The sequence below is a fragment of the Bubalus kerabau genome, chromosome 5 (assembly GCF_029407905.1).
Source record: "Bubalus kerabau isolate K-KA32 ecotype Philippines breed swamp buffalo chromosome 5, PCC_UOA_SB_1v2, whole genome shotgun sequence".
NCBI lineage: Eukaryota > Metazoa > Chordata > Mammalia > Artiodactyla > Bovidae > Bubalus > Bubalus kerabau.
Genome location: NC_073628.1, coordinates 25,901,490 through 25,971,471, shown reverse-complemented (window position 1 = coordinate 25,971,471; position 69,982 = coordinate 25,901,490). Strand labels below are relative to the sequence as shown.

The 69,982-nt window shown below is 43.0% G+C and overlaps 4 protein-coding genes across 8 annotated transcripts; all 4 read left to right on the top strand.

Moving 5' to 3' along the window:
- The first annotated feature begins 1,376 nt into the window (after nucleotides 1-1,376).
- Nucleotides 1,377-8,537, top strand: LOC129652565 (serum amyloid A-4 protein). Its single transcript, XM_055581297.1, has 4 exons — nucleotides 1,377-1,429; nucleotides 1,713-1,807; nucleotides 7,850-7,988; nucleotides 8,372-8,537. Exons 2-4 carry the CDS (start codon nucleotides 1,717-1,719, stop codon nucleotides 8,529-8,531), a joined length of 390 nt encoding a protein of 129 aa, XP_055437272.1. The 5' UTR covers nucleotides 1,377-1,429; nucleotides 1,713-1,716; the 3' UTR covers nucleotides 8,532-8,537.
- A 7,203-nt stretch (nucleotides 8,538-15,740) lies between these two features.
- LOC129653809 (serum amyloid A-3 protein-like) lies at nucleotides 15,741-33,764 on the top strand. Of its 3 annotated transcripts, XM_055583495.1 has the most exons (5): nucleotides 15,741-15,818; nucleotides 18,934-18,973; nucleotides 30,071-30,162; nucleotides 32,953-33,091; nucleotides 33,481-33,764. In XM_055583495.1, the coding sequence occupies exons 2-5, from the start codon at nucleotides 18,969-18,971 to the stop codon at nucleotides 33,644-33,646; spliced, it is 402 nt and encodes a 133-aa protein (XP_055439470.1). In that variant the 5' UTR covers nucleotides 15,741-15,818; nucleotides 18,934-18,968; the 3' UTR covers nucleotides 33,647-33,764. The 3 variants fall into 3 exon arrangements, with proteins under 3 accessions (XP_055439470.1, XP_055439471.1, XP_055439469.1); XM_055583496.1 differs by lacking the exons at nucleotides 15,741-15,818; nucleotides 18,934-18,973 and adding an exon at nucleotides 29,412-29,509; XM_055583494.1 differs by lacking the exons at nucleotides 15,741-15,818; nucleotides 18,934-18,973 and adding an exon at nucleotides 29,975-29,993.
- A 13,691-nt stretch (nucleotides 33,765-47,455) lies between these two features.
- Nucleotides 47,456-51,127, top strand: LOC129652563 (serum amyloid A-3 protein). 2 transcript variants are annotated; one of them, XM_055581292.1, is made up of 3 exons: nucleotides 47,456-47,562; nucleotides 50,336-50,474; nucleotides 50,863-51,127. In XM_055581292.1, exons 1-3 carry the CDS (start codon nucleotides 47,472-47,474, stop codon nucleotides 51,026-51,028), a joined length of 396 nt encoding a protein of 131 aa, XP_055437267.1. In that variant the 5' UTR covers nucleotides 47,456-47,471; the 3' UTR covers nucleotides 51,029-51,127. The 2 variants fall into 2 exon arrangements, with proteins under 2 accessions (XP_055437267.1, XP_055437268.1); XM_055581293.1 differs by lacking the exon at nucleotides 47,456-47,562 and adding an exon at nucleotides 49,818-50,178.
- A 12,304-nt stretch (nucleotides 51,128-63,431) lies between these two features.
- On the top strand, nucleotides 63,432-66,809 carry LOC129652562 (serum amyloid A-3 protein-like). 2 transcript variants are annotated; one of them, XM_055581290.1, is made up of 3 exons: nucleotides 63,432-63,536; nucleotides 65,999-66,137; nucleotides 66,526-66,809. In XM_055581290.1, the coding sequence occupies exons 1-3, from the start codon at nucleotides 63,446-63,448 to the stop codon at nucleotides 66,689-66,691; spliced, it is 396 nt and encodes a 131-aa protein (XP_055437265.1). In that variant the 5' UTR covers nucleotides 63,432-63,445; the 3' UTR covers nucleotides 66,692-66,809. The 2 variants fall into 2 exon arrangements, with proteins under 2 accessions (XP_055437265.1, XP_055437266.1); XM_055581291.1 differs by lacking the exon at nucleotides 63,432-63,536 and adding an exon at nucleotides 65,453-65,841.
- The last annotated feature ends 3,173 nt before the right edge of the window (nucleotides 66,810-69,982 follow it).

Here is a 69,982-nt window from a genome sequence, read left to right as displayed (position 1 = left end):
AAGCTGGGAAAGTGTTTGTTACTCATAAAGTTCTAATTTTTTCTATATAAAAAAGTTCTTACAAATTGATAAAAATCCAACAAACCAATACAAATATTAAAATACAAGAAATGAATTCACATTTGCTGGAAAATACAAATGGTTCTTATACAGAGGAAAAACTGTGAAACCAAACTCATAACTATAGAAATTCAAATTAAATTACACTGAATTATATTTTATTTACCAAAATTTCAAAGACCAAGAAGTTTGATAGAGGGTTGTTTGGGAGATGCTGTGGGACATTTCTGGTGGGACTGAAGATTTATAGAGCTACTGACAGAAGGCCATTTGCAACATATATAAATAAATGTAAAGAGCCACACTTTCCCCCTATAATTCCTTTTTTAGAAATTTATCATATATACATGTGTGTGTGCATATATATATGCACTAAATGCATATATATATGCACACACACAGAGTTAAAAGTTCATGGTTATTTGCATTAACAGAAGACTAGAAACATCCAAAATGGCCTTCAGTATTGTATAAGTTGTGGTCCATCCATATAACAGAATGCTGTGTAGCTATTTTTTTTTTAAAAAGCAACCCACGGAGGACCTCCAAGATATATTAAGTTAAAAGAGTACAAAACAATGTATATTTGTATGAAAAGGATGTATACACACACACACACACAGATCTTTTTTTTTGTTTGTTTTAATCTGTATCGAGGGTACTGCCTAGAAACCCTACTTCATGCCGTTCCTTCTGTTCTCCCAGAATCATTAATCATTACCTCATATCATTGCTGGTAGAGTTGACAAATCTTGCTTGTCCTGTGTCCTCACATACCTTTGACAGAAATCCCAAGAGAGAAGTAAACATTTCCTTTGCTAATCATATTGATCACCTCTTAACAGCATAATACCGATGTGTAATCTGGTTGGGGGTGGGGGGAGATCCTTTTCCAAACAGGGATGAGAAGGGAGTAAAGTGGAGAAGAACCCATGTCCTCCCACACTTGATTCTTCAAATACAACTCTTTTCTGTTCAAATACGACTAAAAATAGAATAAGTCAATTAGGAAAAACTGCCAGAACAGAAATGTCTTGAATGACTCATTTGAAAAAAGCTGCTTGAGAATAAGGAAAATACTATTATTCAATATGCTAATTTGTTTACACAGAAGAATTGAGCAAGAGGGACATCACCAATGCACACTGGATTTAAGACCTCTCTGCCCACTAACACCAAAGCCAGGAGAGATACCAACTACTGAATTTCAGCTGGAGAAAGGACACAGGTGAGACTCTCTTCTGGGGAGTAATTCTGTTGTTTTTCTCTTTGGAGAGCCGTTTCTCCCATAATTGATAAATTTCAGTTGGGGAGAAGTGTTTTCTCCTCATTATTGGGTCTGCTGGGCAGAGCAGGACCTCAGGAAAGGGTATGAATCTACTTTACTCTTCTTTATTGGATGACAGATTGGCCATGAACAAATAAAACACTGATAGAACCAACCCTCTTAGTCTTTCTAGAGATCTGGACTGAGAATTAAGGGTTTATGCTTCTTCCTAAAACCTATTTCAAGTTTTCCTATAGTAATAATTTTAAAAAGAGTAAATGGGAATTGGGAACTAAGCTATCTTTGAAATTCAAAATCGCAAAACATATGTCTATCTTATATATCATAGTTGTGCATCTCTGACCTTCTCTTTCTTTCACATCAGCACAATGAAGCTTTTCATAGGCATTCTTTTCTGTACCTTGATCATGGGAGTCACTGGTGAAAGCTGGTATTCATTCTTCAAGGAGGCTGTGCAAGGTAAGAGCCCCAGAGGATGAAAGGCACACCCAGCTGACCCCAGGATTCACTCTGAGCAGAGGCCACACACCACACACCTGTCAGATGTGGATACTCCTTTGAAAAACCACAAATGGGTGAGAGCTGGAGGGTTTCTCCTTCCATGCTGGTCTGACTCAGCACCCACCATGGGCTTCTCCAGACCCCAGGTCAAAGATGCTTTGAACCCAGCCTGTCCTTGCTGGTAGTAGGCAGCGAGTAGGACTTCCAAGGCAGCCAGGACTTCCAAGGGGTGAGCTCCTTGTTGCTGTTTAGTTGCTAAGTCATCTTCAACTCTTTTGCAACCGCATGGACTGCAGCCTGCCAGGTTCCTCTGTCCATGGGATTTCCTGGGCAAGAATATTTGTGGGGACTCATAACTCAAATTTTTCCAGTCTTGAAGTTTACCTGTGAACTTGGTACGTCCCCAAGGGTGGAATGTCCAGGGAAAGGGTGAGCTGAATAAACGTCATACCCTACTCTGGGGAGAGAGGGTGCCTGGGAAAGAGAAGACCTGTGCTTGAAAGGAAGAGCCCATCCTGTACCCAAGCAAACGGCCAGTGGTTGCAAGGTAGAGCTCATGGAAATCAATCCCTAATGCCTATCCACACAATAAAAAGAGCAAATTCCCACTGATCTGCCATGCTAGGACTGAGATAAAGCCAGGAAGCAAACCTAATCTGCCATTCTTTTATAATTATTCTTAAAGATTTATTGGTTTACTTATTTTGGCTGTGATGGGTCTTTGTTGCTCTACGGGCTTTCTCTAGCTGTGGTGAGGGGCGGGGGGCTCCTCTTTGCTGCAGTGTGCAGGTTTTCTCGTTGTGGAGGCTTCTCTTGTTGCAGAGTGCAGGCTGTAGGTGTGCAGGCTGTAGGTGTGTAGGCTGTAGGTGCATAGGCTGTAGGTGTGTAGGCTGTAGGTGTGTAGGCTGTAGGTGCGTAGGCTGTAGGTGCGTATGCTTCGGTAATTGTGACACAGGGGCTTAGTTGCTCTGAGGTATGTGGGAATCTTCCCGGACTAGGGATACTTGTGGGGACAATGTGTCCCCTGCATTGGCAGGCAGATTCCTAACCACTGGACCACCAGGGAAGCCCCCAACCTGCCATTCTTGATGGGAAATGAAGCTTATTGGCTACTTGTTAAAACAAGAAAATTATGTGGTCAATTGTTGCAATACTTTGATCTGCATGTATTGTTCTTAATTTTGTTTTATTTTCAGTATTTCTTCTTCAATGCTCTTCCTTTTTTTATGTACATCTGAGTTTCTGACCTGTACTATTTTCCTTCTCTCTAAAGAACATCTTTTAGCATTTCTTTCAAGGCAGGTCTATTGCCAACAAATTTCCTTAATTTTTTTGAGAAAGTCTTTCTTTCTCCTTCACTTTTAAAGTGTAACTTCACAGGGTACAGAATTTTAGGTTGGTGGTTTTTCTCTCAGCACTAAATATTTCGCTCTATTCTCTTTTGTTTGCATGAGTTCTAAGGAGAAGTCATGTAATTCTTGTCTTTGTTCTTCTATAGGTATCTTTTGTTTTCTTTTGACTTCTTTCAGAATTTAAAAAAAAAAATCATTGATTTTCTGTATATGCCCAAGTGTAGATTTTTTGCAGGGGAGGTTTTGAGGGTTTCTTTTTTTCATTCTGCTTGGTGTTTTCTGAGCTTCCTGGGTCTTTGGTTCATGTCTGACATTAATTTGGGGACTTCTAGGTCATTATCATTTCAAATATTTCCTGTCTTCCTTTCTCTGTTTCTTTCCTTCTGGTTATCCCACACACATATGTTATACCTTTTGTCCTTGTCCCACGGTGCTTGTGTATTCTGTCCTGGTTTTGGCAATCTTCATTCTCTGCCCTTTGATTTTTGAGTATTCTATTGAGATATCTTCTGTTGTGGAGATTCTTTTCTCAACCATGTCTATTCTGCCAATAAGCCAACAGAATGCATTCCTTATTTCTGTTATGGTGTTTTTTTAATTAATTTTTTTTTTACTTTACAATATTGTATTGGTTCTGCCACACATCAACATGAATCCATCACAGACGTACACATGTTCCCCATCCTGACCCCCCCTCCCACCTCCCTCCCTGTACCATCCCTCCGAGTCATCCCAGTGCACCAGCCCCAAGCATCCTGTATCGAACCTGGATTGGCGATTCGTTTCATATATGATATTATACATGTTTCAGTGCCATTCTCTCAAATCATCCCACCCTCTCCCTCTCCCATAGAGTCCAAAAGACTGTTCTGTACATCTGTGTCTCTTTTGCTGTCTTGCATACAGGGTTATCATTACCATCTTTCTAAATTCCATATATATGCGTTAGTATACTGTATTGGTGTTTTTCTTTCTGGCTTACTTCACTCTGTATAATAGGCTCCAGTTTCATCCACCTCATTAGAACTGATTCAAATGTATTCTTTTTAATGGCTGAGTAATACTCCATTGTGTATATGTACCACAGCTTTCTTATCCACTCCTCTGCTGATGGACATCTAGGTTGCTTCCATTTTTTTTCATCTCTAGCATTAGTTTTTTCTTTCTTAGCAGTTCTATCTCTCTGCTTACATTACCCATCCATTCTTGCATGTTGACTACTTTGTCTTTTGATCTCTTAGAGTATTAATCATAGGTGTTTTAAATTCCCAGTCTGGTAATTCCAACATCCCTACCAGGCCTGGTTCCGATGCCTTCCATGGCTCTTTTAACTGTGTTGTTTGCCTTTTGGTATGCTTTGTAATTTTTTCTTAAGAGCCAGACTTGATGTACATGATAGAAGGAACTGCTCTAAATAGGCTGCCTTTAGTCATCTGGAGATTGGGGAAGCATTACTGTGTGCCATGTGCTAAGTTGCTTCAGTCGTGTCTGATTCTTTGCGACCCCATGGACTGTAGCCTGCAGGCTCCTCTGTCCATGGATTCTAATAGGCAAGAAAACTGGAGTGGGTTGCCATGCCCTCCTCCAGGGGATCTTCCCGACTCAGGGATCGAACCCCTGTCTCTTATGTCCCCTGCATTGTCAGGTGGGTTCTTTACCACTAGCACTACCTGGGAAGCCCAGTCCTATGACGAGGTCTCAGTATTTTTTGATGAGCCCGTGGCTCTAGACTGTGAACTTCACAGGTGTTTCTGGCTTTTTCTACCCTTCAACTGGGGCAGGATGGCAGGAGTGGCTGGAGCTGGTTATTTCCTTTCCCCAGGTCACTTAGATTCTGATAATACAGAGTTTTCTGAGGGAGGCCTACTGAGAACAGAGAACTCTGGCATGTTTCAAAATGGTTCCTTTTCCTCTCCTCCTGTGAGCAGCCCAAGGGAAATTTTTTAAAATATATATTTATTTTAATTGGAGGCTAATTAATTTACAGTATTGTAGTGGTTTTGCCATACATTGACATGGATCCACTATGGGTGTACTTGTGTTCGCCATCCTGAACACCCTCCCACCTCCCTCCCTAGTCCATCCCTCAGGGTCATCCCAGTGCACCAGCCCTGAGCACTCTGTCTCATGCATTGAACCTGGACTGGAGATCCATTTCACATATAATATACTTGTTTCAATGCCATTCTCCCAAATCATCCCACCCTTGCCCTCTCCCACAGAGTACAAAAGACTGTTCTATATATCTGTGTCTCTTTTGCTGTCTCGCATATACGGTTATCATTACCATCTTTCTAGATTCCATATATATGCATTAGTATACTGTATTGGTGTTTTTCTTTCTGGCTTACTTCACTCTGTATAATAGGCTCCAGTTCCATCCACCTCATTAGAACTGATTCAAATGTATTCTTTTTAATGGCTGAGTAATACTCCATTGTGTATATGTACCACGGCTTTCTTATCCATTCCTCTGCTGATGGACATCTAGGTTGCTTCCATGTCCTGGCTATTATAAACAGTGCTGCGATGAACATTGGGGTACACGTGTCTCTTTCCCTTCTGGTTTCCTCAATGTGTATGCCCAGCAGTGGGATTGCTGGGTCATAAGGCAGTTCTATTTCCAGTTTTTTAAGTAATCTCCACACTGTTCTCCATAGTGGCTGTACTAGTTTGCATTCCCACCAACAATGTAAGAGGGTTCCCTTTTCTCCACACCCTCTCCAGCATTTATTGCTTGTAGACTTTTGGATCGCAGCCATTCTGACTGGCGTGAAATGGTTGGAAATTTTTAAACAATATTTTCTGTGAGAATCTGGTTGAGCTCTTGAAGGTAACTGTCACAATATTATGGGGCCCAATAATAGCTGGGCCCCCCAGGAGGTTTTAGTCTCAGAGTTGTCTCCACCGAACCTCCTGCAACTTGTCAGTTCTGGTTTGGGTCTTTCTACCTCCAGCACAGGTTCACTCACCGGTTTCTGCTCCTGAGTTTCTGGTCCAAAAGGCCTCCCTTCTCTGTGTCGATCTGTTCGTCACTCCAGCCTTGGAAGCAATGCTATGCCCTGTGTCCTCCCCCTCTTATGGATCCAAGAAGAGTTGCTGCATTTTCAATCTGTTCAGCTTTTTAATTGTTACAATGGAGTGCTGACATTTAAGATCCTTATGCAGGACTGGAGGTGATGCTATTAATTTTGCAACTGAATTCTTTATAATTTTTGTCTTGATATTTGACAAATTCAATCTTTCTGATTTTGAACTCATGTGCTATTCTCTTTCTTTTTCACTATATTCTCTGAATACCAGGTTCTTTTAAAAAAAGATTTCCATTAAAAATTTTTATTTATTTTTATTGAAGTATAGTCGATTTATAGTGTTTCAGGTATAAGCAAAGTGATTCAGTAGTGTGTGTGTGTGTATATATATTCCTTTTCAGATTCTTTTCCATTATAGGTTTTACAGTATATTGAATATAGTCCCCTGTGCTATATAGTGGGACTTCCCAGGTGACTCAGTGGTAAAGAATCCACCTGCCAATGCAGGAGACACAAGAGACGCAGGTTCTATCCCTGGCTCGGGAAGATCCCCTGGAGGAGGAAGTGGCAACCCTCTCCAGTATTCTTGCCTGGGAAACCCCATGGATGGAGGAGCCTGACGGGCTACAGTTCACAGGGCTACAGTCCATAGGGTCACAAAGAGTTGGACACTACTGAACACACACGCAGGTACTGCATGGTAGGTCCTTGTTGTTCACCTGTTCTATTTGAATATCAGTTTTTAAAAGTTATTTACTTATTTTGGTTGCGCCGGGCCTTCACTGTTGCACGAGGGCTTTCTCTACAGCGAGCGGGGGCTACTCTTCATTGCAGAGTACAGGCTTCTCATTGCGGCAGCTTCTCTTGTTGCTGAGCACAGGCTCCAGGCACACAGACTCAGGAGCTGTGGCTTGTGGGCTCTAGAGTGTGGGCTCAGTAGTTCAGGCATGTGGTGTGTGTAGTTGCTCTGTGGCATGTGAAATCCTCCCAGACTAGAGATCAAACCCGTGTCCCCTGTGTTGGCAGGTGGACTCCAATCCCTGTACTACCAGGGAAATCCTGAATATCAGTTTTTAAAAAGAGTTTTGGGGGGCCATTGCAAAGTTTATCTGCACATAGTAAAGAATATTTTATTCCTTGCTGCTGCTAAGTCGCTTTAGTCGTGTCCGACTCTGTGCGACCCCATGGACGGCAGCCCACCAGGCTCCCCTATCCCTGGGATTCCCCAGGCAAGAATACTGAAGTGGGTTGCCATTTCCTTCTCCAATGCATGAAAGTGAAAAGTGAAAGAGAAGTCGCTCAGTCCTGTCCAACTCTTAGCGACCCTAGACTGCAGCCTACCAGGCTCTTCCATCCCTGGGATTCTCCAGGCAAGAACACTGGAGTGGGTTGCCATTTCCAGAGCACCACAGTCCCACCCAATTCAATCGAACTGTAAAGGGCTCACCTTACAGTTACACCGGGATCTGATCCACAGTAAGGACTATGCATCTCAATCTAGGATTTCAAAGGATCACTTTGTCAAGAGTCAAAATCTGAAAAGTAGGGGAGAATTCTTATCCCCCGACTTCTCCAACATGTCCCCATGTTACTGTTGTTGTTTTGTCTCCTGCCAGGGGCTTCGGACTTGTGGAGAGCCTACTGGGACATGAGAGATGCCAATGTCCAGAATTCAGGCAGATACTTCCGCGCTCGAGGGAACTACGAGGCTGCTCAAAGGGGCCCTGGCGGTGTCTGGGCTGCAAAAATCATCAGGTAACAGGGGCTCCTGAGGGCGCTGAGTGGAGCTTGTCTGTTTCCAGAGAGTCAGGGGGCTCTGTGGCCCATCTTCCTCTTGCCCCTGCTCTTGGCACCTGCATGGCCAGCAGAGCCAGGGCAGGATATGGGTGCAGAGGTGTCTCCCCTCACTGCCAAGGAGAAAGCAAGGAGTCACTAAAGAAGCCTGATTCAGGGTATTCGAAGAACCAGTAACCAGGGCTTTGCCCAATAGGGTGTGTATTTTAGCCCTCCTTCCTGAGGATGGGCTTTTCTAGCCTCCTCTCAAACACACTGCTCTGTCTGCAAGAGGAGAAAGGAGTCAGAGGACAAAGCTGTCTCAAGCGACCCAGCTGAAATTCTCCTGTCTCCCTTCCTTCCAGCAATGTCGGGGAGTACATTCAAGGATTCTTATACCAGATTTACCTTGGAGACAGCTATGGGTTGGAGGACCGGGTGTCTAACCGGAGAGCTGAGGAATGGGGCCGGAGTGGCCAAGACCCAGATCACTTCAGACCTGCGGGCCTGCCAAAGAAATACTGATCCTGCTCCTTCTGTTCTGGAGGGACGAGGCTATGAGCCACACCACACTTCTCCAAAAACAGGGAAATAGTGTCACTGAGCTCTGTCACCCCAGGAACTGAGACAGGTACCCAGAGGTGCCCAATAAATGTTTGTGGAACTGAACATGTTGATGGAAGCTGGAGTCTTCGAGTCAGACTCTGGGGAGAAAGGCCTGCTGGCACCATATGGATGGTTAAAGCTCTGGGGAGGGCGAGCCTGTGACCGCAGGGCCCCAGGAATCCCTGGCGACCGTACCCTGCCCTGTGCTCACATGACCCCATTGAGCCCCGGGACTCTCAGAACCCCATTTCTCCTCCTGAGTAAGCCTGCGCTGGGAAAGCACTGGCCATCACGCTGGGCTCCTCAGTGGCTGGGGCCTGACCCTGGCACGCGCCTGGGCAGCCCCATCCCCACTTCTTCTGCCCCAGTCACTGTGTTGCTGCCTCAGGCCTCTCTGTGTCCTGACTCTCCACTGCCCAGCCGGTTGCATCCTGACCCACCTCACGCCAGGCCTTATCCCCAGGGATCTCTTCCCAAATCAAGAAGGCACATTTGCTTTGGGAAGACGAGTCCCATGACACCTGTCCTGGAAACTGCATCTTAGACTCCAGTTATTTCTCATCAACACCAGAGCCTACCCCTGACTCAACTGTTAACTGGTCTCAGCTCATTTAACCTAAGAAATCATTCTCAGATGAGTTTCCCTTACCTTTATCCTCACTATCTTTGGTCAAACAAAATACTACTTTCACTTCTAGAGTGAATGTCAGTTATGTGGATACACACTTCCAATGCAGTTTAAGAGAAGCCTCCTCAGAAGCACAGACTGATGGCAAGCCAAACTCTGCTGGGGTGTGCAAAGCTGAGTCATTTTCTTTCATTGTAAATGTTCTAAGTCTGTGTGCGTTATTTGATTTACCACAAAGGCTTTGCAGGTCTCAGTTGAAGAAATGAGGCTTGGAGTAAGTGATCTGGACCTTGCTTCATGTCACACCTGTAGTAGGTGAGCAGCCAGGACTGCAGGCTGGTGTGTCTAACTCCAGGAGAGCAGGGATGTGCTTTCAAGACTGAGAGTTTCAGAGGTGGGGACTCTCTCCTCCACGGATCTCCAGCATGAGAGCCCTTGTGCCCAAGAGATGCCTGACTGGTTACAGACACACCACAGCTTGTTCTCCTCATGTGAACAGTGCCTTGCAGACTCCTTACCCTCGGTATCTGCTTTCTTAATAAATTCCCACATTGAAAACCCAGACTTCAGTTCACATTAGTTCTTACTCTTGAGCGTTTTTCTCTTCCTTTTGTCTTCAAACTTGAAAGTGTGCTCACCTGCATGTTCTGCTTCCTCACTTCTGACTCACACTAGAACCCACACCAGCCTGACCTCTGTCCCCACCGCTCAGCAAAACAGCTCTGGTCACCGCTGACCTCCATGGTGCTAACTGACAAGTTCCTTTTTCATACTAGGAAGGCTCTGAGACACGCTCAGCACAGTTGTCTTCTCCCTCCTTTCTGGTAGGTTCTCTCTTGGCTTTTGTTTACCCTCCTTTTGTTTCCCTTTAATTTCCTCTATCTCCTTAGCTGAGTCTTTTCATCTCCCCAAACCCTAAGGGTGCTTCAGACTTGGTTCTGGATTCTTACTTTTTTTTTTCACTTTTTGTGTCTATATTCTCCCCAACAAGTGTACCAAATAGTATCTATATGCTGATGGCTCTGAAAAGGATACCTCCCTGCTCAGAACCTGATTTCCCAGATCTGTGTTTATACATTCGGTTGGCCTCTAGACACCTCTGCTTGGATGGCTTCCAGAGATCTCACACTTGGTGTGTCCCAAAGGGAACTCTCATCTGCCTCCAGAACTCTTCACCCTCAGGCCTCTCCATTTCAGAAGATGACATCATTGTTCCTTCTGTTGCTCAGCCCAGAAATTGAGGCATGTCCTTGATGCTTCCCTTCCCTTTGCCCCACATCCAGTCCACTAACAAGTCCTGTGATTCAACTTCCAAAATTCATCTCTAGTCCGTCAGCCTGCTCTCATATGCATCTCCATGCTCCTGGCCACACCATTTCTCACCTGGGTTTCTGCAACAGCTGTCTATCTAGTCTCCCCATCTTCATGGCTTTCCCCTCTGCTTAAGTTGACTGTATAATTTTTCATCTAAACCAATTCACTTTCCACTGAGGAAAAGGGCCTTATTGATGACTATACATGGATGGCAGGAGTAAACTGAAACTGTCCTGGGTAAAAGAGAACATGTATTTAGCCTACCTCTCAGTCTAGTGTACAAATTATATTCAGATCATGTCTCTTCCCTGCTTAAATTCTTCCATGGGTTCCCATTTCCCTCAGAATGTAATCCAGTGTGAGCTGTCCCTGGCCACCCTCCAGCATCATCTCATGCCACACCCTCCCAGGCTCCCTGTCCCTTCATCTTACCAACAAGCCAAACTTTTATTTGGCACAGGACCTTTGCATATGACATTTTCTCTGTTCAGAACACTCTTCTGCTTGGTCTTCACCTGACTGTGTGTTTCTCACCTGTGGAGCTCTCCTGAGATCACTCTTTCTTGAGAGAGGCCTTCCTGGTCACCCTGGCTGATATACTCTGGTTATTCTGTACTTTTTGCCAATTTCAATATGTGAAATTCTTTAACTAATTTTTTGGTTTATTCTTCTGACTTCTTTTGGACTTTGTTTTGGTCCACATTCATCCCTTTTATTATAAAATCAGTGAGAGAAGTGAACATTTATTTCTTGTTTATATCTGAATACCCAGTCCTTGCATATAATGGAATTTTAACAAGTGCTTATTGGAAATTAATAAATGAATACTTGAATTCATGTATTGTTTTATTAGTAAACTTTTTTCTTTCAAAGGAGGTCAGACTGGCTTTAAGAAACAGGAAGGAACTAAGAAAGAGGGAGAAGCTAAAGAAGGGACAGTAGAGTCAGGGGAAGCAGGAGGCAGGGGATCAAGCCACAAGGGATGGTGGACCCCCAGAGGAGCAGAAACCTCTATTGCTCTGCCGAAGGAAGGAAGGTGAAGCGTAGGGCTGGGGAAGCAGCATATTTGAGATGCAGGACATGGGACCTGCGGGAATTTGATTGTAGCTCCTCTTGATGTAGGTGACTGTCCTTGAGATTCGTCACACTCCAGGGTATTTACCTGTTTTTTGTCTGTTTTTAAAGCAAGTACATAGAAAACTCAAGGCTAAAGGCCTGTCTCTCCTCCTGTGTGTCATCCTTGCATCCACAGTGCCTGTCACAGTGCCTCAAACATAGTAGTTGCTTTATGAATATATGTTGAATGAATGAAGTCTGAGAAAAGGTAGGGTTCAAAAGAGGTCAGAACTGGTGGAGGGGTTTGAGAGCTGTAGAAAGTATGGATGTTGGATACAAATTTGGATGTGGAGAATGTGGTGATGAGTTACTTTGAAGTGACAGCTAAATCTGTACTGGTAACATACTAAATACCAGCCAAAATGATATAATTTCACTTCATCATAAAAATAGTCATGTATGGATGTGAGAGTTGGACCATAAAGAAAGCTGAGTGCTGAAGAATTGATGCTTTTCAACTGTGGTGTTGGAGAAGACTCTTGAGAGTCCCTTGGACTGCAAGGAGATCCAACCAGTCCATTCTGAAGGAGATCAGCCCTGGGATTTCTTTGGAAGGAATGATGCTAAAGCTGAAACTCCAGTACTTTGGCCACCTGATGCTAAGAACTGACTCATTTGAAAAGACCCTGATGCCTGGAAAGATTAATGGTGGGAGGAGAAGGGGACGACAGAGGATGAGATGGTTGGATGGTATCACCGACTCAATGGACATGGGTTTGAATAAACTCCGGTGTTGGTGACGGACAGGGAAGCCTGGTGTGCTGCAGTCCATGGGGTTGCAAAGAGTCAGACATGACTGAGTGACTGAACTGAACTGAACTGAAAAATATTTTTATCTAGTGATACTTTGCACAATCCCTCACAGATATGAAAATTAGGAATCCTATGTGCAAGAAATTATTAGTCATTGCGGTAGCTGATGAGAAGTCTTGAAGAAGAATAAATATTTTGAATGTCTGAAGTTCTGTGTTGACTATCGAGGGGCAAATTAGCAGAGAACACTGTGAGACTAAAGAAAGGCAAAAGCACACACTGGTTCTCTGATACTGAGACCCTTAGACTGAAAGCTGTGTTACTATTTGTATACCACCAAGAAAAATGTTACCATTTAAATTCAGACAGAATGTTTTCTTATCACCATGAATTTTTACTCTATACATTTTGAAGGGGTTCTTTTGGACTTAGATTTTAATCTTACTTCACTCTTGTGTATAAACAAAAAGGAAAGTATACACAAAAACTAATCCTAAAGCAACAACAACCGTTTCATAAGTGCTTCCTAATAATTGGGGCTTCTCTTGTGGCTTAGCTGGTAAAGAATCTGCCTGCAATGGGGTAGACCTGGGTTCAGTCTTTGGGCTGAGAAGATCCCCTGGAGAAGGGAAAGGCTACCCACTCCAGTATTCTTGCCTGGAGAATTCCATGGACAGAGGACCCTGGTAGACTACAGTCCATGGGGTCGCAAAGAGTTGGACACGACTGAGCGACTAAGCACAACACAGAAATTACCTGTGGGAGTGGGGTGGGGTTGGTGTAATCTCCCTTAGTCTTGTAGGGGTAGACGAGGGAGCGATTACAGATTCTGTGGGTGGGGGGCGGTGCGAGAAGGAAAGAGACAGAGACAGGGACACAGAGAAGTATGTGGAGAGGGGCACTTGACAGGAGTTGTGCCTTTGATTGAGGGGCGCAGCCAGTCTGTGGCAATCCCTCCCTGAAGAAGCTGTAGGACTGAATCAAAAAAAAAAAACCCTCCCCTCTCTCCCCAGCTCCTGGCCAGGTTCCCTATTGTCCAAATCCAGCCAGGGCCAGAGCAAAGGGCTCAGGTGATATAGTCTGGACAGGCCAGGGTAGAAAGTGGGATGGTGAGTGAGTGACTGGTGGGGCAAACAAGAAATACCCACACAGCTGAAAAAGCTAATCTCATAACTGGAGGATTTAGGGTAATGAACTTGTGTCCAAGACTCTCTTGCAGTGTAATAGTGATGTGAGGACTGCCTGCCTAGCCTCCCCTCCTAGGTTCAAAGTCCAATGCTGACAAATGTTCCCAGTGCTGCAGTGCAATCAGAGGGCAAGGTGGGAGGACGTGGAAAAGAGTGGCTGTTGTCTGGACAGCATCGCAACTAAGGCTAACTCTTACTATGTACAGATTCAAAACACTCTGGTTCTTCAAGAGTACGTATTGTCTTAATGTACCCAGTTTACAGAGGATTCTCAATTTAGGGGACTTTTAACAACAAGTGGATTTATTTTCCAAACTCTGCTTTCCACTATGATTTTTCAAACGTTCGTCTTGATCCTTATGATCTGGGTCATTTTTATTATGTCTCTGCAGCACTGTTTCAAGCTTCAGTATTCTATCTGCTTTAATGTTTTCCACCCCTCCCCTTCTACCAACCTCTTTGTTGGCTAGATTTGTAGCTGGAGGCACTTGGAGGGTGAGGGTATAGACAGCTCTTTCTCTATTCCTCCTGTTCCAGCAATGTGGAGGTGTGCAGAGAAGGCCAGTTCTGAGGTGTCTTCCCACCACACCTCCCAGATCTTGCATTGGGAGATTCATAAGGGGGGGAAGAGCCATTTGGCCTCATTCTGGTTAGGTGTGCTTCTAACTGATGCTGATATTCTCTGTCCAGGTGAGGGTCTCCAGGAGGTGGTGGGCATGCTGGTGCTCCTGAGGTGAGTCCAGCTTCACACCACCCCTCAGCCATGGGGGCCTTCCCAGAGAGGAGCAGGTTATCCACAGTGGGTTCTGATGATGGTGCACCTCATCACCATGGGTTCTGATGAGGTGTCACCTCACCTGGCCCAGCACTGCCTTTTCTCTAACCTCACTGGTCTTTCCAGTAGATTCCAGTGGACCCCCCAGAATGACCAGGGGCCTCTTCTCTTCCTGCAGAGATGGCAGATGGGAAAAGGCTCACCCCATCTCCTTCCTAGTTACAATCCACCACTGCCTTTTTAACTCTACTGGCATGGGTGCTCCATGTTTAGAAACTTCCAGAATATTCACAGCTCCTACACACGTAGACTCTCTCAAGAACTCACCACACTGCCCTCTGCTTGGATAGGGGCATCAGAATGAGCTGGTAGTGTCCGCAGCGAGCATGCACCCGGCTGAGAGATGAACAGGCATTTTTGTTTTCTTCTTGGCACCCTGAATCAATTGCCAGAAATCGCCTGCCTCCACAAATGCTGCACTCCGCGGGGAACGGATAACTCCGCGGTCTCCCCTCCCCTCCTCGGGCATCTCCTACGCGGACCAGGGCTGGGGTGGTGGCGGGGGCGGTGTTGACTGTGGAGCCCGCGCTGCTGCCTCTTCCTCCGCTTTGGGAGCTCACGAGGTCTGGCGCTGCTTGCTGGATGCCCTCTAGGGGGTGGGGTCCTCGCAGCCACTGTCCTCAGCTGTGGGTGATGGAAACGCAGCAGCACTCAGCAGCCTGTTCTCACACCCGGCTGCCAAGGGAGCTCTTGCACAATCCTCTAGTTTCCCAGGGTCGCTTTTCGAAATCTGTGATTATGGGAAAGAAGAGCCAGGTCCTCTCTGAGAACAGGGTGTTCGGTTTACACACACATTTATTACCTATGGAGTCCTGTCAAACCACACTGTGTAAAACATGTTTGCAAAATCTCCTGTGAGTGACTCACTCGTATGTTTCCTGAAAGAACTGGGCAAATGGACCAGAACTCAGGCTGCCCAGGGTGCCTCGTTCCTGAACCATCCGACCTGGGAGGAGCCAGTGCACTGAGACCTTCCTTTACTCTCTGCAGGGTGGACTTAGACCGTCCAAAACAGTCTCACGTGGAGTCTGCAAAAACCTCGCGTTACCCTTCAGTAAAGATGCCTACAGAACTCCTTCCTCCTTCTGTTCACTCTTCAACTCCCACTTCATGCTCCCCCAGCACGCGGCAGGAGCTGGGCCAGGCCCTGGGGATCTGAGACAGACAAGACCCGTGCTCTCACGTGAGGAACATTCCACTGGAGAGTTATGACTAAGCTAATCAGTATTTAAGAGAATTGAATTAAAATATATCGTACATTTATTTGTTTATGTGCCAGAACACGCAGTGTGAGCTCTGTGACCTGAGGCTAAGAATCTCAAGGCTCCATCCTCACAGAGGAGATCTGAATTTCAGCTTTGCCACTGTGACAGGTAAGGGTAATAACATGCAAACATTATCATGATGAGCTGTGCAGCGAAAAAGCAGAACATAAAATGATAGTATTATACCACCCTGTTTCCTTTATGTGTTCATATGTCTACGTCCACTTAGATAATAGACTGGAAACAAAGTTTCTGCAGAGGTGCTTCCTGCCCCTCCCCCTCTCATTCAGGCTCAGGAAATTAGTATTGCTTTTATTTTTGTCTTTATGCTTATTTTATACTGTTCAAGTTTCCTCACTGAAAATGTTCATTGGGTGAGATTCATCAAGCCTGGCTGTGTCGAGGCTTTTCCTAGGCACTGAGTATGGTGGTGAAGAAAACCAGCAACTTACTTCCTGTCCTCATGGGGGTGAGATAAGGAAAAACAGCAAATGTCCATTTACACTGTAGTTGACCTATATATTCCTTTCTCTCTACACGCACACCCAATGGCAGTAAATGCGCAAACACATATATATATATACACACATAAATAATGCACATGAATCCATAAAGATTATGATAAGATAAAAATGGATAAATGTGTCAGAGTCACAAGTAAAAATTCATGATGGAAAATAATAGGGAAAGGATGTCAGTAATTTCATGTTCCATATTCTATCTGTTAATAATCCTACTGTGACTTTTTGTTTTCCCTATGATTTCTTTTTCTCTCAGGACTGTACCTCTTTTAGGGTTAAACACTGTAGTTTTAGCAGTTGGCCTGGGAAACTACAGGCCCTACTAATCTCTGGAGAAAGAATTTTCCCCAAGATAAGAAATAGAAAATGTTCCATCTCTTCTGCAACTGCAAGAATAGCAAATGGAAGAACAAAACCTGTATCGACAAAGCTTATTTCTAACAAAGGAGTTTTTTTTGTTTAATGACAACAAAAGAGATGTCAGAGATAGTCACTATGTCCCGTGACAGCAACCCTCTAATATTTTATTTATAATGTAGATATTAATTTATGTCTTTGAAGCAAAATTCTTTTCTGATGGAAGCTGTTAGACTGGAAAAGCAGATAGCTCGTTCATGCCAAGGCAAGAGCACAGAGCCATAGAAATCCTCCCCATTGCTGTAGGATCTGTGAGCTGGGCTGCCCCCCTGGACAGCAGAGTGACACTTCACTGTGAAACTAAGCGTATGCACGCCAGCTCTGTCCCTCCTGTGATACACATGGCGTGGTGCAGGTATCATTTGTATTGATCTGACACTTAAAACATGACTGCTTGTCAGTTTATTTTTCTGGTTATTAATGACTTATGCATCTCTTTGTGAGCTTATTTCTTATTGCATGTTGTCTGTAAACTATTTTTTTTCTAACACTTCACCCATTTTTCTATTGGGGCTGCCATCTTTTCCTTACTGACTTATAGAAATTCCTTGTATTTTTGAAATATTAATCCCTTGCCATATTTTAAATATCATCTTTTCCCATTCTCTATCTACAATTATGTTCTTATTTTTGATGTAATCAAATTCACCCTTTCCTGATTTTGGGTTTGTGCCTTTGAAATTTAAGAATTTCTACGCCATCTCTCGGAGAAGGCAATGGCACCCCATTCCAGTACTCTTGCCTGGAAAATCCCATGGAGAGAGGAGCCTGGTAGGCTGCAGTCCATGGGGTCGCTAAGAGTTGGACACGACTGAGTGACTTCACTTTCTCTTTTCAGTTTCATGCCTTGGAGAAGGAAATGGCAACCCACTCCAGTGTTCTTGCCTGGAGAATCCCAGGGATGGGCGAGCCTGGTGGGCTTCCGGCTATGGGGTCGCACAGAGTCGGACACGACTGAAGTGACTTAGCATAGCATAGCATATACCATCTCTAGATCACAAATATATTCTTTGATATTTTTTATTAACTTTACAGTTTATCTTACATTTACATATTTAACACTTCTGAAGTCAACTTATGTATGTGTACTAGGCAAGGGCCTAATTTTCTAGGCAAGAATACTGGAGTGGGTTGCCATTCCGTTCTCCTGGGGATCTTCCTAATCCAGGGATCAAACCTGGGTTTCCTGCATTGCAGGCAGATTCTTTACTTCTGAGCCACCAGGGAAGCCCTATTAGGTAAGGGCCCAGCTTTATTTTTCTCTTTCCAAAACTATCAAACCATCCTATCTTCAATGATTTGTGATGTCTTCTTGAACATATATTATACATGTGGCCCTAGCTCTCACTCTCTATTCTGTCCCATTGGTCAATGTGTCTTTAGTTGAGCAAATACTATTTTTATTACTGTATTTTGCTGCTTATCTTAACACCTGGTATGGTAAGTTCCTTTTTTGAGGCTGACTTTTAATGCATCGACTTTTTCTGTATATGAATTTTAGAGTAATCATCTTCTGTTCCAGAAAAATTCAACTGAAATTTTCAGTATTACATGTGTGGATTAATCTGGGGTCAAATTAACATCCTTAATGTTAAGTCATCCCATCAGTGAGCTAGAAACTTCTCTCCATGTTTGAATCATCTTTTAAGGTGTTTGTTAGCGGTCTGACACCTTCTCCATTGCAGTTCTATGAATTACTGATGAAAGTCATTGCTAGGAATTTTATGGTTTTGCTGTTACTCTGAATAGTTTATTGTTTTGATCATGTTTTCTATTTGGGTATTTCTACTATGGAAAACCTGTTGGTTTTTGGATCAAGTGTGGGCCATCTTATTAAATTTACCTATTAATTGGAGTAGTTTGTTGATTTTGAGGTTCAGGTCTTGATGATTATAGTAATGGAAATGATGACAGTTTTTATCTCTGCCTTTCCAACCCTTATATCTCTTCTTTCTTTTTATTTTCTATGCCTTGGCCAGGGCTTCCAGAACTGTGTAGACAATAGTGGTGACAGTGGGCATTCTTTGCTCATTCCTGATTCTTCAAATGATGGGCTAAAAGTTTTTCCATTTTAAAATCTGTTAATGTTATGAAATTAATTTAATTTTATTTCATCTTAATTTTATAAAATTAAGATGGTTTCCTTTAAAATGTAATTTTCTAAAGGATTTTTCTCTCTCTTTTAAAAAATTCTTAGTGTTGATTTATTATGTTAGTTTCTGTATACAGCAAAGTATGTCAATTAGATATATATCCACTCTTTTTTACATTCTTTTCCCATATAGGTCATTGCAGAGTATTAAGAAGAGTTCCCTCTGCTATGTGGTAGGTCCTTATTTATCTATTTTATATATACTATTATGTGTTGGTCAATCTCAGTCTCCCAATTTATTCCTCCTCACCCCCTGCTTTATCCCCTGGATACTACAAGGTTTTTTCCCTACATCTGTGACTCTACCTTAAAGGATTTTTTATTTTTTTTAATATAAATTTATTTATTTTAATTGGAGGCTAATTACTTTACAATATTGTATTGGTTTTGCCACACATCAACATGAATCCACCACGGATGTACACGTGTTCCCCATCCTGAACCCCCCTCCCACCTCCCTCCCTATATCATCCCTCTGGGTCATCCCAGTGCACCAGCCCTGAGCATCCTGTATCATGCATTGAACCTGGACTGGCGATTTGTTTCACATATGATGCTATACATGTTTCAATACCATTCTCCAAAATCATCCCACCCTCGCCCTCTCCCACAGAGTCCAAAAGACTGTTCTATACATCTGTGTCTCTTTTGCTGTCTCACATACAGGGTTATCCTTACCATCTTTCTAAATTCCATGTATATGCATTAGTATACTGTATTGGTGTTTTTCTTTCTGGCTTACTTCACTCTGTATAATAGGCTCCAGTTCCATCCACCTCATTAGAACTGATTCAAATGTATTCTTTTTAATGGCTGAGTAATACTCCATTGTGTATATGTACCACAGCTTTCTTATCCATTCGCCTGCTGATGGACATCTAGGTTGCTTCCATGATCTGGCTATTATAAACAGTGCTGCGATGAACATTGGGGTACATGTGTCTCTTTCAGTTCTGGTTTCCTCAGTGTGTATGCCCAGCAGTGGGATTGCTGGGTCATATGGCAGTTCTATTTCCAGTTTTTCAAGGAATCTCCACACTGTTCTCCATAGTGGCTGTACTAGTTTGCATTCTCACCAACAGTGTAAGAGGGTTCCCTTTTCTCCACACCCTTTCCAACATTTATTGCTTGTAGACTTTTGGATAGCAGCTGTTCTGACTGGCATGAAATGGTACCTTATTGTGGTACCATTTCTCTGATATGCATTTCTCTGATAATGAGTGATGTTGAGCATCTTTTCATGTGTTTGTTAGCCATTTGAATGTCTTCTTTGGAGAAATGTCTGTTTAGTTCTTTGGCCCATTTTTTGATTGGGTCTTTTATTTTTCTGGAATTGAGCTGCAGGAGTTGCTTGTATATTTTTGAGATTAGTTGTTTGTCAGTTGCTTCATTTGCTATTATTTTCTCCCATTATGAAGGCTGTCTTTTCACCTTGCTTATAGTTTCCTTTGTTGTGCAGAAGCTTTTAAGTTTAATTAGGTCCCATTTGTTTATTTTTGCTTTTATTTCCAACATTCTGGGAGGTGGGTCATAGAGGATCCTGCTATGATTTATGTCAGAGAGTGTTTTGCCTATGTTCTCCTCTAGGAGTTTTATAGTTTCTGGTCTTACATTTAGATCTTTAATCCATTTTGAGTTTATTTTTGTGTATGGTGTTAGAAAGTGGTCTAGTTTCATTCTTTTACAAGTGGTTGACCAGTTTTCCCAGCACCACTTGTTAAAGAGATTTCTTTTCTCCATTGTATATTCTTGCCTCCTTTGTCAAAGATAAGGTGTCCATATGTGCGTGGATTTATCTCTGGGCTTTCTATTTTGTTCCATTGATCTATATTTCTGTCTTTGTGCTATTGCCATACTGTCTTGATGACTGTGGCTTTGTAGTAGAGCCTGAAGTCAGGCAGGTTGATTCTTCCAGTTCCATTCTTCTTTCCCAAGATAGCTTTGGCTATTTGAGGTTTTTTGTATTTCCATACAAATTGTGAAATTATTTGTTCTAGTTCTGTGAAAAATACCATTGGTAGCTTGATAGGGATTACATTGAATCTATAGATTGCTTTGGGTAGTATACTCATTTTCACTATATTGATTCTTCTGATCCATGAACACGGTATATTTCTTCATCTATTAGTGTCTTCTTTGATTTCTTTCACCAGTGTTTTATGGTTTTCTATCTATAGGTCTTTTGTTTCTTTAGGTAGATGTATTCCTAGGTATTTTATTCTTTTAGTTGCAATGGTGAATGGAATTGTTTCCTTAATTTCTCTTTCTATTTTCTCATTATTAGTGTATAGAAATGCAAGGGATTTCTGTGTGTTGATTTTATATCCTACAACTTTACTATATTCATTGATTAGCTCTAGTAATTTTCTGGTGGCGTCTTAGGGTTTTCTATGTAGAGGATCATGTCATCTGCAAACAGTGAGAGTTTTACTTTTTCTTTTCCAATTTGGATTCCTTTTATTTCTGTTTCTGCTCTGATTACTATGGCCAAAACTTGAATAGTAGTGGTGAAAGTGGGCACCCTTGTCTTGTTCCTGACTTTAGGGGAAATGCTTTCAATTTTTCACCATTGAGGATAATGTTTGCTGTGGGTTTGTCATATATAGCTCTTATTATGTTGAGGTATGTTCCTTCTACTCCTGCTTTTTGGAGAGGTTTTTTTTTTTTATCATAAATGGATGTTGAATTTTGTCAAAGGCTTTCTCTGCATCTATTGAGATAATCATATGGTTTTTATTTTTCAATTTGTTAATGTGGTGTATTACATTTGATTGATTTGTGGATATTGAAGAATCCTTGCATCCCTGGGATAAAGCCATGATGTATGATCTTTTTAATGTGTTGTTGGATTCTGATTGCTAGAATTTTGTTAATGATTTTTGCATCTATGTTCATCAGTGATATTGGCCTGTAGTTTTCTTTTTTTGTGGCATCTTTGCCAGGTTTTGGTATTAGGGTGATGGTGGCCTCATAGAATGAGTTTGGAAGTTTACCTTCCTCTGCAATTTTCTGGACAAGTTTGAGTAGGATAGGTGTTAGGTCTTCTCTAAACTTTTGATAGAATTCAGCTTGAAGCCGTCTGGACCTGGGCTTTTGTTTGCTGGAAGATTTCTGATTACTCTTTCAATTTCCGTGCTTGTGATGGGTCTGTTAAGATTTTCTATTTCTTCCTGGTTCAGTTTTGGAAAGTTGTACTTTTCTAAGAATTTGTCCATTTCTTCCCAGTTGTCCATTTTATTGGCATATAATTGCTGATCAGATCAGATCAGTTGCTCAGTCATGTCCGACTCTTTGCGACCCCATGAATCGCAGCACGCCAGGCCTCCCTGTCCATCACCAACTCCTGGAGTTCACTCAGACTCACGTCCATCGAGTCAGTGATGCCATTCAGCCATCTCATCCTCTGTTGTCCCCTTCTCCTCTTGCTCCCAATCCCTCCCAGCATCAGAGTCTTATCAATGAGTCAACTCTTCGTATGAGGTGGCCAAAGTACTGGAGTTTCAGCTTTAGCATCATTCCTTCTAAAGAAATCTCAGGGCTGATCTCCTTCAGAATGGACTGGTTGGATGTCCTTGCAGTCCAAGGGACTCTCAAGAGTCTTCTCCAACACCACAGTTCAAAAGCATCAATTCTTCGGCGCTCAGCCTTCTTCACAGTCCAACTCTCACATCCATACATGACCACAGGAAAAACCATAGCCTTGACTAGACGAAACTTTGTTCGCAAAGTAATGTCTCTGCTTTTGAAATAATTGCTGATAGTAGTCTCTTATGATCCTTAAAGGATGTTTTTAAGAAACATAACTTCAGCTTTATCAAACCCTCCTTTTTTTGATCAATCAAGATAATATTATTTTTCTCCTTTAGCTAATAATGTGATGAATTACATTAATTGTAGTCATAATGTTGACCAATTCTTGCATTCCAAGAGGAAACCTCACTTGGTTATGAGGGATTTTTAATGCTCATATTTGGTTTGGTAACACTATAATCTGTTTGAATTTTTTGCACCTTTAGAGGTGAAATGGGACTATATTTTTCTTGTATTGCCCATCTCTTACTTTAGAGTCAAGTTACTCTACTTCTTTAAAATGAGGTGAACATCTCTACTCTTGATTAGTTTTCTACATCATCCTGTGTAACATACTATTAACCGTCCCCTGAGATTTTAGCAGACTCTCCTGGAGAACCACTAGGCCTTAGTAGGGGACACTGGGAAGAAGAGAGCTGTGATAGCCACTTTTGCTTATTTAATACTTAACTAACTTCCTAAAGACATCTATGTTCTTTACAACAACAACAACAAAAAGGTGCTTACTTAAAAAGTTTGAGGCTGTTCCTTCATCTAAATTAGCAAATGATGTGCCACCGTGAGTTGATTAAACGGAGATCTGAGGCTCCATATTAAGTTTAACTTTGAACCAGGAAAGAGGAATTCAGATAAATCTCACTCATGTGGGTCTGTGTGGAGAGTCTACCTCTGTGAACTGGTTTTAACCAGCTCAGAATAATGCTGCTGAAGACCTTTTATGCTGAGAGATACTAGAGTCATTGCAAAGATTTCATGTTGTGCTGTGTTGTAGCTGTTGTTGGTGTTGACTGTTGTGGCTTCTGCCAGAAGTACTGGGTGTACACGCATGAACTGTGGGTGTTGTCTTACCTGTGAGTTGCCAGCAGTTTGCTGAGAGGAGAAACGTGGTGGATCTGGTCTCTTAGATGGTTGTTTCCAGGTTTGGAGTGACTGGCGTCAGATTTGTGTGCGATTCTAGGAAGTCAGTCTTTCCTTACGACACCAGCAGTCAGTGGAGGCTGTTTTCCTACACTCTTGGACCAGGAGCAGAGTGAGGAGCCCCCCAGAGCAGAGATGACCCCCTCCTGGCAGTCACCTCAGAATCAGGGAGCTGCTGCCCTCTACCAGATAACAGAGATCCTCAGGAAGCTCAGAGCAGCTGTGCAGTATGTTTCCTTTTCTGATGTGTTGATTCCAATCCTCATGTGTCTTTTCTTTTTTTGAGGAAAAAAAAAAAAAGAAGCTACATATTCAACAATGTGCTGGGCATTAATTAATAATTAATAATAATTATTAATTAAAATTTTATATAATAAAATTTTATAATTAAAAAATTTAAAATTTTATAATAAAATTTATAATAATTATTATTAATTAAAACTATTAATTATTAATTAAAAATTAATAATTTCTTCAGTGCTATTTTCTTTTAATCTCCTTGGTGTACTGTAGGATGAAGAGGAGGGAAGCCAGCCTTTCTGGTGCTAAAGCTGTGTTTTTTTCCTTTTGGTAAACTGTGAACTTCACAGGCCTGTCTATCTCTCTGTCTCTGGATGCTATCTAGTAGAATTCCAGGGTTTGGCTTTAGAGAAGCTACACATCCTCCCCACTGCCAGTGTGAGGAGAGACTATCCTCTCTTCTGCAGCTGCAACAAATATAGGTGTTTTTTCTATATCATAAACTTTGGGACCTAGGCCACAAGTGTTATTCATGATCAGGGTTTCCTGTGGGGTTTTGTTTTTTGTTGCAAATCCTTCGTGTTCTTCTCATCTCTTAATTAGAAGAGAAAATGAAGGTCTCTTAAACCTCTCAGTAGTCTTATCAGACATGACTATTAGGGAATGGGTACCTTCTAATTTATTATATAAACCAGGTCTTTTTCAAAAATAAAACAATTTGCTAATTGTCACTCACTATTAACTATTAATCGGAGGCAACAGACACTAACAGAGACCATCTTGCAAACCAGGGCACAGCTTCACATGGAGACTCCTGGGAAATCCCTTAAGGCCTGAGGATTCTGAAATCACCATGACAGGATGGTTTTTTTTGCAGGACAAACAAGTGAAAACAGCCGACCCCCCCCTGTTGTCTATTGTTCTAAGCATGGCCCTGCAAAACTGGCTGTTCCTTCCAGTAAGACTGAGTGCCTTCAGTAACAAGGAAGAGCACTTGCAATGCCTGACTTGGTGTCTAGAAATTGTTTGCTTTGTCTCTAATGATTTTGTCAAATAAGGAATGACTGGAATGATGCCAGAGAGTGGGAAGTGGAATTCCAGTATGGAATGGCTCCAAACAGAGTCAGAGTTGCAAAAGAATGTGATCACTGGCCCATGATTTCCGCCCGGAGGAAGGTAGAAGAAGAAGAGATGTGGACATCATAGCCTGCCTCTGTGGAGTTGCCCCAGGGCACGTCCAGGGCTGATGACTACAGATGGTTGACAGCATCCCCTCTCCCCACCATGTCTACTCCTGGGACCAAGTCAGCTAAGCCAGCTCAGGGACCTAGACTACCCGAACCACAGTGCACCCAGCTTTCCCAAGGAGTATAAGTTCTGTGAGAATATTTAAATATTGCTTAGCTTTGCCTTGCATAAAAAGCAAACAGAGCAATCCTTTAGACAGTTATCCGCCCTACATGTTCACCTCATTACACCTACAGGAAATAAAATATGTCCCAGACCCAGAAAGAGGCATCACCTATTTCTGAGAGGTTCTACTCTAAGACAGGGTGTCTCAGGTGACTCAGTGGTAAAGAATCTGCCTGCAGTGCAGGAGACGTGGGTTCAATTCCTGGGTCAGGAAGATGTCCTGGAGAAGGAAATGTCCACGTTCTCCTGTACTCTTCCCTGGAAAATGCTACAGAGGAGCCTGAGGGGCTACAGCCCATGGAGTCACTAAAGAGTCGGACACAAACTTGTTGACTAAACACCAACACATCTAAGACCGTGGTTCCCAGACCACAGTGTCAGCCTCACCTGGTGTGCTTCTGCCTGGGCCAGTGCTCTTCTTTCTAATGTCCTGCTCATATTTCCCTGAGTCTTGTAACAAATTGGAAATGCTCTGCCTTCCGTCTTCTTGGGATTACTACTTGAGCACAAGTCCCAGATCCTTCCAGACTCTAATTTACCATCTCCCCTCGTCTCAGTGGGCAAGTCTCCGTGATTTGCTTGCATCTGTCTTGGAGATCACTTCCCTGTGTCTCCAATGCACAGCTCACATTCCTGCTCTCCTGTGAACACTCCAGGCAAGAATCCTGAGGTGGTGCTCCTGGGCTGGGCCTTACTTGCCCTCCTGCCGTCCTCAGGCTTCCAGCCCAGGGACCCGCCATCAGGAAGAGCAGTTCCATGTCCTCTGGATCCTCACCATCTCTGACATATTACACATGCATCATCCCTCCTCCTCTGGGAAATCCAGTGACCTTTGAAATTTCCCTTTAGGATGAAGAGGCAGAGATGGGGCAAGGAATTCCAGAGACACCATCCCTGTGAGAGCACCTGCATGAAATCTCCTCCCAAGATTATCTTCCTAAACTCACAGAATAAAGCTCAGTCCTGCTTTTCTGATTGATACAGCTATTCTCTGACATCATACACTCCAGCATTCTTGTGATATATCAGCTTTCTCTGTATCCTTCCTGAACCTTCTATCCTGATAATTTAACAGACATCTGGACTTTTCCTGTTCATTTCTATACAGGATCACAGCAGATTTCTACACTATAGTTCATCCTTCTTGGGATTATAATGACCTCCCAATAAGACCTACTGTTATGACCATCAACAGCATCTGATCATGAATACACTTGAAGCTGGAAGACTCCCTTTTCCAGTGCTGAATCCACCCCATGTGGGTGCTGGAAGTTTGATTTTCCTGAGTTTCTATCTCCTTCCTTTCCTGCTGCTGTAGCGTGAGGTCCCAGCTTCATCCTGAGCTGTTCTTGTAATGGACCCGTTCAGCTGTTCCATTTGCCCTGAATGCTCACATTCTTTACTCAACTCTCTTTTTCTAATGTTAATCTTTGGAATTTCCAGGTGATTCAGATGGTAAAGAATCCACTTGCAGTACAAGAGACCTGGGTTGGTTCGAACCCTGGGTCAAGAAGCTCCTCTGGAGAAGGCAATGGCTACCCACTCCAGTATTCTTTTTTTTTTTTTTTTTTATGGCTACCCACTCCAGTATTCTTTTTTTTTTTTTTTTAATTTAACTTCTTTTTTTTAAAAATTTTATTTTATTTTTAAACTTTACAGTATTGTATTGGTTTTGCCATATATTGAAATGAATCTGCCACAGGCATACATGTGTTCCCCATACTGAACCCTCCTCCCTCCTACCTCCCCATACCATCCCTCTGGGTCATCCCAGTGCACCAGCCCCAAGCATCCAGTATTGTGCATCGAATCTGGACTGGTGATTTGTTGCATATATGATATTATACATATTTCAATGCCATTCTCCCAAATCATCCCACCCTCTCCCTCTCCTACAGTGTCCAAAAGACTGTTCTATACATTAGTGTCTCTTTTGCTGTCTCGTATACAGGGTTATCATTACCATCTTTCTAAATTCCATATATATGCGTTAGTGTACTGTATTGGTGTTTTTCTTTCTGGCTTACTTTACTCTGTAGAATAGGCTCCAGTTTCATCTACCTCATTAGAACTGATTCAAATGTACTCTTTTTAATGGCTGAGTAATACTCCATTGTGTATATGTACCACAGCTTTCTTATCCATTCATCTGTTGATGGACATCTAGGTTGCTTCCATGTCCTGGCTATTATAAACAGTGCTGCGATGAACACTGGGGTACACGTGTCTCTTTCAGTTCTGGTTTCCTCAGTGTGTATGCCCAGCAGTGGGATTGCTGGATCATAAGGCAGTTCTATTTCCAGTTTTTTAAGGAATCTCCATACTGTTCTCCATAGTAGCTGTACTAGTTTGCATTCCCACCAACAGTGTAAGAGGGTTCCCTTTTCTCCACACCCTCTCCAGCATTTATTACTTGTAGACTTTTGGATCGTAGCCATTCTGACTGGTGTGAAATGGTACCTCATAGTGGTTTTGATTTGCATTTCTCTGAGAATGAGTGATGTTGAGCATCTTTTCATGTGTTTGTTAGCCATCTGTATGTCTTCTTTGGAGAAATGTCTATTTAGTTCTTTGGCCCATTTTTTGATTGGGTCATTTATTTTTCTGGAATTGAGCTGTAGGAGTTGCTTGTATATTTTTGAGATTAGTTGTTTGTCAGTTGCTTCATTTGCTATTATTTTCTCCCATTCTGAAGGCTGTCTTTTCACCTTGCTTATAGTTTCCTTTGTTGTGCAGAAGCTTTTAAGTTTAATTAGGTCCCATTTGTTTATTTTTGCTTTTATTTCCAACATTCTGGGAGGTGGGTCATAGAGGATCCTGCTGTTATGTATGTCGGAGAGTGTTTTGCCTATGTTGTCCTCTAGGAGTTTTATAGTTTCTGGTCTTACATTTAGATCTTTAATCCATTTTGAGTTTATTTTTGTGTATGGTGTTAGAAAGTGGTCTAGTTTTATTCTTTTACAAGTGGTTGACCAGTTTTCCCAGCACCACTTGTTAAAGAGATTGTCTTTAATCCATTGTATATTTTTGCCTCCTTTGTCAAAGATAAGGTGTCCATATGTGCGTGGATTTATCTCTGGGCTTTCTATTTTGTTCCATTGATCTATATTTCTGTCTTTGTGTCAGTACCATACTGTCTTGATGACTGTGGCTTTGTAGTAGAGCCTGAAGTCAGGCAGGCTGATACATTCTTCTTTCTCAAGATAGCTTTGGCTATTCAAGGTTTTTTGTATTTCCATACAAATTGTGAAATTATTTGTTCTAGCTCTGTGAAGAATACCGTTGGTAGCTTGATAGGGATTGCATAGAATCTATAAATTGCTTTTGGGTAGAAAATACTCATTTTCACTATATTGATTCTTCCAATCCTTGAACATGGTATATTTCTCCATCTATTAGTGTCCTCTTTGATTTCTTTCACCAGTGTTTTATAGTTTTCTATCTATAGGTCTTTTGTTTCTTTAGGTAGATATATTCCTAAGTGTTTTATTCTTTTTGTTGCAATGGTGAATGGAATTGTTTCCTTAATTTCTCTTTCTGTTTTCTCATTATTAGTGTATAGGAATGCAGGGTATTTCTGTGTGTTGATTTTATATCCTGCAACTTTACTATAATCATTTATTAGTTCTAGTAATTTTCTGGTGGAGTCTTTAGGGTTTTCTATGTAGAGGATCATGTCATCTGCAAACAGTGAGAGTTTTACTTCTTTTTCAATTTGGATTCCTTGTATTTCTTTTTCTGCTCTGATTGCTGTGGCCAAAACTTCCAAAACTATGTTGAATAGTAATGGTGAAAGCGGGCACCCTTGTCTTGTTCCTGACTTTAGAGGAAATGCTTTCAATTTTTCACCATTGCCACTCCAGTATTCTTGCCTGGAGAGTCCCATGGAGAGAGGAGCCTGGTGGGTTACAGTCCATGGAGTCCCAAAGGGTTGGATACAACTGAGTACCTAAGCATACACACCCTTCACAGCAAATGTCAATACTCTACTGTGGGGGATGAAAACACGTTTGCCACTATGGTGAGACTTGAAATGGAAAGAAAAAGCCCGACCTGCTACATTCTGAAAACTGCAAATTGCACAATCTAGGAAAATTTGATGTGAGTGAAGAATAACACTGCTGTTTTGGATGCTGTGTTCTGGTCAGGAGGGATTTCCCAAACTTTCTTTCCTTCTTTCTTTTTTTTTTTTTTTTTTTGCTTCCACCCCAGTTCTCATTTGCTCCACTGGCCAGTGTCAGTATATAAAGCACCAGCCCAGTCTCCCAGGCAGGCAGCACAGGCAGCTCAGCTTCACCAGGAGCTTCAGCAGGAGGGCACGGCCAAAGGTGAGGTGCTAGAACTCTCCAACACTTTTCCTCTTCGGAGACTTTCTCTTCAGCAGCATTCTTGTACTGCAGCCCAACTCTGCTTCCTTCCTGAATCTACTGTTCTGACCATTAGAATCCACCAGATGAGAGCAGTTCAGGGCGTAGGGCTCTCCTTGTCTGTGTCTTCTGTGCAGGCAGTGATGGGGTGAGCACGCAGGCCACAGACACCTGTGCCTCGTTCACCTCATCTCGTATCACAGAGAGGCAGCATGAACACACTCCTCTTGCCTTTGGGAAACTTGCAGTGCAGCTGGGTCTCAGGGCTGATAGAGGATGACTGGACTGGAAAGTGGTTTATGCTAAAAGCCTGTTGCAATCTTTCACACAGGAAATCACTGGGATTCCAAGATTTCATATGGAAATAAGAGCTGGATCCTCTGTGTTACAACCTATTGTCCATCTATCTATCGAGATAAAATTCAGAGGGGTTTATGTTTGGAATGTAAGAGTGTATCCACATTACAACTCAGCCCCAAGACCTGTCATTCTTGATTGAGTCCACTCATCTCTCTGTTGCAGGATGAACCTTTTCACGGGCATCATTTTCTGCTTCCTGATCCTGGGCGTCAGCAGCCGGGGATGGGGGACATTCCTCAAGGAAGCTGGTCAAGGTAAGGACCAAAGGATGGGCCAGGGGAGGCTGTGTCTGCTTCCCCAGGATTGACCTGAGTAGAGGACACATCCCCACAGGGCAAAGGCCACAGGTGGGCAGAAAAGGAGCTTAGTTTCCATGGTAGCACTTCCCGAAGCTTTTCTGGCCAGCTATGCATTCTTTTGGGGGATCCCCAAGCCCGAGGTCATTTATAAGTCTGAGTCTGTACTTTCAGCTGGAGTGAGGAAGACATCTGCGCGGGGGGAGGGGGGGGCGGGGGCGGGGCGGGGTACATGTTCCCAAAATACCAGTAATCCTCTGCTGCCCCCTCGTGGGCAACTAGAGATGGCTCATTTTCAAGTTTCCTGTAGCAAAGAAGCGGGTGCAACCACTGAATACTTGTAACTAAAATACCTGATTTTTTAGTAGCTGCTCAGAACTGTCTAAGAGCTTTATTTGCAGGAATCGACTCTTTTCCCCTCTCAGGGTTTAATCCTTGAGTCCTGCAATGTAGGGACCATCACCCCTTATCAGAGAACCTGCTGCCCCAAGAGATTAAGATAGGGTCCAACATCCTCCAGCAGAGCAGGATTGAACCCAGCATCCTGAGACCTTGCTGTTAACCTTGGCCCTTCTACTGCCTCCCAGACAAGAGTACACGTGGAGGGTGAGGGGTCTGTGAACACGCGTCCTGGTCTTTATCTGAGCAGATGGCAGAGAGTGGGGTTGCTGCCTTAGGAAGGAAACCCTACAGAGTTCCCTCCCCACAGTAAATGACAGCATGAGGTTTCTTGATGATGATTCTGCTGAAGCTGAGACCTGGTGAGAATCCTATAGCAGGAGACATAGACCTCGCTAGCCAGAGCAAACTGGCCATAATTTATTTCCCAAACCTATTTGGTGTTATTATTTTTCTGTGATAATTGCTGAATAATTGTTTTAAGAGTTTGTTCTTAATTCCATCTGAATTCACACAGACCCAGATAAAAGGATCTTTTCATCTCTTAGGTCAGTGTTGTTCTAGGATGACTTGCATGAGAATTACCCATGGTCTGGGTGCTTTGTGGAATGCAGGTGCCTGGATCCACACACATGGTCCCTTCCTCGAACCACAGTCCCTGGGGCTCTCTCCAAATCTATGCATTATTGAGCACCACACTTGATTTTGTGCACAGTAAATACTGAGAACACTACCTGGTTTTGCACCCAAGGGACAAATATGTCGTGCGTTTGGAAGCACTTATTAAGCAACTCTAGACTCCAGGGTTGAGAAGGCAATGGCACCCCACTCCAGTTCTCCTGCCTGGAAAATCCCATGGATGGAGGAGCCTGGTGGGCTGCAGTCCCTGAGGTCTCTAAGAGTCGGACACGACTGAGCGACTTCACTTTCACTTTTCACTTTCATGCATTGGAGAAGGAAATGACAACCCACTCCAGTGTTCTTGCCTGGAGAATCCCAGGGACGGGGTAGCCTGGTGGGCTGCCGTCTATGGGGTCGCACAGAGTCGGACACGACTGAAGTGACTTAGCAGCAGCAGCAGCAGCAGACTCCAGGGAACTATTTAAATCTGTAACTCAGGGTGAATACCTATAGTAAAAATATCATAGTTCTCAACAAAACTACAAACTTCCCTGGTTGCTCAGATGGTAAAGCGTCTGCCTACAATCCGGGAGACCCAAGTTCGATCCCTGAGTCAGGAAGATCACCTGGAGAAGGAAATGGCAACCCATTCCAGTACTTTTACCTGGAAAATCCCATGGATTGAGGACCCTGGTGGGCTACAGTCCATGGGGTCGCAAAGAATCGGACACGACTGAGCGACCTCACTTTTTCAACAAAACTATTTTTCTGAACACCTGATATAGCTAATACCTAAAATAAAGATAAGTTATCTCACAGAGATATTACATGAACTATGATTATAATCCATGTTATATTTTCCTCTTTTCCCTAATGAGCTAATCATTTAAACCTTTGCCATTTTATTCTATCTAGGTTGGGTTTTCTGCCCATCCTCCCTGATCTTCATCCTACTTTAGTTCCTTTATTTATTTATTTATTTTTTGCCCTACTCTTCTGAGGACCAGAGAGGTGATAGTATAGTGAGCACCGACAATGTGCTATAAACTCAACCTGTATTTCCTCAGTTCTTCTGTATAACCACCCTGAGGGAGGCATTACTCCTCCATTTTACTGGAGAGGACACTGAACTTTAGAGCTGGTGGTCCAGTTGCCCTTTTTCTGCATCTGATTACCCTGTTTCTTCAAAGCCCTCTTAGGGAGCTCACCCTTATCACCTGCTGATTTAATTCTGACGGGTGCCCATGTGCAAACATGCCCTGAGTATTCAGATGGACTCAGGCCCGAGTTAGTCCCCAGGGCTGGATTTCTCCCCTTGACCAGGCTGGGAGTATCCTATATCCACAGCCTTTCTCAGTATCGTCCTTCTTCTCAAGCTCTGGTCAGAGCCTCTCCTGCATCTTTCCAGGTGGAGGTTCATTGTATAAGCAAACATGCCTTAAAGAAAGAGCATTGACCTCTTCTTCACACACATCACACACCTCCAGAAACAAAGTTCCAACAGACTTAGAATGAAATCAAACAGAATAAGCCTTGTACCAAGTGTGATACTCACAACTTCAGATCAGGGAAGTAAGTGAGAAGTAAAGAAGTATTCATTTCAAGCTAATAAAATAATCTCCAAGGGCTTGGTCGAAGGCTGAAACCTAGAATCAGAGGGAGGAAATTATTTATTTCTCTTTCACCAAACACGATCAGATTCATCTCATCATTTTCTTTTCCTTCCAGGGGCTAAAGACATGTGGAAAGCCTACTCTGACATGAAAGAAGCCAACTACAAGGGTGCAGACAAATACTTCCACGCCCGCGGAAACTATGACGCTGCCCGAAGGGGACCGGGGGGCGCCTGGGCTGCTAAAGTGATCAGGTACCAGGGTCCCTGGGGATGCAGGGATGGGTGAGCAGAGCTTGGCTGCCTAGGACAACCTGGAAGGGCCAAGCCTTGGAGAACTTTCCTGTAGGCTGTGTGCCCTCCTCCTCTTACCCACCCTCCTGCTCTGTGCCCACTGTGAGGTCTGAGGGGCTGAAGAGCAGAGCAACTTGGTGGGACAGGCGACTCTCCACCCTCCCTCTATGGGTGCTGTTCACCCAGCACAAGGCTGAGGTGGGCTGAGCCCGGGGAGCCTCAGGGTTGTAGCCCCTCTTTCCCTGGCTCCTCTCCGAGTCATTGATCCCTTGGAAAGAGGAGAGATGGGGAGGGTGGGCCTGTGGCTCATAGTCCTGAATTAATCCCCTCCCTGCCCTCTTCCTTTCCAGTAACGCCAGAGAGACTATTCAGGGAATCACAGACCCTCTGCGTAAGGGTATGACTAGGGACCAGGTACGGGAGGACTCGAAGGCTGACCAGTTTGCCAACGAATGGGGCCGGAGCGGCAAAGACCCCAACCACTTCAGACCTGCTGGCCTGCCTGACAAGTACTGAGCTGCCTCTCCCTCTGCTCAGGAGACAGGGCTGTGAGTCCCCAAGGGCAGGGACACTGACCTAGAGAGTTCTCTGTCCTCAGAAGGAAGCAGATCTAATAAATGCTCAAGAGATGGAATACTGAGACTGTGTGTCATTCTTTGGTATAAGGACAGCCTGTTAGTTCCAGGACTGATGGCCGGACACCGACGTGAAGGCTGAGCCTGTGCCTGTGTGTTTGGTTCTGGACACAACCTCAGCATCATTCAGGACAGACGCCCTCTCCAGCCTTCCGTAATCAGACCCGCTCCCTCCCCAGGCCCCTCTGGTGACACTGGGGCCATTTCCAGGCCCTTCGCTGTCAGGCCTCCTCACTCCCTGCCGTTGTGTCCTGTCCCCTTCTCTGTCCCCAGGTCTAGTCCCCTAGCCTGTCCTCGGTGCTCTCTGTGTGGGGCATGGATACAGGAGGACTGGACAGTGGAATCCTGCTCCAGAAACTGCCACCTTGTTCTCCTGTTCATTACTCAGCAGCACCTACAAGTCCAACTAAGAACCAATTTCTGTCTGTGCATCCAGAACGGCCTCCAGTGCTGCTGCCTTCCCTCTATTTCCCTTGCCTTATACAAGTTCCCGGGAACAAACATGTCAAGAAGTGGAGGAATAATGGCAACATGAAAATTCAGAGCCAGGCGCCTTTGTTTGCCTTGGATATGATTCATGTCCTTGAGAGGAAGTCCTTTTCCCCTCTTGGTCCTTTCTCAACCCAGGGAAGCCAGCAGCAGTTACTTTTTATTGAGGAAAACAGTGTCTCCTATGGAAGGAAGTTGGGTCTGTTAGAGCACAGGAATTATGAGTGACTCTGTGAATCATAACAATGCTAAATATGTTAACACATACATACACATAAATAATGCACATGAATTATAGAGATTATGATAAAATAGAAATTTATAAATGTATCAGAACCACAAGCAGAAATTCATAATGCAAAATAAAAGCGTGTATTATGAATAAAGTCATCATGGATTCAGTAATCTTCATGTTCCATATTCCATCTGTTGTTGCTGTTGTTCAGTCACTCAGTCATGTTGACTCTTAGGGACCCCATGGACTGCAGCATGCCAAGTTTCCCTGTCCTTCACTATCGCTTGGAGTTTGCGCAAACTCGTGTCCATTGAGTCTGTGATGCCATTCAACCATCTCATCCTCTGTGGCCCCCTTGTCCTCCTGCCCTCAGTCTTTCCCAGCGTCAGGGTCTTTTCCAGTGAGTCAGCTGTTCACAGCAGGTGGCCAAAGTATGGAGCTTCAGCATCAGTCTTTCCAATGAATATTCAGGGTTGGTTTCCTTTAGGATTGAATGGTTTGTTCTCCTTCCATCAAAGGATTGATGAAAGGAGTTTGATCTGCTGTCCAAAGGACATTCCATTTTCTGTCTGTAAGTATTCCATATTCCATCGGTTAATAATCCTATTTTGACCTTTTCTGTTCCATATGATTTCTTTTTCTCTCAGGGCTGCACCTCTTTCAGGGTTGAACAGTGTGTTTCTAGCACTTAGCCTTGAAGACTATAGGCCCTACTAATCTCTGGAGAAAGAAGTTTCCTCAAGATAAGAAATAGAAATGTCCCATGTCTCCTGCAGCTGCAAGAATAGCAGATAGAACAAAAGCTGTATCTACAAAAGTTATTTCTAACTAGGGAGGTTTTATCTTTTTATAACAACACCAACAACCGTGAGACCAACCCTGCAATAAAATATTTAGTTTTCTTAAGACATTAATCTGTGGACTTGAAGCAAAATTATTTTTTGATGGAAGATATTAGACTGGAAAAGGCTTCATGGGTTTGATCCCTGGGTCAGGAAGATCCCCTTGAGAAGGAAATGGCAACCCGCTCTAGGATTCTTTCCTGGGAAATCCCGTGGACAGAGGAGCCTGGTGAGCTACAGTCCATGGGATGTTAAAGAGTCACACACAACTGAGCGACTAAATGGCAACAAGAGCAATGACATTAGACTGGAAAAACAGAGAGCTGGATCATGCCAAGGCAAGGGCACGGAAGTGGGCTGGGCTGCACTCCTGGACAGTAGAGTGACTCTTCACTGTGAAACTCAGAGAGGCCACACCAGCACTGCCCCTCCCTTATACACATGGCATGATGCCGGCGTCATTTTTTTCTGGTCTAATGCATACAATGTAACTGCTTATCTGCATTTTTCTGGTTGCTAATGATTTGTGCATCTCTTTGTAAGCTTGTTACTTATTGTGTGTTGTCTGTAAACTATTTTTTCTATCCCTCCACCCATTTTTCTATTGCGGTTGTTGTCTTTTCCTTAATGACTCATATACTCCTTGTATCCCTTGCCATATTTTAGACATTGTTTTTTCCTGTTCTCTATCTGAAAATAAATTTTTAATTTTCACAAAATTCGCCATTTTCTGCCTTATGTTTTGTGCTTTTGAAGTTTTATTTAAGAATTTTCCTCCATCTCTGGGTCACAAATATATATACGTGGATACTCTTTTGTATGAACTTTATAGTTTTACCCTCACATTTACATATTTAACACTTCTATAATAGAGTTGATATTTATATGTAAATTAGGTAAAGATCCAGTTTTTTCTCTTTCCAAAGCTAATAACCAAACCATCCTGTCTTCCATGGTTTGTGATGTCTCCTTAATCACATACTAACATCCTACACATGTGGCCCTAACTCCGTGCTCTCTGTTAAGTTCCATTGGTCAGAATGGGAATATCCTTTATATTTGATGTAATGTATCATCATTACATCAAAGTTTGACAGCACATTGTACCAATGTTCACAGTCCCAGCAAATCTTCACCAGGCTGTTTCACTTGGGCTGGTGCAACTGACTCCAGTCTTCTGCTGGGTTTTGTACCAAGAGACCTTGGTTCTCCTGTCACTCAGATTTGTATCATCTCCTTTGCCTCATACCGTGTTAATCAGCACTAGTACTGAAGGTATTATACATTTCCTCCCATGTAAAATCTTATTGACATTAATATAAATTGAGTGACTCTACTGTGGTTCTTTTACAAGTTTGAGGAGTTGGTAGAACACCGTGGTTACCTAACATCTTACAGTGATAAAGTAAATAGTAGATATTCCATCTGTTGTCACCCTTTTCATGCCATTTAAAAAGTTTATTTATTTATTTTTGACTGTGCTGGGTCTCCAAGGCTGCTCTCAGGCTTTCTCTAGTTGCAGCAAGTGGGGGCTCCTCTTCTTTGCCAAGCTTAGGCTTCTCACTGCAGTGGCTTCTTTTGTGGCAGAGCACAGGCTTTAGGCTCTCAGACTTCAGAAGTTGTGGTGCAAGGGCTTAGTTGCCCCAAGGCATGTGGACTCTTTCTGGACAAGGGATCAACCTGGGTTGCCTGCTTTGGCAGGCGGACTTCCAACCACTGTACCATCAGGGTGGTGCATTTTAAATTAACCAAGACCTAGACAGTCTTCTCTTGATGGATGTCTAATTCAGCCTTTCAATTGTGAGGCTAACTTCTTCCCAATGGTGATACTTTGCAGACTGTATTATTGGAAATAATACTGTCCTAGATTACTGTAAAAAATTTGAACTATGTATCAACACAATAACTGTCACATATCTTCTGCAATGCAAGAAAGGGAAAACGGCCACTAAAGAATATTCTATTTAGGTTTTTTCAGAACACCTTCCTCAAGTTCTGTTTTCTAATTCATAATTTCAAGAATAAAAACATTCAATTCCTTGAACATTTAATCACATTAATAATTTAAAAATAACTGGGCTCTTAAGATGCAGAAATTTTCAAGGATTTGTAATCAGTCCTTATGAAAGGGTCTCAATAATAATTTTTTTTCAGAATTTTTCTCTTGAATTGTAAATAAAAATTTTTAAATGTAACTCCTGCCCCAGGGAATACCTGAATTTGATTATACTTCTAATATATATTTTATGTTGTGTGAAAATTATGTTTATTATTTTTCTATACTATAAATTAACACAAGATTCCAAAATTTTAAAACCTCCAAAAATTTAAAAGCTCTAAAAAAAAGAAAATTGCTCTATTAGACAGTGTTCTTCAGAGTAACAGAACCAATGGGGTGTGCACGTGTGTTGTATGTATATATTTATTATATGATGATTTGTTTTATATATGTAGACTCATTATACACACACACACATATTTGTTATGAAGATTTGGCTCATATGATTATGGAGGTTAAGTTTCAATTCTGCCATTTGCAAGCTGGAGACCCAGGAAAGTTGGAGCTGTAATTCTAGACCAAGTCTGAAGACCTGAGGATCTGAGAGCCAATAGCATAAATCCCATTCCAAGGGCAAGAGAAGACGGATGGAAAAGACTCTGTTACTCTTGACAAACCCCACAATAAATTATTTGGCACATTTTGCTGTAGTCCTTGAGAATCCTTGTGATTTTATGGGACAGATGATCATGTTTTTTTACAAGTGAGTTGAGAGGAAGGAATATGTGAGAATTAGCTGGTAAGTGGAAGGATCAATGAATTCATTACATATCACAGTGGTTCTTTGGTCGGATTCTCTTCATCTATACTTGGAGGGATATAATTTATCTAGCAAGTGGATATGGTTTAAAATCTCTACAGGTCAGGTTATTTTGGTATATTTTTCCCTTCCATCTCTGATACTGAAAAAAAAAATAGTTTGAAACATCTATTTACAGGTGAGTATAAGAAGAGTGAAGGATTTTCTAGCTGTCCCCAAATTTGGGACAAGTTGTTCCCATTTTCCAAGTAACTTAGCTAATTAGATTCAATGTATCATCACACTGATTTAACAAATATCATACCTGCAATTATAACAGTGTTGGTAGTAATCATAATCAACATAAAAGTGCAAAAATATTTACAATATATTTTAAAATTAATTTATTTATTTTACTTTACAATATTGTATTGGTTTTGTCATACACCAACATGAATCCGCCATGGGTGTACATGTGTTCCCCATCCTGAACCCCACTCCCACCTCCCTCCCTATACCATCCCTCTGGGTCATCCCAGTGCACCAGCCCTGAGCACCCTGTATCATGCTCAAACCTATATCAAATGTATCAAATCAAACAAATGTGGCGATCCGTTTCACATATGATATTTTACATGTTTCAGTGCCATTCTCCCATATCATCCCACCCTCACCCTCTCCCACAGAGTCCAAAAGACTGTTCAACACATCTGTGTCTCTTTTGCTGTCTTGCATACAGAGTTATCATTACCTTCTTTCTAAATTCCATATATATGTGTTAGTATACTGTAATGGTGTTTTTCTTTCTGGCTTACTTCACTTTGTAGAATAGGCTCCAGTTTCATCCACCTCATTAGAACTGATTCAAATGTATTCTTTTTAATGGCTGAGTAATACTCCATTGCATATATGTACCACAGCTTTCTTATCCATTCATCTGCTGATGGACATCTAGGTTGCTTCCATGTCCTGGCTATTATAAACAGTGCTGCGATGAACACTGGGGTACACGTGTGTCTTTCAATTCTGGTTTCCTCACTGTGTATGCCCAGCAGTGGGATTGCTGGGTCATGTGGCAATTCTATTTCCAGTTTTTTAAGGACTCTCCACAGGGTTTTCCATAGTGGCTGTACTAGTTTGCATTCCCACCAACAGTGTAAGAGTGTTCCCCCTTCTCCACCCCCTCTCCAGCATTTATTGCTTGTAGACTTTAGGATAGCAGCCATTCTGATTGGCATGAAATGGTACCTCGTAGTGCTTTTGATTTGCATTTCTCTGATAATGAGTGATGTTGAGCATCTTTTCATGTGTTTGTTAGCCATCTGTATGTCTTCTTTGGAGAAATGTCTGTTTAGTTCTTTAGCCTACTTTTTTGTACGGGTCTTTTATTTTTCTGGAATTGAGCTGCAGGAGTTGCTTGTATATTTTTGAGATTAATTCTTTGTCTGTTGCTTCATTTGCTATTATTTTCTTCCATTCTGAAGGCTGTCTTTTCACCTTGCTTATAGTTTCCTTTGTTGTGCAGAAGCTTTTAATTTTAATTAGGTCCCATTTGTTTATTTTTGCTTTTATTTCCAATATTCTGGGAGGTAGGTCATAGAGGATCCTGTTGTGGTTTATGTCGGAGACTGTTTTGGCTATATTTTCCTCTAGGAGTTTAATAGTTTCTGGTCTTACATTTAGATCTTTAATCCATTTTGAGTTTATTTTTGTGTATGGTGTTAGAAAGTGTCCTCAGATCAGATCAGTCACTCAGTCATGTCCGACTCTTTGCGACCCCATGAATCGCACCACACCAGGCCTCCCTGTCCATCACCAACTCCCGGAGTTCACTCAGACTCACGTCCATCGAGTCAGTGATGCCATCCAGCCATCTCATCCTCTGTCGTCCCCTTCTCCTCCTGCCCCCAATCACTCCCAGCATCAGAGTCTTTTCCAATGAGTCAACTCTTCGCATGAGGTGGCCCAAGTACTGGAGTTTCAGCTTTAGCATCATTGCTTCCAAAGAAATCCCAGGGCTGATCTCCTTCAGAATGGACTGGCTGGATCTCCTTGCAGTCCAAGGGACTCTCAAGGGTCTTCTCCAACACCACAGTTCAGAAGCATCAATTCTTCGGTGCTCAGCCTTCTTCACAGTCCAACTCTCACATCCATACATGACCACTGGAAAAACCATAGCCTTGACTAGACAGACCTTTTTTGGCAAAGTAATGTCTCTGCTTTTGAATATGCTATCTAGGTTGGTCATAACTTTCCTTCCAAGGAGTAAGCGTCTTTTAATTTAATGGCTGTAGTCACCATCTGTAGTGATTTAGGAGCCCAGAAAATAAAGTCTGACACTGTTTCCACTGTTTCCCCTGTTTCCCCATCTATTTCCCATGAAGTGGTGGGACTGGATGCCATGATCTTAGTTTTCTGAATGTTGAGCTTTAGGCCAACTTTTTCACTCTCCACTTTCACTTTCATCAAGAGGCTTTTGAGTTCCTCTTCACTTTCTGCCATAAGGGTGGTGTCATCTGCATATCTGAGGTTATTGATATTTCTCCTGGCAATCTTGATTCCAGTTTGTGTTTCTTCCAGGCCAGTGTTTCTCATGATGTACTCTGCATATAAGTTAAATAAACAGGGTGAGAATATACAGCCTTGACAAACTCCTTTTCCTCTTTGGAACCAGTCTGTTGTTCCATTTCTTTTACAAATGATTGATGAGTTTTCCCAGCACTGCTTGCTAAAGAGATTGTCTTTTCTCCATTGTATATTCTTGCCTCCTTTGTTGAAGATAAGGTGTCCATGGATGCGTGTATTTATCTCTGGGCTTTCTATTTTGTTCCACTGATCTATATTTCTGTCTTTGTGCCAGTACCATACTGTCTTGATGACTGTGGCTTCGTAGTAGAGCCTGAAATCAGGCAGGTTGATTCCTCCAGTTCCATTCTTCTTTCTCAAGATTGCTTTGGCTATTTGAAGTTTTTCGTATTTCCATACAAATTGTGAAATTATTTATTCTAGTTCTCTGAAAAATACCGTTGGTAGCTTGATAGGGATTGCATTGAATCTATAGATTGCTTTGGGTAGTAGACTCATTTTCACTATATTGAGTCTTCTGATCCACAAACACGGTATATTTCTCCATCTATTTGCATCCTCTTTGATTTCTTTCACCAGTAACTATATATAGTTTTATAGTTTTCTATATATAGGTCTTTTGTTTCCTTAGGGAGATTTATTCCTAAGTATTTTATTCTTTCATTGCAATAGTGAATGGAATTGTTTTCTTAATTTCTCTTTCTGTTTTCTCATCATTAGTGTATAGGATTGCAAGGAATATCTCTGTGTTAATTTTACATCCTGCAACTTTACTATATTCATTGATTAGCTCTAATAATTTTCTGGTGTTTTCTATGTAGAGGATCATGTCATCTGCAAACAGTGAGAGTTTTACTTCTTCTTTTCCAATCTGGATTTGTTTTGTTTCTTTTTCTGCTCTGATTGCTGTGGCCAAAACTTCCAAAACTATGTTGAATAGCAGTGGTGAGAGTGGGCACCCTTGTCTTGTTCCTGACTTTAGGGCAAATGCTTTCAATTTTTCTCCATTGAGGATAATGTTTGCTGTGGGTTTGTCATAAATAGCTTTTATTATGTTGAGATATGTTCCTTATATTCCTGCTGCTGGAGGGGTTTTTTTTTTTATCATAAATGGATGTTGAATTTTGTCAAAGGCTTTCTCTGCATCTATTGAGATAATCATATGGTTTTTATTTTTCAATTTGTTAATGTGATGTATTACATTGATTGATTTGCGAATATTGAAGAATCCTTTCATCCCTGGGATAAAGTCCACTTGCTCGTGATGTACGATCTTTTTAATGTGTTGTTGGATTCTGATTGCTAGAATTTTGTTAAGGATTTTTGCATCTATGTTCATCAGTGATATTGGCCTGTAGTTTTCTTTTCTTGTGGCATCTTTGTCTGGTGTTGGTATGAGGGTGATGGTGGCCTCATAGAATGAGTTTGGAAGTTCACCTTCCTCTGCAATTTTCTGGACAAGTTTGACCAGGATAGGTGTTAGGTCTTCTCTAAATTTTTGGTAGAATTCAGCTGTGAAGCCATCTGGACCTGGGCTTTTGTTTGCTGGAAGATTTCTGATTACTCTTTCAATTTCCGTGCTTGTGATGGGTCTGTTAAGATTTTGTATTTCTTCCTGGTTCAGTTTTGGAAAGTTGTACTTCTCTAAGAACTTTTCCATTTCTTCCCAGTTGTCCATTTTATTGGCATATAATTGCTGACAGTAGTCTCTTATGATCCTTAAAGGATTTTTTAAAAGAAACATAACTTCAGCATTATCAAACCCTCCTTTTTTGATCAATCAAGATAATATTATTTTTCTCCTTTAGCTAATAATGTGATGAATTACATTAATTGTAGTCATAATGTTGACCAATTCTTGCATTCCAAGAGGAAACCTCACTCGGTTATGAGGGATTTTTAATGCTCTCTTTGGTTTGGTAATACTATGCTCTGTTTGAATTGTTTGCACCTTTAGAGGTGAAATGGGACTATTGTTTTCCTGTATTACCCATCTCTTACTTTAGAATCAAGTTAGTCTACTTCTTTAAAATGAGCTGTACATCTCTACTCTTGATTAGTTTTCTACATCATCCTGTGTAACATACTATTAACTGTCCCCTGAGATTTTAGCAGACTCTCCTGGAGAACCACTAGGCCTTAGTAGGGGACACTGGGGAGAAGAGAGCTGTGATAGCCACTTTTGCTTATTTAATACTTAACTAACTTCCTAAAGACATCTATGTTCTTTACAACAACAACAACAAAAAGGTGCTTACTTAAAAAGTTTGAGGCTGTTCCTTCATCTAAATTAGCAAATGATGTGCCACCGTGAGTTGATTAAACGGAGATCTGAGGCTCCATATTAAGTTTACCTTTGAACCAGGAAAGAGGAATTCAGATAAATCTCACTCACTTGGGTCTGTGTGGAGAGTCTACCTCTGTGAACTGGTTTAACAAGTTCAGAATAATGCTGCTGAAGGCCTTTTATGCTGAGAGATACTAGAGTCATTGCAAAGATTTCATGTTGTGCTGTGTTGTAGCTGTTGTTGGTGTTGACTGTTGTGGCTTCTGCCAGAAGTACTGGGTGTACACGCATGAACTGTGGGTGTTGTCCTCCGTGTGAGTTGCCAGCAGTTTGCTGAGAGGAGAAACGTGGTGGATCTGGTCTCTTAGATGGTTGTTTCCAGGTTTGGAGTGACTGGCGTCAGATTTGTGTGCGATTCTAGGAAGTCGGTCTTTCCTTATGACACCAGCAGTCAGTGGAGGCTGTTTTCCTACACTCTTGGACCAGGGGCAGAGTGAGGAGCCCCCCAGAGCAGAGATGACCCCCTCCTAGCAGGTCACCTCAGAATCATGGAGCTGCTTCCCTCTACCAGATAACAGAGATCCTCAGGAAGCTCAGAGCAGCTGTGCAGTACGTTTCCTTTTCTGATGTGTCAATTCCAACCCTCACGTGTCTTTTCTTTTTTTGAGGGGAAAAAAAAAAAAGAAGCTACATATTCAACAATGTGCAGGGCATTAATAATTTCTTGAGTGCTATTTTCTTTTAATCTCCTTGGTGTACTGTAGGATGAAGAGGAGGGAAGCCAGCCTTTCTGGTGCTAAAGCTGTGTTTCTTTTCCTTTTGGTAAACTGTGAACTTCAGAGGCCTGTCTATCTCTCTGTCTCTGGATGCTATCTAGTAGAATTCCAGGGTTTGGCTTTAGAGAAGGTACACGTCCTCCCCACTGCCAGTGTGAGGAGAGACTATCCTCTCTTCTGCAGCTGCAACAAATATAGCTGTTGTTTCTATATCATAAACCTTGGGACCTAGGCCACAAGTGTTATTCACGATCAGGTTATCCTGTGGGGTTTTGTTTTTTGTTGCAAAGCTTTGGTGTTCTTCTCATCTCTTAATTAGAACAGAAAATGAAGTTCTCTTAAACCACTTAGTAGTCTTATCACACATGGCTATTAGGGGAGGGGTACCTTCTAATTTATTATATAAACCAGGTCTTTTTCAAAAATAAAACAATTTGCTAATTGTCACTCACTATTAACTATTAATCGGAGGCAACAGACACTAACAGAGACCATCTTGCAAACCAGGACACAGCTTCACATGGAGACTCCTGGGAAATCCCTTAAGGCCTGAGGATTCTGAAATCACCATGACAGGATGGTTTTCTTTGCGGGACAAACAAGTGAAAAGAGCTGACCCCCCCTGTTGTCTATTGTTCTAAGCATGGCCCTGCAAGACTGGCTGTTCCTTCCAGTAAGACTGAGTGCCTTCAGTAACAAGGAAGAGCACTTGCAATGCCTGACTTGGTGTCTAGAAATTGTTTGCTTTGTCTCTAATAATTTTATCAGATAAGGAATGACTGGAATGATGCCAGAGAGTGGGAAGTGGAATTCCAGTATGGAATGGCTCCAAACACAGTCAGAGTTGCAAAAGAATGTGATCACTGGCCCATGATTTCTGCCCCGAGGAAGGTAGGAGAAGAAGAGATGTGGACATCATAGCCCGCCTCTGTGGAGTTGCCCCAGGGCACGTCCAGGGCTGATGACTACAGATGGTTGACAGCATCCCCTCTCCCCACCATGTCTACTCCTGGGACCAAGTCAGCTAAGCCAGCTCAGGGACCTAGACTACCCGAACCACAGTGCACCCAGCTTTCCCAAGGAGTATAAGTTCTGTTGTGAATATTTAAATATTGCTAAGCTTTGCCTTGCATAAAAAGCAAACAGAGCAATCCTTTAGACAGTTATCCGCCCTACATGTTCACCTACATGTTCACCTATAGGAAATAAAATATGTCTCAGACCCAGAAAGAGGCATCATCCTATTTCTGAGAGGCTCTACTCTAAAACAGGGTGTCTCAGGTGGCTCAGTGGTAAAGAATCCGCCTGCAATCCAGGAGATGTGGGTTCGATCCCTGAGTCAGGAAGATCCCTTGGAAAAGGAAATGTCCACGCACTCCAGTCCCTGGAAAATCCCACAGACAGAGGAGCCTGAGGGGCTACAGCCCATGGAGTCACTAAAGAGTCGGACACAAACTTGTTGACTAAACACCAACAATACATCTAAGACCGTGGTTCCCAGACCACAGTGTCAGCCTCACCTGGTGTGCTTCCTCCTGGGCCAGCGCTCTTCTTTCTAACGTCCTGCTCATATTTCCCTGAGTCTTGTAACAAATTGGAAATGCTTCGCCCTCCTTCTTCTTGGGATTACTACTTGAGCACAAGTCCCAGATCCTTCCAGACTCTAATTTACCATCTCCCCTCGTCTCAGTGGGCAAGTCTCTGTGATTTGCTTGCATCTGTCTTGGAGATCACTTCCCTGTGTCTCCAATGCACAGCTCACATTCCTGCTCTCCTGTGAACACTCCAGGCAAGAATCCTGAGGTGGTGCTCCTGGGCTGGGCCTTATTTGCCCTCCTGCCGTCCTCAGGCTTCCAGCCCAGGGACCCGCCATCAGGAAGAGCAGTTCCATGTCCTCTGGGTCCTCACCATCTCTGACATATTACACATGCATCATCCCTCCTCCTCTGGGAAATCCAGTGACCTTTGAAATTTCCCTTTAGGATGAAGAGGCAGAGATGGGGCAAGGAGTTCCAGAGACGCCATCCCTGTGAGAGCACCTGCATGAAATCTCATCCCAAGATTATCTTCCTGAACTCACAGAATAAAGCTCAGTCCTGCTTTTCTGATTGATACAGCTATTCTCTGACATCATACACTCCAGCATTCTTGTCATAAATCAGCTTTCTCTGTATCCTTCCTGAACCTTCTATCCTGATAATTTAACAGACATCTGGACTTTTCCTGTTCATTTCTATACAGGATCACAGCAGATTTCTACACTATAGTTCATCCTTCTTGGGATTATAATGACCTCCCAATAAGACCTACTGTTATGACCATCAACAGCATCTGATCATGAATACACTTGAAGCTGGAAGACTCCCTTTTCCAGTGCTGAATCCACCCCATGTGGGTGCTGGAAGTTTGATTTTCCTGAGTTTCTATCTCCTTCCTTTCCTGCTGCTGTAGCGTGAGGTCCCAGCTTCATCCTGAGCTGTTCTTGTAATGGACCCGTTCAGCTGTTCCATTTGCCCTGTATGCTCACATTCTTTACTCAACTCTCTTTTCTTAATGTTAATCTTTGGAATTTCCAGGTGATTCAGATGGTAAAGATTCCACTTGCAGTACAAGAGACCCGGTTGGTTCGAACCCTGGGTCAAGAAGCTCCTCTGGAGAAGGCAATGGCTATCCACTCCAGTATTCTTGCCTGGAGAGTCCCATGGAGAGAGGAGCCTGGTGGGTTACAGTCCATGGGGTCCCAAAGAGTTGGATACAACTGAGTACCTAAGCACACACATCCTTCACAGCAAATGTCAATACACTACTGTGGGGGATGAAAACACGTTTGCCACTGGAGTGAGACTTGAAATGGAAAGAAAAGGTACAACCTGCTACATTCTGAAAACTGCAAATTGCACAATCTAGGAAAATTCGATGTGAGTGAAGAATAACACTGCTGTTTTGAATGCTGTGTTCTGGTCAGGAGGGATTTCCCAAAATTTCTTTCCTTATTTCTTTTTTTTGCTTCCACCCCATTTCTGATTTGCTCCAGTGGCCAGTGTCAGTATATAAAGCACCGGCCCCGTTTCCCAGGCAGGCAGCACAGGCAGCTCAGCTTCACCAGGAGCCTCAGCAGGAGGGCACGGCCACAGGTGAGGAGCTAGAACTCTCCAACACTTTTCCTCTTCGGAGACTTTCTCTTCAGCAGCATTCTTGTGCTGCAGCCCAGCTCTCTGCTTCCTTCCTGAATCTACTGTTCTGACCATTAGAATCCACCAGATTGAGCACTTCAGGGAGTAGGGCTCTCCTTGTCTGTGTCTTCTGTGCAGGCAGCGATGGGGTGAGCACACGGGCCACAGACACCTGTGCCTTGTTCACCTCCTCTCATATCACAGAGAGGCAGCATGAACACACTCCTCTTGCCTTTGGGAAACTTGCAGTGCAGCTGGGTCTCAGGGCTGATAGAGGATGACTGGACTGGAAAGTGGTTTATGCTAAAAGCCTGTTGCAATCCTTCCCACAGGAAATCATTGGGATTCCAAGATTTCATATGGAAATAAGAGCTGGATCCTCTGTGTTACAACCTATCGTCTGTCTACTGAGATAAAATTCAGAGGGGTTTATGCTTGGAATGTAAGAGTGTATCCACATTACAACTCAGCCCTAAGACCTGTAGTTCTTGGTTGAGTCCACTCATCTCTCTGTTGCAGGATGAACCTTTCCACGGGCATCATTTTCTGCTTCCTGATCCTGGGCGTCAGCAGCCAGGGATGGGGGACATTCCTCAAGGAAGCTGGTCAAGGTAAGGACCAAAGGATGGGCCAGGGGAGGCTGTGTCTGCTTCCCCAGGATTGACCTGAGTAGAGAACACATCCCCACAGGGCAAAGGCCACAGGTGGGCAGAAAAGGAGCTTAGATTTCATGGTAGCACTTCCCGAGGCTTTTCTGGCCAGCTTTGGACTCTGTTGGGGGATCCCCAAGCCAGAGGTCATATAAAGTTTGAGTCTGTACTTTCAGCTGGAGTGAGGAAGACATCTGGGGTGGGGTGGGGTACATGTTCCCAAAATACCAGTAAGCCTCTGCTGCCCTCTCGTGGGCAACTAGAGATGGCTCATTTCCAAGTCTCCTGTGCAAAGAAGTGGGTGCAACCGCTGAATACTTGTAACTAAAATACCTGATTTTTTAGCAGCAGCAGCAGCAGGACTGTCTAAGAGCTTTATGTGCAGGAATCGACTCGTTTTCCCCCTCAGGGTTTAATCCTTGAGTCCTGCAGCGTAGGGACCATTACCCCTTATCAGAGAACCTGCTGCCCCAAGAGATTAAGATAGGGTCCAACATCCCCCAGCAGAGCAGGATTGAACCCAGCATCCTGAGACCTTGCTGTTAACCTTGGCCCTTCTACTGCCTCCCAGACAAGAGTACACGTGGAGGGTGAGGGGTCTGTGAACACGCGTCCTGGTCTTTATCTGAGCAGATGGCAGAGAGTGGGGGTTGCTTCCTTTGGAAGGAAACCCGATAGAGTTCCCCTCCGCACAGTAAATGGCAGCATGAGTTTCCTTGATGATGGTTCTGCTGAGGCTGAGACCTGGCGAGAATCCTATAGCAGGAGACATAGACCTCACTAGCCAGAGCAAATCTGTCGTAATTTATTTCCCAAACCTATTTGGTGTTATTATTTTTCTGTGATAATTGCTGAATAATTGTTTTAAGAGTTTGTTCTTAATTCCATCTGAATTCACACAGACCCAGATAAAAGGATCTTTTCATCTCTTAGCTCAGTGCTGTTCAAGGGGCACTCTAGGATGACTTGCATGAGAATCACCCGTGGTCTGGGGGGCTTTGTGGAATGCAGGTGCCTGGATCCACACATGGTCCCTTTCGTGAATCACAGGGGCTCTCTGCAAATCCGTGCATTATTGAGCACCCCACTTGATTTTGTGCACAGTAAATACTGAGAATGCTACCTGGTTTTGCACCCAAGGGACAAATATGTCGTGCATTTGGAAGCACTTATTCAGCAACTCTAGACTCCAGGGCAGAGAAGGCAATGGCACCCCACTCCAGTACTCTTGCCTGGAAAATCCCATGGATGGAGGAGCCTGGTGGGCTGCAGTCCATGAGGTCGCTAAGAGTTGGACACGACTGAGCGACCTCACTTTGACTTTTCTCTTTCATGCATTGGAGAAGGAAATGGCAACCCACTCCAGTGTTCTTGCCTGGAGAATCCCAGGGACAGGGCAGCCTGGTGGGCTGCCGTCTATGGGGTCACACAGAGTCGGACAGGACTGAAGCGACTTAGCAGCAGCAGCAGCAGCAGCAGCAGACTCCAGGGAACTATTTAAATCTGTAACTCAGGGTGAATACCTATAGTAAGAATATCATAGTCCTCAACAAAACTAGGAACATCCCTGGTGGCTCAGACGGTAAAGTGTCTGTCTACAATTAGGGAGACCCACGTTCGATCCCTTGGTCGAGAAGATCCCCTGGAGAAGGAAATGGCAATTCACTACAGTACTTTTACCTGGAAAATCCCGTGGATGGAGGAGCCTGGTGGGCTACAGTCCATGGGGTCTCAAAGAATTGGACACGGAGAGCGACTTCACTTTTTCAACAAAACTATTTTTCTGAACATCTGATATAGCTAACACTTAAAGATAAGTTATCTCACAGAGATATTACATGAACTATGATTATAATCCATGTTATATTTTCCTCTTTTCCCTAATGAGCTAATCTTTTAAACCTTTGCCATTTTATCCTATCTAGGTTGGGTTTTCTGCCCATCCTCCCTGATCTTCATCCTGCTTTAGTTCCTTTATTTATTTATTTTTTGCCTTATTCTTCTGAGGACCAGAGAGGTGATAGTATAGTGAGCACCTACAATGTTCTATAAACTCAACCAGTATTTCCTCAGTTCTTCTGCATAACCACCCTAGGGAGGCATTACTCCTGCATTTTACTGGAGAGGACACTGAACTTTAGAGCTGATGGGTCAGTTGCCCTTTTTCTGCATCTGATTACCCTGTTTCTTCAAAGCCCTCTTAGGGAGCTCACCTTTATCACCTGCTGATTTAATTCTGACGGGTGCCCATGTGCAAACATGCCCTGAGTATTCAGATGGACTCAGGCCCGAGTTAGTCCCCAGGGCTGGATTTCTCCCCTTGACCAGGCTGGGAGTATCCTATATCCACAGCCTTTCTCAGTATCGTCCTTCTTCTCAAGCTCTGGTCAGAGCCTCTCCTGCATCTTTCCAGGTGGAGGTTCATTGTATAAGCAAACATCCCTTAAAGAAAGAGCATTAACCTCTTCTTCACACACATCACACACCTCCAGAAACAAAGTTCCAACAGACTTAGAATGAAATCAAACAGAATAAACCTTGTACCAAGTGTGATACTCACAACTTCAGATCAGGGAAGTAAGTGAGAAGTAAAGAAGTATTCATTTCAAGCCAATAAAATAATCTCCAAGGGCTTGGTCGAAGGCTGAAACCTAAAATCAGTGGGAGGAAATGATTTATTTCTCTTTCACCAAAACATGATCACATTCATCTCATCATTTTCTTTTCCTTCCAGGGGCTAAAGACATGTGGAAAGCCTACTCTGACATGAAAGAAGCCAACTACAAGGGTGCAGACAAATACTTCCACGCCCGCGGAAACTATGACGCTGCCCAAAGGGGACCGGGGGGCGCCTGGGCTGCTAAAGTGATCAGGTACCAGGGTCCCTGGGGATGCAGGGATGGGTGAGCAGAGCTTGGCTGCCTAGGACAACCTGGAAGGGCCAAGCCTTGGAGAACTTTCCTGTAGTCTGTGTGCCCTCCTCCTCTTACCCACCCTCCTGCTCTGTGCCCACTGTGAGGTCTGAAGGGTGAAGAGCAGAGCAACTTGGTGGGACAGGCGACTCTCCACCCTTCCCCTATGGGTGCTGTTCACCCAGCACAGGGCTGAGGTGTTCTGAGCCCACGGAGCCTCAGGGTTGTTGTCCCTCTTTCCCTGGCTCCTCTCCGAGTCATTGATCCCTTGGAAAGAGGAGAGATGGGGAGGGTGGGCCTGTGGCTCATAGTCCTGAATTAATCCCCTCCCTGCCCTCTTCCTTTCCAGTAACGCCAGAGAGACTATTCAGGGAATCACAGACCCTCTGCTTAAGGGTATGACCAGGGACCAGGTACGGGAGGACTCGAAGGCTGACCAGTTTGCCAACGAATGGGGCCGGAGCGGCAAAGACCCCAACCACTTCAGACCTGCTGGCCTGCCTGACAAGTACTGAGCTGCCTCTCTCTCTTCTCAGGAGAAGGGGCTTTGAGTCCCCAAGGGCAGGGACACTGACCTAGAGAGTTCTCTGTCCTCAGAAGGAAGCAGATCTAATAAATGCTCAAGAGATAGAATACTGAGACTGTGTGTCATTCTTGGTATAAGGACAGCCTGTTAGTTCCAGGACTGATGGCTGGACACCGACGTGAAGGCTGAGCCCGTGCCTGTGTGTTTGGTTCTGGACACAACCTCAGCATCATTCAGGACAGACGCCCTCTCCAGCCTTCCGTAATCAGACCCGCTCCCTCCCCAGGCCCCTCTGGTGACACTGGGGCCATTTCCAGGCCCTTCGCTGTCAGGCCTCCTCACTCCCTGCCGTTGTGTCCTGTCCCCTTCTCTGTCCCCAGGTCTAGTCCCCTAGCCTGTCCTCGGTGCTCTCTGTGTGGAGCATGGACACAGGAGGACTGGATGGTGGAATCCTGCTCCAGAAACTGTCACCTTGATCTCCTGTTCATTACTCAGTAGCACCTACAAGTCCAACCAAGAACCAATTTCTGTCTGTGCATCCAGAACGGCCTCCAGTGCTGCTCCCTTCCCTCTCTTTCCCTTGCCTTATACAAGTTCCCGGGAACAAACATGTCAAGAAGTGGAGGAATAATGGCAACATGAAAATTCAGAGCAGGGGGCCTTTGTTTGCCTTGGATATGATTCATGTCCTTGAGAGGAAGTCCTTTTCCCCTCTTGGTCCTTTCTCAACCCAGGGAAGCCAGCTGCAGTTACTTTTTATTGAGGAAAACAGTGTCTCTTATGGAAGGGAGTTGGGTCTGTTGGAGCACAGGAATTATGAGTGACTCTGTGTATCATAACAATGCTAAATATGTTAACACATACATACACATAAATAATGCACATGAATTATAGAGATTATGATAAAATAAAAATTTATAAATGTATCAGAACCACAAGCAGAAATTCATAATGCAAAATAAAAGGGTGTATTATGAATAAAGTCATAATGGATTCAGTAATCTTCGTGTTCCATATTCCATCTGTTGTTGCTGTTGTTCAGTCACTCAGTCATGTTGACTCTTAGGGACCCCATGGACTGCAGCATGCCAAGTTTCCCTGTCCTTCACTATCACTTGGAGTTTGCGCAAACTCATGTCCATTGAGTCTGTGATGCCATTCAACCATCTCATCCTCTGTGGCCCCCTTGTCCTCCTGCCCTCAGTCCTTCCCAGCATCAGGGTCTTTTCCAGTGAGTCAGCTGTTTGCAGCAGGTGGCTAAAGAATGGAGCTTCAGCATCAGTCTTTTATTTTTTTTTTTTAATTTTATTTTATTTTTAAACTTTACATAACTGTATTAGTTTTGCCAAATATCAAAATGAATCTGCCACAGGTATACATGTGTTCCCCATCCTGAACCCTCCTCCCTCCTCCCTCCCCATTCCATCCCTCTGGGTCGTCCCAGTGCACCAGCCCCAAGCATCCAGTATCGTGCATCGAACCTGGACTGGCAACTCATTTCATACATGATATTTTACATGTTTCAATGCCATTCTCCCAAATCTTCCCACCCTCTCCCTCTCCCACAGAGTCCATAAGACTGTTCTATACATCAGTGTCTCTTTTGCTGTCTCGTACACAGGGTTATTGTTACCATCTTTCTAAATTCCATATATATGCGTTAGTATACTGTATTGGTGTTTTTCTTTCTGGCTTACTTCACTCTGTATAATAGGTTCCAGTTTCATCCACCTCATTAGAACTGATTCAAATGTATTCTTTTTAATGGCTGAATAATACTCCATTGTGTATATGTACCACAGCTTGCTTATCCATTCATCTGCTGATGGACATCTAGGTTGCTTCCATGTCCTGGCTATTATAAACAGTGCTGCGATGAACATTGGGGTACTCGTGTCTCTTTCCCTTCTGGTTTCCTCAGTGTGTATGCCCAGCAGTGGGATTGCTGGATCATAAGGCAGGTCTATTTCCAGTTTTTTAAGGAATCTCCACACTGTTCTCCATAGTGGCTGTACTAGTTTGCATTCCCACCAACAGTGTAAGAGGGTTCCCTTTTCTCCACACCCTCTCCAGCATTTATTACTTGTAGACTTTTAGATCGCAGCCATTCTGACTGGTGTGAAATGGTACCTCATAGTGGTTTTGATTTGCATTTCTCTGATAATGAGTGATGTTGAGCATCTTTTCATGTGTTTGTTAGCCATCTGTATGTCTTCTTTGGAGAAATGTCTATTTAGTTCTTTGGCCCATTTTTTGATTGGGTCATTGATTTTTCTGGAGTTGAGCTGTAGGAGTTGCTTGTATATTCTCGAGATTAGTTGTTTGTCAGTTGCTTCATTTGCTATTATCTTCTCCCATTCTGAAGGCTGTCTTTTCACCTTGCTAATAGTTTCCTTTGATGTGCAGAAGCTTTTAAGGTTAATTAGGTCCCATTTGTTTATTTTTGCTTTTATTTCCAATATTCTGGGAGGTGGGTCATAGAGGATCCTGCTGTGATGTATGTCAGAGAGTGTTTTGCCTATGTTCTCCTCTAGGAGTTTTATAGTTTCTGGTCTTACGTTTAGATCTTTAATCCATTTTGAGTTTATTTTTGTGTATGGTGTTAGAAAGTGTTCTAGTTTCATTCTTTTACAAGTGGTTGACCAGAGTTCCCAGCACCACTTGTTAAAGAGATTGTCTTTAATCCATTGTATATTCTTGCCTCCTTTGTCAAAGATAAGGTGTCCATATGTGCATGGATTTATCTCTGGGCTTTCTATTTTGTTCCATTGATCTATATTTCTGTCTTTGTGCCAGTACCATACTGTCTTGATAACTGTGGCTTTGTAGTAGAGCCTGAAGTCAGGTAGGTTGATTCCTCCAGTTCCATTCTTCTTTCTCAAGATTGCTTTGGCTATTCGACGTTTTTTGTTTTTCCATACAAATTGTGAAATTATTTGTTCTAGCTCTGTGAAGAATGCTGTTGGTAGCTTGATAGGGATTGCATTGAATCTATAGATTGCTTTGGGTAGTATACTCATTTTCACTATATTGATTCTTCCAATCCATGAACATGGTATATTTCTCCATCTGTTAGTGTCCTCTTTGATTTCTTTCACCAGTGTTTTATAGTTTTCTATATATAGGTCTTTAGATTCTTTAGGTAGATATATTCCTAAGTATTTTATTCTTTCCATTGCAATGGTGAATGGAATTGTTTCCTTAATTTCTCTTTCTGTTTTCTCGTTATTAGTGTATAGGAATGCAAGGGATTTCTGTGTGTTGATTTTATATCCTGCAACTTTACTATAGTCATTTATTAGTTCTAGTAATTTTCTGGTGGAGTCTTTAGGGTTTTCTATGTAGAGGATCATGTCATCTGCAAACAGTGAGAGCTTTACTTCTTCTTTTCCAATTTGGATTCCTTTTATTTCTTTTTCTGTTCTGATTGCTGTGGCCAAAACTTCCAAAACTATGTTGAATAGTAATGGTGAAAGTGGGCACCCTTGTCTTGTTCCTGACTTTAGAGGAAATGCTTTCAATTTTTCACCATTGAGGATAATGTTTGCTGTGGGTTTGTCATATATAGCTTTTATTATGTTGAGGTATGTTCCTTCTATTCCTGCTTTCTGGAGAGTTTTTATCATAAATGGATGTTGAATTTTGTCAAAGGCTTTCTCTGCATCTATTGAGATAATCATATGGTTTTTATTTTTCAATTTGTTAATGTGGTGTATTACATTGATTGATTTGTGGATATTGAAGAATCCTTGCATCCCTGGGATAAAGCCCACTTGGTCATGGTGTATGATCTTTTTAATGTGTTGTTGGATTCTGATTGCTAGAATTTTGTTAAGGATTTTTGCATCTATATTCATCAGTGATATTGGCCTGTAGTTTTCTTTTTTTGTGGGATCTTTGTCAGGTTTTGGTATCAGGGTGATGGTGGCCTCATAGAATGAGTTTGGAAGTTTACCATCCTCTGCAATTTTCTGGAAGAGTTTGAGCAGGATAGGTGTTAGCTCTTCTCTAAATTTTTGGTAGAATTCAGCTGTGAAGCTGTCTGGACCTGGGCTTTTGTTTGCCGGAAGATTTTTTATTACAGTTTCAATTTCCGTGCTTGTGATGGGTCTGTTAAGATTTTCTATTTCTTCCTGGTCGAGTTTTGGAAAGTTGTACTTTTCTAAGAATTTGTCCATTTCTTCCTCGTTGTCCATTTTATTGGCATATAATTGTTGAAAGTAGTCTCTTATGATCCTTTGTATTTCTGTGTTGTCTGTTGTGATCTCTCCATTTTCATTTCTAATTTTATTGATTTGATTTTTCTCCCTTTGTTTCTTGATGAGCCTGGCTAATGGTTTGCCAATTTTATTTATCCTTTCAAAAAACCAGCTTTTGGTTTTGTTGATTTTTGCTATGGTCTCTTTTGTTTCTTTTGCATTTATTTCTGCTCTAATTTTTAAGATTTCTTTCCTTCTACTAACCCTGGGGTTCTTCATTTCTTCCTTTTCTAGTTGCTTTAGGTGTAGAGTTAGGTTATTTATTTGATTTTTTTCTTGTTTCTTGAGGTGTGCCTGTATTGCTATGAACTTTCCCCTTAGGACTGCTTTTACCGTGTCCCACAGGTTTTGGGTTGTTGTGTTTTCATTTTCATTCGTTTCTATGCAAATTCTGATTTCTTTTTTGATTTCTTCTGTGATTTGTTGGTTATTCAGCAGCATGTTGTTCAGCCTCCATATGTTGGATTTTTTAATAGTTTTTCTCCTGTAATTGAGATCTAATCTTACTGCATTGTGGTCAGAAAAGAGGCTTGGAATGATTTCTATTTTTTTGAATTTACCAAGGCTAGCTTTATGGCCCAGGATGTGATCTATCCTGGAGAAGGTTCCATGTGCGCTTGAGAAGAAGGTGAAATTCATTGTTTTGGGATGAAATGTCCTATAGATATCAATTAGGTCTAACTGGTCTATTGTATCGTTTAAAGTTTGTGTTTCCTTGTTAATTTTCTGTTTAGTTGATCTATCCATAGGTGTGAGTGGGGTATTAAAGTCTCCCACTATTATTGTGTTATTGTTAATTTCTTCTTTCATACTTGTTAGCATTTGTCTTACATATTGCGGTGCTCCCGTGTTGGGTGCATATATATTTATAATTGTTATATCTTCTTCTTGGATTGATCCTTTGATCATTATGTAGTGACCATCTTTGTCTCTTTTCACAGTCTTTGTTTTAAAGTCTATTTTATCTGATATGAGTATTGCTACTCCTGCTTTCTTTTGGTCCCTATTTGCATGGAAAATCTTTTTCCAGCCCTTCACTTTCAGTCTGTATGTGTCCCCTGTTTTGAGGTGGGTCTCTTGTAGACAACATATGTAGGGGTCTTGTTTTTGTATCCATTCAGCCAGTCTTTGTCTTTTGGTTGGGGCATTCAACCCATTTACGTTTAAGGTAATTACTGATAAGTATGACCCCGTTGCCATTTACTTTATTGTTTTGGGTTCGAATTTATACACCATTTTTGTGTTTCCTGTCTAGAGAATATCCTTTAGTATTTGTTGGAGAGCTGGTTTGGTGGTGCTGAATTCTCTCAGCTTTTGCTTGTCTGAAAAGCTTTTGATTTCTCCTTCATACTTGAATGAGATCCTTGCTGGGTACAATAATCTGGGCTGTAGGTTATTTTCTTTCATCATTTTAAGTATGTCTTGCCATTCCCTCCTGGCTTGAAGAGTTTCTATTGAAAGATCAGCTGTTATCCTTATGGGTATTCCCTTGTGTGTTATTTGTTGTTTTTCCCTTGCTGCTTTTAATATTTGTTCTTTGTGTTTGATCTTTGTTAATTTGATTAATATGTGTCTTGGGGTGTTTCGCCTTGGGTTTATCCTGTTTGGGACTCTCTGGGTTTCTTGGACTTGGGTGATTATTTCCTTCCCCATTTTAGGGAAGTTTTCAACTATTATCTCCTCAAGTATTTTCTCATGGTCTTTCTTTTTGTCTTCTTCTTCTGGGACCCCTATGATTCGAATGTTGTAGTGTTTAATATTGTCCTGGAGGTCTCTGAGATTGTCCTCATTTCTTTTAATTCGTTTTTCTTTTGTCCTCTCTGATTCATTTATTTCTACCATTCTATCTTCTAATTCACTAATCCTATCTTCTGCCTCTGTTATTCTACTATTTGTTGCCTCCAGAGTGTTTTTAATTTCACTTATTGCATTATTCATTATATATTGACTCTTTTTTATTTCTTCTAAGTCCTTGTTAAACCTTTCTTGCATCTTCTCAATCCTTGCCTCCAGGCTATTTATCTGTGATTCCATTTTAATTTCAAGATTTTGGATCAATTTCACTATCATTATTTGGAATTCTTTATCAGGTAGATTCCCTATCTCTTCCTCTTTTGTTTGGTTTGGTGGGCATTTATCCTGTTCCTTTATCTGCTGGCTATTCCTCTGTCTCTTCATCTTGTTTAAATTGCTGAGTTTGGGGTGTCCTTTCTGTATTCTGGCAGTTTGTGGAGTTCTCTTTATTGTGGTGTTTCCTCGCTGTGTGTGGGTTTGTACAGGTGGCTTGTCAAGGTTTCCTGGTTAGGGAAGCTTGTGTCGATGTTCTGGTGGGTGGAGCTGTATTTCTTCTCTCTCCTTTCGAAGAGTTAGGCTGCTTTTCTGGGTGCCTGATGTCCTCTGCCGGCATTCAGAAGTTGTTTTGTGGAATTTACTCGACGTTTAAATGCTCTTTTGATGAATTTGTGGGGGAGAAAGTGTTCTCCCCGTCCTACTCCTCCGCCATCTTGGCTCCTCCTCCAGCATCAGTCTTTCCAATGAATATTCAGGGTTGGTTTCCTTTAGGATTGAATGGTTTGTTCTCCTTCCATCAAAGGATTGATTAAAGGAGTTTGATCTGCTGTCCAAAGGACATTCCATTTTCTGTCTGTAAGTATTCCATATTCCATCGGTTAATAATCCTATTTTGACCTTTTCTGTTCCATATGATTTCTTTTTCTCTCAGGGCTGCACCTCTTTCAGGGTTGAACAGTGTGTTTCTAGCACTTAGCCTTGAAGACTATAGGCCCTACTAATCTCTGGAGAAAGAAGTTTCCTCAAGATAAGAAATAGAAATGTCCCGTGTCTCCTGCAGCTGCAAGAATAGCAGATAGAACAAAAGCTGTATCTACAAAAGTTATTTCTAACTAGGGAGGTTTTCTTTTTTTATAACAACACCAACAAAAGAGATAGCAGAGATTGTCACTATGTCCTGTGAGACCAACCCTGCAATAAAATATTTAGTTTTCTTAAGACATTAATCTGTGTACTTGAAGCAAAATTAATTTTTGATGGAAGTTATTAGACTGGAAAAGGCTTCCTAAGTAACTCGGTGGTAAAGAACCTGCCTGCCAATGCAGGAGACATGGGTTTGATCCCTGGGTCAGGAAGATCCCCTTGAGAAGGAAATGGCAACCTGCTCTAGGATTCTTTACTGGGAAATCCCGTGGACAGAGGAGCCTGGTGAGCTACAGTCCATGAGATTGTGAAAGAGTCATACACGGACTGAGAGACTAAATGGCAACAACAGCAATGACATTAGACTAGAAAAACAGAGAGCTGGATCATGCCAAGGCAAGGGCACGGAAGTGGGCTGGGCTGCACTCCTGGACAGTAGAGTGACTCTTCACTGTGAAACTCAGAGAGGCCACACCAGCACTGCCCCTCCCTTAAACACATGGCATGATGCCGGCGTCATTTTTTTCTGGTCTAATGCATACAGTGTAACTGCTTATCTGCATTTTTCTGGTTGCTAATGATTTGTGCATCTCTTTGTAAGCTTGTTACTTATAGTGTGTTGTCTGTAAACTATTTTTTCTATCCCTCCACCCATTTTTCTATTGTGGTTGTTGTCTTTTCCTTAATGACTCATATACTCCTTGTATCCCTTGCCATATTTTAGACATTGTTTTTTCCCGTTCTCTATCTGAAAATAAATTTTTAATTTTCACAAAATTCGCCATTTTCTGCCTTATGTCTTGTGCTTTTGAAGTTTTATTTAAGAATTTTCCTCCATCTCTGGGTCACAAATATATATATACGTGGGTACTCTTTTCTACGAACTTTATAGTTTTACCCTCACATTTACATATTTAACACTTCTATAATAGAGTTGATATTTATATGTAAATTAGGTAAAGATCCAGTTTTTTCTCTTTCCAAAGCTAATAACCAAACCATCCTGTCTTCCATGGTTTGTGATGTCTCCTTAATCACATACTAACATCTTACACATGTGGCCCTAACTCTGTGCTCTCTGTTAAGTCATTGGTCAGAATGGGAATATCCTTTATATTTGATGTAATATATCATCATTACATCAAAGTCTGACAGCACATTGTACCAATGTTCACAGTCCCAGCAAATCTTCACCAGGCTGTTTCACTTGGGCTGGTGCAACTGACTACTGGAACCACAGTGAACCCAACTTTCCCAAGGAGTGTAAGTTCTGTTGAGAATATTTAAATATTGCTTGGCTTTGTCTTGGTTAAAAACCAGAGTGATCTGTTAGTCAGTTATCTGCCCTACATGTTTGTCTCATTACACCTACAGGAAATAAAATATGTCCCAGACCCAGAAAGAGGGATCATCCTGTTTCTGAGAGGTTCTACTCTAAGACAGGGCTTCTCAGGTGGCTCATTGGTAGAGAATCCACCTGCAATGCAGGAGACGTAGGTTTGATCCCCGGGTCAGGAAGATCCCCTGGAGAAGGAAATCTCCACGTGCTCCAGTACTCTTCCCTGGAATATCCCACACACAGAGGAGCCTGAGGGGCTACTGCCCATGGAGTCACTAAAGAGTCAGACACGAACTTGGTGACTAAACACCAACAATACATCTAAGACCGTGGTTCCCAGACCACAGTGTCAGCCTCACCTGGTGTGCTTCCTCCTGGGCCAGTGCTCTTCTTTCTAACGTTCTGCTCATATTTCCCTGAGTCTTGTAACAAATTGGAAATACTTTGCCCTCCTTCTTCTCGGGATTACTATTTGAGCACAAGTCCCATATCCTTCCAGACTCTAATTTACCATCTCCCCTCGTCTCAGTTGGCAAGTCTCCGTGATTTGCTTGCATCTGTCTTGGAGATCACTTCCCTGTGTCTCTGATACACTGCTCACATTCCTGCTGTCCTGTGAACACTCCAGGCAAGAATCCTGAGGTGGTGCTCCTGGGCTGGGCCTTACTTGCCCTCCTGCCGTCCTCAGGCTTCCAACCCAGGGACCCACCGTCAGGTAGAGCAGTTCCATGTCCTCTAGGTCCCCACCATCTCTGACATATTACACACGCATCATCTCTCCTCCTCTGGGAAATCCAGTGACCTTTGAAATTTCCCTTTAGAATGAAGAGGTAGAGATGGGGCATGGAGTTCATCAGAGACGCCATCCCTGAGAGAGCACCTGCCTGATATTTCCTCCCAAGATTATCTTCCTGAACTCACAGAATAAAGCTCAGTCCTGCTTTTCTGATTGATACAGCTATTTTCTGACATCATACACTCCAGCATTCTTGTCATAAATCAGCTTTCTCTGTATCCTTCCTGAACCTTCTATCCTGATAACTTAACATACATTTGGACTTTTCCTGTTCATTTTTATGGTGTCATTTCTATACAGGATCACAGCAGATCTCTACACTATAGTTCATCCTCCTCGAGATTATAAAGACCTCTCAATAAGACCTACTGTTATGACCATCAACAGCATCTGATCATGAATACACTTGAAGCTGGAAGACTCCCTTTTCCAGTGCTGAATCCACCCCATGTGGGTGCTGGAAGTTTGATTTTCCTGAGTTTCTATCTCCTTCCTTTCCTGCTGCTGTAGCGTGAGGTCCCAGCTTCATCCTGAGCTGTTCTTGTAATGGACCCGTTCAGCTGTTCCATTTGCCCTGTATGCTCATATTCTTTACTCAACTCTCTTTTTCTAATGTTAATCTTTGGAATTCCCAGGTGACTCAGATGGTAAAGAATCCACTTGCAGTACAAGAGATCTGGGTTGTTTTGATCCCTGGGTCAAGAAGCTCCCCTGGAGAAGGCAATGACTACCCACTCCAGTATTCTTGCCTGGGGAGTCCCATGGAGAGAGGGGCCTGATGAGTTACAGTCCATGGGGTCCCAAAGAGTGGGATACAACTGAGTACCTAAGCATACACATGCTTCACAGCAAATGTCAATACTCTACTGTGGGGGATGAAAACACGTTTGCCACTGGAGTGAGAGTTGAAATGGAAAGAAAAGGTCCAATATGCTACATTCTGAACTGCAAATTGTACAAGCTAGGAAAACTCGATGTGAGTGAAGAATAACACTGTTGTTTTGTACTGGGGTCCAGCCCTGGTTGGATCCAGGGATTCCCTTGGGAGGACGGCGTCGGTGACTGAGAGAAATAGAGAAAAAGATAAGGAGAGAATTTTGCAGCTAAGAAAATAGAGGAGAGAAAAGAGGCTGATATTCCTTGTTTTATGCAGAAAGCCAATAAAGCCCCAGCACGGGACTTGCTCTGTTCACGTAGGCCACAGGCACCCTCTTGAATAGCTGAAGGTGCCCCACCTTAGGCTCCTTCTTGAGTGGGTCTTAGAAGCCCAGGCAGGAAAGTGAACACAGAGGGCCCCTGCGCTCCAGGGAATCAGCCTGAAAAGGAAAAGGAAAGAGAAAGAATGACATGGGGAGACCAAGCTTTGGTGAGCAAGGCCTGTAGCTTTATTTTCAAAGGGAGCTTATATACCTTAAGTTGTGCATAGAGGATAATAGGGGGTGTAAAATCACATAAAGTCAGCAGTCTTTGATCCTTATAGAGACCAAGCTTTCTCTTCTGCAAACTTATCCTATAGAAATGGTTTAGGTAATTTACATCATCTTCTGGCCAGAAGGCCTATTAACATTTTATGACTCTGATAAAAGTTTGTCAACCATAAGACTTATTTTCCCTAAGAGTAATTATTTTATGGTTTGGTGCCATCCTCTGAAGGTGTTAGATAAAGTTGCATTCCTATAGGGCAGAGGAGCAATGGCTTTATAAGGAAAGAATTTATTACCTTAAGGGTCTAAAGTTGTTAGCACCAAGGCCACTACTTATTTTTTCTATATACCAACTATATTAATTAATACACTTCCAAGGATACAATACAGAGGATGTGGAAACTTGGCAGCAAGCATTGGCTCAACAATGAAATCTTCTACTAGTTCTATTCTAGCAATTTCTAACTCTCCGAGAGGCTCTATACTATTTGAATATCTTAAGCTTCCCGTGCCTCTCGCAGTTGGGAGGCTTTAAGCAATCATATGCGTAGCTGTAGGAGTCCAGGTAAACCTGTCAGGCAAGTTAAAGAGCCATCTGAGGGGTTTGGATTGAAACACTCCTATTATGCCCAGGAGGCTAATTAACTAGAGCTCCAAGTTGATTTCCTTCAGAGAAAGGTGATCAGGGATAGCCCCCCGTTAATGTCAGAGGAGTTGGTAAAAGTCGTAAAATAGTAAAACAGACAGATTCTGGTTTTGGGGTAGACGCTCAGGCAGATTCGGGGAGGGGGGCCTCAGGTCCTGACTTGCCTTTGCATATGAGGCCTCTCCACATGACCTTTGTCATGGGTGGGAACTCCCATGCTGGCTCCCGGAAGTTTTGGATACTGTGTTCTAGTCAGGAGGAATTTCCCAAAATTTCTTTCCTTCTTTCTTTTCTTTTTTTTTTTTTTTTTTTTTTTTGCTTCCACCCCATTTCTCATTTGCTCCACTGGCCAGTGTCAGTACATAAAGCACCAGCCCCGTCTCCCAGGCAGACACCACAGGCAGCTCAGCTTCAACAGGAGCCTCAGCAGGAGGGCACGGCCACAGGTGAGGTGCTAGAACTCTCCAACACTTTTCTTCTTCGGAGACTTTCTCTTCAGCAGCATTCTTGTACTGCAGCCCAATTCTGCTTCCTTCCTGAATCTACTGTTCTGACCATTAGAATCCACCAGATGAGAGCAGTTGAGGGAATAGGGCTCTTCTTGTCTGTGTCTTCTGTGCAGGCAGCGATGGGGTGAGCACGCAGGCCACAGACACCTGTGCCTCGTTCACCTCATCTCGTATCACAGAGAGGCAGCATGAACATACTCCTCTTGCCTTTGGGAAACTTGCAGTGCAGCTGGGTCTCAGGGCTGATAGAGGATGACTGGACTGGAAAGTGGTTTATGCTAAAAGCCTGTTGCAATCTTTCACACAGGAAATCACTGTGATTCCAAGATTTCATATGGAAATGAGAACTGGATCCTCTGTGTTACAGCCTATCGTCCATCTATCTATCGAGATAAAATTCAGAGGGATTTATGTTTGGAATGTAATAGTGTATCCACATTACAACTCATCCCCAAGACCTGTCATTTTTGGTTAGGTCCACTCATCTCTCTGTTGCAGGATGAACCTTTCCACGGGCATCATTTTCTGCTTCCTGATCCTGGGCGTCAGCAGCCAGGGATGGGGGACATTCCTCAAGGAAGCTGGTCAAGGTAAGGACCAAAGGATGGGCCAGGAGAGACTGTGTCTGCTTCCCCAAGATTGACCTGAGCAGAGGACACATCCCCACAGGGCAAAGGCCACAGGTGGGCTGAAAAGGAGCTTAGTTTACATGGTAGCACTTCCCGAAGCTTTTCTGGCCAGCTTTGCACTCTTTTAGGGGATCCTCAAGCCCGAGGTCATATAAAGTATGGGCCCCAACTTTCAGCTGGAGTGAGGAAGACATCTGGGGGGCGGGGTGCATGTTCCCAAAATACCAGTAAGGCTCTGCTGTCCCCTCGTGGGCAACTAGAGATGGCTCATTTCCAAGTCTCCTGTAACAAAGAAGTGGGTGCAACCGCTGAATACTTATAACTAAAACACCTGATTTTTTAGTAGCTGCTCAGGACTGTCTAAGAGCTTTATGTGCAGGAATCGACTCTTTTTTCCCCTCAGGGTTTAATCCTTGAGTCCTGCAATGTAGGGACCATTATCCCTTATCAGAGAACCTGCTGCCCCAAGAGATTAAGATAGGGTCCAACATCTTCCAGCAGAGCAGGATTGAACCCAGCATCCTGAGACCTTGCTGTCAACCTCGGACCTTCTACTGCCTCCCAGACAAGAGTACACGTGGAGGGTGAGGGGTCTGTGACACGTGTCCTGGTCTTTATCTGAGCAGATGGCAGAGAGTGGGGGTTGCTGCCTTTGGCAGGAAACCCGATAGAGTTCCCCTCCCCACAGTAAATGGCAGCATGAGTTTCCTTGATGATGGTTCTGCTGAGGCTGAGACCTGGAGAGAATCCTATAGCAGAAGACATAGACCTCACTAGCCAGAGCAAACTGGCTGTAATTTATTTCCCAAACCTATTTGGTGTTATTATTTTTCTGTGATAATTACTGAATAATTGTTTTAAGAGTTTGTTCCTTATTCTATCTAAATTCACACAGACCCAGATAAAAGTATCTTTTCATCTCTTAGGTCAGTGTTGTTCAAGGATGACTTGCATGAGAATCACCTGTGGTCTGGGGTGGGGGCTTTGTGGAATGCAGGTGCCTGGAACCACACACGATCCCTTCCCTGAACCACAGTCCCTGGGGCTCTCTGCAAATCTGTCCATTACTGAGCACCCCACTTGATTTTGTGCACATACTGACAACACTACCTGGTTTTGCACCCAAAGGACAAATATGTCGTGCATTTGGAAACACTTATTAAGGAACTCTAGACTCCAGGGAACTGCTTTAAATCTGTAACTCAGGGTGAATAGCTATAGTAAAAATATCATAGTCCTCAACAAAACTACAAACTTACCTGGTTGCTCAGATGGTAAAGCGTCTGCCTACAATCCAGGAGACCCAAGTTCGATCCCTGGGTCGGGAAGATCCCCTGGAGAAGGAAATGGCAACCCATTCCAGTACTTTTACCTGGAAAATCCCATGGATTGAGGACCCTGGTGGGCTACAGTCCATGAGGTCACAATCTGACATGACTGACTTCACTTTTTTAACAAACAATTTTTCTGAACACCTGAAATAGCTAATACCTAAATAGAAGATAAGTTATCTCATAGAGATATTACATGAACTATGATTATAATCCATGTTATATTTTCCTCTTTTCTCTAATGAGCTAATCTTTTAAACCTTTGCCATTTTATCCTATCTAGGTTGGGTTTTCTGCCCATCCTCCCTGATCTTCATCCTACTTTAGTTCCTTTATTTATTTATTTTTTGCCCTACCCTTCTGAGGACCAGAGAGGTGATAGTATAGTGAGCACCGACAATGTTCTATAAACTCAACCAGTATTTCCTCAGTTCTTCTGCATAACCACCCTAGGGAGGCATTACTCCTGCATTTTACTGGAGAGGACACTGAACTTTAGAGCTGGTGGTCCAGTTGCCCTTTTTCTGCATCTGATTACCCTGTTTCTTCAAAGCCCTCTTAGGGAGCTCACCTTTATCACCTGCTGATTTAATTCTGACGGGTGCCCATGTGCAAACATGCCCTGAGTATTCAGATGGACTCAGGCCCGAGTTAGTCCCCAGGGCTGGATTTCTCCCCTTGACCAGGCTGGGAGTATCCTATATCCACAGCCTTTCTCAGTATCGTCCTTCTTCTCAAGCTCTGGTCAGAGCCTCTCCTGCATCTTTCCAGGTGGAGGTTCATTGTATAAGCAAACATCCCTTAAAGAAAGAGCATTAACCTCTTCTTCACACACATCACACACCTCCAGAAACAAAGTTCCAACAGACTTAGAATGAAATCAAACAGAATAAACCTTGTACCAAGTGTGATACTCACAACTTCAGATCAGGGAAGTAAGTGAGAAGTAAAGAAGTATTCATTTCAAGCCAATAAAATAATCTCCAAGGGCTTGGTCGAAGGCTGAAACCTAAAATCAGTGGGAGGAAATGATTTATTTCTCTTTCACCGAAACACGATCACATTCATCTCATCATTTTCTTTTCCTTCCAGGGGCTAAAGACATGTGGAAAGCCTACTCTGACATGAAAGAAGCCAACTACAAGGGTGCAGACAAATACTTCCACGCCCGCGGAAACTATGACGCTGCCCAAAGGGGACCGGGGGGCGCCTGGGCTGCTAAAGTGATCAGGTACCAGGGTCCCTGGGGATGCAGGGATGGGTGAGCAGAGCTTGGCTGCCTAGGACAACCTGGAGGGGCCAAGCCCTGGAGAACTTTCCTGTAGTCTGTGTGCCCTCCTCCTCTTACCCACCCTCCTGCTCTGTGCCCAGTGTGAGGTCTGAAGGGTGAAGAGCAGAGCAACTTGGTGGGACAGGCGACTCTCCACCCTCCCTCTATGGGTGCTGTTCACCCAGCACAGGGCTGAGGTGGGCTGAGCCCAGGAAGCCTCAGGGTTGTAGCTACTCTTTCCCTGGCTCTTCTCCGAGTCATTGATCCCTTGGAAAGAGGAGAGATGGGGAGGGTGGGGCTGTGGCTTATAGTCCTGGATTAATCCCCTCCCTGCCCTCTTCCTTTCCAGTAACGCCAGAGAGACTATTCAGGGAATCACAGACCCTCTGCGTAAGGGTATGACTAGGGACCAGGTACGGGAGGACTCGAAGGCTGACCAGTTTGCCAACGAATGGGGCCGGAGCGGCAAAGACCCCAACCACTTCAGACCTGCTGGCCTGCCTGACAAGTACTGAGCTGCCTCTCTCTCTGCTCTTGGGATGGAGAAATGAGTCCCCAAGGGCAGGGACACTGACCTAGAGAGTTCTCTGTCCTCAGAAGGAAGCAGATCTAATAAATGCTTAAGAGATGGAATACTGAGACTGTGTGTCATTCTTTGGTATAAGGACAGCCTGTTAGTTCCAAGGGGTGATGGCCGGACACCGACGTGAAGGCTGAGCCTGTGCCTGTGTGTTTGGTTCTGGACACAATCTCAGCATCATTCAGGACAGACGCCCTCTCCAGCCTTCCGTAATCAGACCCGCTCCCTCCCCAGACCCCTCTGGTGACACTGGGGCCATTTCCAGGCCCTTCGCTGTCAGGCCTCCTCACTCCCTGCCGTTGTGTCCTGTCCCCTTCTCTGTCCCCAGGTCTAGTCCCCTAGCCTGTCCTCGGTGCTCTCTGTGTGGGGCATGGACACAGGAGGACTGGACGGTGGAATCCTGCTCCAGAAACTGCCACCTTGATCTCCTGTTCATTACTCAGCAGCACCTACAAGTCCAACCAAGAACCAATTTCTGTCTGTGCATCCAGTACCGCCTCCAGTGCTGCTCCCTTCCCTCTATTTTCCTTGCCTTATACAAGTTCCCAGGAACAAACATGTCAAGAAATGGAGGAATAATGGCAACATGAAAATTCAGAGCCAGGCGCCTTTGTTTGCATTGGATATGATTCATGTCCTTGAGAGGAAGTCGTTCCCCCTCCTGGTCCTTTCTCAACCCAGGGAAGCCAGCTGCAGTTACTTTTTATTGAGGAAAATAGTGTCTCTTATGGAAGGGAGTTGGGTCTGTTGGAGCACAGGAATTATGAGTGACTCTGTGAATCATAACAATGCTAAATATGTTAACACATACATACACATAAATAATGCACATGAATTATAGAGATTATGATAAAATAAAAATTTATAAATGTATCAGAACCACAAGCAGAAATTCATAATGCAAAATAAAAGGGTGTATTATGAATAAAGTCATAATGGATTCAGTAATCTTCGTGTTCCATATTCCATCTGTTGTTGCTGTTGTTCAGTCACTCAGTCATGTTGACTCTTAGGGACCCCATGGACTGCAGCATGCCAAGTTTCCCTGTCCTTCACTATCACTTGGAGTTTGTTCAAACTCGTGTCCATTGAGTCTGTGATGCCATTCAACCATCTCATCCTCTGTGGCCCCCTTGTCCTCCTGCCCTCAGTCCTTCCCAGCATCAGGGTCTTTTCCAGTGAGTCAGCTGTTTGCAGCAGGTGGCTAAAGAATGGAGCTTCAGCATCAGTCTTTCCAATGAATATTCAGGGTTGGTTTCCTTTAGGATTGAATGGTTTGTTCTCCTTCCATCAAAGGATTGATTAAAGGAGTTTGATCTGCTGTCCAAAGGACATTCCATTTTCTGTCTGTAAGTATTCCATATTCCATCGGTTAATAATCCTATTTTGACCTTTTCTGTTCCATATGATTTCTTTTTCTCTCAGGGCTGCACCTCTTTCAGGGTTGAACAGTGTGTTTCTAGCACTTAGCCTTGAAGACTATAGGCCCTACTAATCTCTGGAGAAAGAAGTTTCCTCAAGATAAGAAATAGAAATGTCCCGTGTCTCCTGCAGCTGCAAGAATAGCAGAGAGAACAACAGCTGTATCTACAAAAGTTATTTCTAACTAGGGAGGTTTTCTTTTTTTATAACAACACCAACAAAAGAGATAGCAGAGATTGCCACTATGTCCTGTGAGACCAACCCTGCAATAAAATATTTAGTTTTCTTAAGACATTAATCTGTGGACTTGAAGCAAAATTATTTTTTGATGGAAGATATTAGACTGGAAAAGTCTTCATGGGTTTGATCCCTGGGTCAGCAAGATCCCCTTGAGAAGGAAATGGCAACCCGCTCTAGGATTCTTTCCTGGGAAATCCCAGGGACAGAGGAGCCTGGTGAGCTACAGTCCATGGGATGTTAAAGAGTCACACACAACTGAGCGACTAAATGGCAACAAGAGCAATGACATTAGATTGGAAAAACAGAGAGCTGGATCATGCCAAGGCAAGGGAACGGAAGTGGGCTGGGCTGCACTCCTGGACAGTAGAGTGACTCTTCACTGTGAAACTCAGAGAGGCCACACCAGCACTGCCCCTCCCTTATACACATGGCATGATGCAGGCATCATTTTTTCTGGTCTAATGCATACAACGTGACTGCTTATTTGCATTTTTCTGGTTGCTAATGATTTGTGCATCTCTTTGTAAGCTTGTTACTTATTGTGTGTTGTCTGTAAACTATTTTTTCTATCCCTCCACCCATTTTTCTATTGCGGTTGTTGTCTTTTCCTTAATGACTCATATACTCCTTGTATCCCTTGCCATATTTTAGACATTGTCTTTTCCCGTTCTTGATCTGAAAATAAATTTTTAATTTTCACAAAATTCGCCATTTTCTGCCTTATGTTTTGTGCTTTTGAAGTTTTATTTAAGAATTTTCCTCCATCTCTGGGTCACAAATATATATACGTGGATACTCTTTTGTATGAACTTTATAGTTTTACCCTCACATTTACATATTTAACACTTCTATAATAGAGTTGATATTTATATGTAAATTAGGTAAAGATCCAGTTTTTTCTCTTTCCAAAGCTAATAACCAAACCATCCTGTCTTCCATGGTTTGTGATGTCTCCTTAATCACATACTAACATCCTACACATGTGGCCCTAACTCCGTGCTCTCTGTTAAGTTCCATTGGTCAGAATGGGAATATCCTTTATATTTAATGTAATGTATCATCATTACATCAAAGTCTGACAGCACATTGTACCAATGTTCACAGTCCCAGCAAATCTTCACCAGGCTGTTTCACTTGGGCTGGTGCAACTGACTCCAGTCTTCTGCTGGGTTTTGTGCCAAGAGACCTTGGTTCTCCTGTCACTCAGATTTGTATCATCTCCTTTGCCTCATACCATGTTAATCAGCACTAGTACTGAAGGTATTATACATTTCCTCCCATGTAAAATCTTATCGACATTAATATAAATTGAGTGACTCTACTGTGGTTCTTTTACAAGTTTGAGGAGTTGGTAGAACACCGTGGTTACCTAACATCTTACAGTGATAAAGTAAATAGTAGATATTCCATCTGTTGTCACCCTTTTCATGCCATTTAAAAAGTTTATTTATTTATTTTTGACTGTGCTGGGTCTCCAAAGCTGCTCTCAGGCTTTCTCTAGTTGCAGCAAGTGGGGGCTCCTCTTCTTTGCCATGCTTAGGCTTCTCACTGCAGCGGCTTCTTT

Bases quoted from the DNA above. Each gene is read 5' to 3' on its own strand.
- LOC129652562 (XM_055581290.1), top strand. From the start codon at position 63,446: ATGAACCTTTCCACGGGCATCATTTTCTGCTTCCTGATCCTGGGCGTC. The intron at 63,537-65,998 runs GTAAGGACCAAA...TTTTCCTTCCAG, and splicing joins CCTCAAGGAAGCTGGTCAAG to GGGCTAAAGACATGTGGAAA. The intron at 66,138-66,525 runs GTACCAGGGTCC...CTTCCTTTCCAG, and splicing joins TGGGCTGCTAAAGTGATCAG to TAACGCCAGAGAGACTATTC.
- LOC129653809 (XM_055583494.1), top strand. The intron at 30,163-32,952 runs GTAAGGACCAAA...TTTTCCTTCCAG, and splicing joins CCTCAAGGAAGCTGGTCAAG to GGGCTAAAGACATGTGGAAA. The intron at 33,092-33,480 runs GTACCAGGGTCC...CTTCCTTTCCAG, and splicing joins TGGGCTGCTAAAGTGATCAG to TAACGCCAGAGAGACTATTC.
- LOC129652563 (XM_055581292.1), top strand. From the start codon at position 47,472: ATGAACCTTTCCACGGGCATCATTTTCTGCTTCCTGATCCTGGGCGTC. The intron at 47,563-50,335 runs GTAAGGACCAAA...TTTTCCTTCCAG, and splicing joins CCTCAAGGAAGCTGGTCAAG to GGGCTAAAGACATGTGGAAA. The intron at 50,475-50,862 runs GTACCAGGGTCC...CTTCCTTTCCAG, and splicing joins TGGGCTGCTAAAGTGATCAG to TAACGCCAGAGAGACTATTC.
- LOC129652565 (XM_055581297.1), top strand. From the start codon at position 1,717: ATGAAGCTTTTCATAGGCATTCTTTTCTGTACCTTGATCATGGGAGTC. The intron at 1,808-7,849 runs GTAAGAGCCCCA...GTCTCCTGCCAG, and splicing joins CTTCAAGGAGGCTGTGCAAG to GGGCTTCGGACTTGTGGAGA. The intron at 7,989-8,371 runs GTAACAGGGGCT...CCTTCCTTCCAG, and splicing joins TGGGCTGCAAAAATCATCAG to CAATGTCGGGGAGTACATTC.